The 72089-nt window shown below is 39.1% G+C and overlaps 3 protein-coding genes across 9 annotated transcripts; 1 reads left to right on the forward strand and 2 right to left on the reverse strand.

The window, feature by feature from the left end:
- Positions 1-14192: 14192 nt before the first annotated feature.
- On the reverse strand, positions 14193-24368 carry znf217 (zinc finger protein 217). Of its 3 annotated transcripts, none has more exons than XM_080030527.1 (6): positions 24270-24368; positions 20642-22030; positions 18672-18779; positions 16824-18233; positions 16405-16529; positions 14193-15873 (listed from the first exon to the last, which is right to left on the reverse strand). In XM_080030527.1, exons 2-5 carry the CDS (start codon positions 21969-21971, stop codon positions 16417-16419), a joined length of 2961 nt encoding a protein of 986 aa, XP_079886653.1. In that variant the 5' UTR covers positions 21972-22030; positions 24270-24368; the 3' UTR covers positions 14193-15873; positions 16405-16416. The 3 variants fall into 3 exon arrangements, with proteins under 3 accessions (XP_079886653.1, XP_079886652.1, XP_079886654.1); XM_080030526.1 differs by having other exon boundaries at positions 24132-24298; XM_080030528.1 differs by lacking the exon at positions 18672-18779 and having other exon boundaries at positions 24132-24298.
- Positions 24369-30352: 5984 nt separating this feature from the next.
- bcas1 (brain enriched myelin associated protein 1) lies at positions 30353-47974 on the reverse strand. Of its 5 annotated transcripts, XM_080031599.1 has the most exons (15): positions 47868-47974; positions 47404-47507; positions 47080-47137; positions 45861-46162; positions 39332-39502; positions 38068-38124; positions 37637-37672; positions 37014-37229; positions 34313-34363; positions 34146-34184; positions 33924-33962; positions 33213-33335; positions 33019-33099; positions 32004-32210; positions 30353-31535 (listed from the first exon to the last, which is right to left on the reverse strand). In XM_080031599.1, the coding sequence occupies exons 2-15, from the start codon at positions 47440-47442 to the stop codon at positions 31458-31460; spliced, it is 1497 nt and encodes a 498-aa protein (XP_079887725.1). In that variant the 5' UTR covers positions 47443-47507; positions 47868-47974; the 3' UTR covers positions 30353-31457. The 5 variants fall into 5 exon arrangements, with proteins under 5 accessions (XP_079887725.1, XP_079887726.1, XP_079887727.1 ...); XM_080031600.1 differs by lacking the exon at positions 37637-37672; XM_080031601.1 differs by lacking the exon at positions 33019-33099.
- Positions 47975-50136: 2162 nt separating this feature from the next.
- pfdn4 (prefoldin subunit 4) lies at positions 50137-55307 on the forward strand. Its single transcript, XM_080031286.1, has 4 exons — positions 50137-50203; positions 51438-51545; positions 52497-52637; positions 54480-55307. The coding sequence occupies exons 1-4, from the start codon at positions 50174-50176 to the stop codon at positions 54609-54611; spliced, it is 411 nt and encodes a 136-aa protein (XP_079887412.1). The 5' UTR covers positions 50137-50173; the 3' UTR covers positions 54612-55307.
- The last annotated feature ends 16782 nt before the right edge of the window (positions 55308-72089 follow it).

Here is a 72089-nt window from a genome sequence, read left to right on the forward strand (position 1 = left end):
CAGGATGCAAATGTACCGGGACGATTGATCGGAGTAAGTGACCACAGAAGAAGAAAACGACTTGACTTTACGCAATGCACAAAAAAGAACCTGGTGACAAGACAAGGGTAAATTCAGAAGGTGGTGGTGTCTTTTTTCCCTCACACACACACATTAGAGGCACACACACACACACACACACACACACACACACACACACACACACACACACACATGTACACAGACACACACACGTATACATACACACACGCACACACAAACACACACGTATATACACACATGCGTACACACACAAACACACATACACACAGACACACACACACATATATATGCATACAAACACACGCACACACTCAAACACATACACACATGCACTCAGAAACGCACACACAAATGCACACACACCCACACACACACACACCTACAGACACGTGTGCACACACACATACACTCACATACAGACACCACATCTTGCGCACCTACACACTCACACATACACACTCACACATACAATCACCCACACTACTTCTCGTTTCTCTCTCTCTCTGGCTCTTAAAACCATTCCATCTTTATAGCCGAGCCAATCAATGATGAAACCAGTGTCTATTGTCTGTTCCGTGCTCAGGCCACTGCCCTCCCTCTATAGCAACCCGCCATTACAGAAATGTTTCTTCCCATCACTGCCTTTACTTATCACTTCCCGGGTGACATTGAACTTCCTATGGCACCCGGTCCGCCGAGACACGTCTATGAACTCACACAATTACTCTTCATCCCCCCGCTAACAATTTAGTAATGAAGTATTGATTTCCGGATTCCACATCTTATGGATGATATTAGATTGTGTTTGATAAACCGTTGGCCCGGTCCTCCTAATCTGCGATGTCCCCTTTTTTCTCCCCCCCTGCCACCCCCTCTCCACCTCCCCACTGTCTGTAAAACAAAGTGCCACTGGAGAGATAATGACCAGGGTACATCGATGAACTCATTTCATCAATTTGTAACACTTGACAATGAAAAAAGGAAAGGCATTTTTCAAGCAGCAATGTCAAAGTTTATTGCTCTGGGTACGTGGGGCTGCTTATTGGAAGCCAGACATCTTGAGCAGCGTTCCCGTTTTTTTGTAATTTATGAGCCCCAACATGCCAGTTAGTTTTAAAGGAAATGTTTGGATACTGGGGGAGGATATTAGTGTTTGCACCTGGGTTGTCTGATTTCCCAGGGCCACCGGGGGGATTCATGTGTCATCTTAGAAAATATACCAAAAAAACAGGAGAGGGAGAAGGGATGGGACTCTATGGCTATTTGCAATGCAAGAAAAACGCCGTTTAGGACATGAATCATGCTGAGATGTTCCCCATGCAAGAAGCAGGAGACAGAGAAATGGTTGAATTAAAAAACACATTCTGGCTAAACAGGGTTCTCATAGCTTTACGTTACTATTTACTAACAAAAAAACACGTAAGAAAAGGTTAGAATTTAACATCTATTAATTGAAGGCCTGCGTTTCTAGATGCCTATTACTTTAAATGATATAGTGCAAAGTTTGCATGTTAAATACATTTTGTTTGCGAGTGTGGCCTTATGAAAATAAATAAATGATATATACCGCAATACATACAGTATGTTTGGTTATGATAGTGTTCATCATACAGCAAGATAGCCAGCAAAGATAGGGTAACCTTGGTTATACAGCCTTAGTTTTTAAGAAAATTCATACAGTGGGTTGGACAAGAATTGTTGCCTCACAGAGCTACAATCACTGTAGTCTCTGAATCTTGTTAAACCAGGCTTACATTAGTCTGATCTCATCAGCTTTTGGTTTGGGGTTGGCTTTATGAAACAGATTATTCCTGGGCGGGTTTGTTAGGTTAATTCGAGACAGGCTTTTACCAATAAGTTCTTCTTTAAGTCACCTTTATGACACACCTCTCTGGTCGGTCATGATGCCAGATTGGTCTTTGTTGTTCAATTGAAGTCTAAATTGTAACAGTTTATTACATTTTTTTCATGATTCTTAGCCGCTTTCCTTTTGCTAAAATATAAAAGTTGAGGAATCTCATATTTTTTGCTTTTCAAATGATCGTTCCTAAATATCAGGGAGACAACTTGACATCAATCATCCGACTATATTGACTTAAACTTGTATTTTTTGCATTAAATGTAACCATGTGGTGCCTCTCGTGTGCGCTCAATAACCCTAGTAGCGTTTTCTTTTCTTTATTCTACGTGTGCTCCTTGTGCAGACAATTTATCCTGGTGCAAAGTCAAATCATTTATTTCCCCTCATTCATCCTGATAGAATTGAGAGACCCGAGGAACAACAGCCAATTTAGGACCGAAAATCCCAGTTCAGCTCAGGGTAATCTGATTTCTCTGCTCCCCAGAAATCTACATGTATAGTGCTTATCAACTGGATTACTGGCAGGTAGGAGGAATAACCCAATTTGAGGTTACTTGTTTCTCTGTGTGTAGTATTCAGTGTCACATCGGATTAGCCGCGGAGGGCTATTGCTTTGCGGGATGGGTGCGTAACTTCCTCGCCCCTCCTTTACCAAGATCTAGCCGCTCATTCAATCGCATGTTGGTTGGGTTGTTGTTGTTTTTCGTTACACCGCCACATAGAATAACAATGTGATCAAATGTAAATGTACTTGCAATCAGATAATGGCTTTAAAGAATGCATTTAAAAGAGAAAAGAATACAGGCCCCCGAGCATCCCCACTTTATACTTTTTTCATTTGTTCTTATTTGAAAGGGGACACTGTTTGTCCTCTTCCTTCTTACCATGTTAGGATCAGTGACGGATCTGACATTTGTTTTACCTGAGGGGTTGACAGGACAAGGAGGGCTCCTTCTGTATTTGGTCCCACTTGGGCTATAATGGCGCTATGCATTACATGGTACCTGCTCTACTCTACTCTACTCTACTCTACTCTACTTATCTTAGGTACCGGGTACTTTTCTGGGGGTCGTTTTCCAGTACAAGAATGTACCAATGATAGCACCCACATTTGACATGTTTGAAAGAAAAGTATGACAAAAATTGGAGATATAGTAAGCAAGCTGTTTGTCATGCAGGATAGGGTGCTGCCTATTGATAACGCTAGTCTGACCAATGACCATTCAGCACCTGCAACCTACTCTTTTGGATCCTCGACAAAGTAGGTACAGGGTACTTTTACATAGTGCAAAACCAAAAAAGCGAGTAGAGTAGATTAGATTAGAGCAGAGTAGAGCCGAGCTGCACTGGTACCATAGTGGAAAAGCTCTATAAGGTGGCCCCTCTTGCAGTCCCCGTAAACGGATATCCCACATGGTGTGGTGTGGGGTTGTGGTAACGGATGACCACCCCCAGTGCACCCCCATCACCACAGAGGTCAATCTCCCTTCCAACAGGAGCAGCACCGTCTCCAAGGTGATTATTGATAAAGGGTGACACGCCGATGTAGACACGGGACGAATGACACTCTGGGGCCAATCATAGCTCCTCTCTCTTGTCTTTCTGGAGATGGGATGGGGGGCCTCGCCTAATGTATAAATACTGTGGTGGGACACTATTCCCTTTACCTATTGAGTGACCATAAAAGAAATGGAGTGGAAACCATCAGGGATGCAGGGAGCCATGTCAGTTTCCTTTAGACACAGTCCTCCTAATATCTTTTAAAGGAAACAATCATCTTTCCTGATGAACCAAAATGTCCGACCGCAGCCAAGGTCAAGTACACCCGAGCCCACACACACACACACACAACCACACACACACACACACACACACACACACCAAAAGGCACGGACACACACTCACACACACACACATTAATAGACAGACATACATACACACAGACACACACATACACACGCACATAAATAGACAGACACAAACATACTTACACACACACACACACTCAGAGACACACACCGAGACACAAAAACACACACACACATTAATTGACCGACGACAGATATACACAGCTATACAGAAAATGCCTCATGTGTTCAACTGTGCATTATGTCCTCTCATTTCCCCCCTCGGTCCACCACGGGCTACGTTTCCATCTCTCTCAAGGTGCTGAAAGGCAGATGCTTCGAATGCATTTCACACGGAAAGCGGTGGCTCAAAATATATCACATTCACATCACTTAATATGACCTACAGGCAGCGCTGTTTAAAGTTGGAGCCCGACTCTTTGTCCTTGTAATCACATCTACAGACCGGAGAGTGAATTAACTCGCCCTATTTAGGATTTATTGGCAGAAGGAATGGTGTCTAGCACAGTGTAATGCAGTTGTAAACAAATAAAAGGACATTTTAAAGGGTTCGTTAATGTATTTCTTATTCCCTATAACTCATTCTGTGACGCATTTACAACTGGTCCCTTTGTTTACCATTGTTTCGATTTGTATAGAAATAGGCATGTTAGACAGTCCTTTTAAACATCAATAAACTCATTTAGTTTTAGTCAATGTATTATAAATGTCCTACAATTGGTTATTCAGGAATTTGTCTAAAAATGATGGTTTACTCTTAGCGCCTGTTTCAGGGTAATAAATACTTAACAAGAAAGTTTACACATTAGTAATTATTAACCGGTGAATGTAGATGAAAAAAATCATAATCCAGATATTTCTGTATAGGATCTAAATTCATACCCAACAACAAAACAACAGCATATACATCAACAAAAAAACATTTAACATATTGTAAAACATTTTTTTGAAAATAATATTTGGTGACTGCTTCATTTAGGGAATACATGTCAAAACTATTTAAAACAGCTTGATTTCATATTCATAAGTTAGCAAGGGAGAGGTGCAATCTAGAACCTCACCACTAGATGTTGCTAAAACACCATGCTACACACTGCCCCTTTAATTTGAAGCAAAACAATGATTTATTCTAAGTAAATCGAATATATACTGACTGTCTTGAAAATCATCCTATTATTTCTAACACATATACTGTATTGCATGTATGATCCAAGCTGCAATAGGAAAGTGAGCCTTCTTGGTTGACATTGTAAGTGTATATTTACTGCACTGTAGCTCGCTGATGGGAACTGTAAGACGGGGGAAAAAACAGTTGCTTAGGAGGTGCCATGTCCTAGCAATCACTCTCGCCTTCTAAAGGGGTTCCAATGGCACCTGAGGGGAAATCTCATGGCTGTCATCCCAGAAAGCCTGCCTGCCTGCACTGATGCCTGCTTACCATCTGCTCCCCATATGAGCAAAAACAGGCGATTGTGGAAGAGAGGGCACCTCAATCACACTGTCATTGAACTAATATACTTTAATATGTTTTTTTCAGCTTTTTGGCAACATCTAGGGTTGATTTTTTGCAATGCTGGAAGGTTTCTACATATATGGCTCATGCAGATAAAAAGTAAATGAGTGTGTCTGTATGTGGTATAGGTCGAGCACGTTTTAAATGCATATCACAGCCCTGTCCCACAGTGGAAAAAATGCCTATTCCAAAATCTTTTTTTTTTAAAGTAGTAATTTACAGTTTACACAGCCTATGCTTTGTAAACTGGTACATGAACAATGTGTCCCATGATAGGAGAATTTCCGTTTACAGAGCCTAGGCTGTGTGTATTAACACTGGATTTTGGATCGTGAGGGGATACACTCTGATTTTGACGGTGATTTTGACAACAAGCATTCTCAATAATCACTGACAACACCTGCAAGTGTCATGAGATATTTTTCCTAGAAATTAGACCCAATACTCAGATAATATTTTGACTTTTTGCAGTTCAGCTTGGAGTTGGCATCTCACAGTGAAAAAAAATCCCAGAACAGTGGGACTCTGTCAGTGTTATACACCTCCTGTAAATAACCCCGTCCATGCCTTTGGTTTTTATCATTCCCAGCAAATGATCCCGGGCCCCTCTCTGGAGTCAGTCGACAAGAAATAGCATTATTTTATGGCAAGGAAAGAAGAGGAGGAGATAAAAAGAGGGGGAGAGAGAGAGAGAAAGGGAGATGGGTCTAAAAAAGGTCCTTCAGGGAACAGGGTGTAAATGAAGTTCCAAGGAATGACACAGGCGGGCAATGAGGCGTACGATGGAAAATATACGCTGCACATCATCGGATAGAGATGCCAGTGAAAATGGCTTCATTGAAGTGTCAGCCCTCATCCATCAATCAATCATCCGCGAGAAACAATAACGCGGCGGCGGCGATGGGGCAGCTTTTATGGGGCTTACTCATGGGTATCGGAAACAGCACTTAAGTGTAGTTCTGACACTGGGAGAGAAAAACAGAGGTGAGGTGCTGCTAGGCTTATTCCACATGCAGGTAGAGGGTGATGGAAAAGAGTGGGGGGCGGGGGGCTAAGTGTACACTGGCCCCTCTGGCTGGAGAGACTAAGGCAGCAGTGGATTTCATCTTTTGTAACACCCATTTTGGCCTATGTTGGGTTGAAAATAATATTCAATATGTAATTGGTTAGTTTACTTGTACGTATATATCTCAAAAATATGGGCCCATTTGGTAGTTAAGGGATATGAGATTTTGGGAAACCAGGAATATTTTATTAACAGAAGGAATGAGGATTATTAAAAAAAAACAAGGAGGCCAAAACTGAGAACATATTGTTTATTTAAGGAAGATTCAAACAAAACATAATGTGAAGTAAGCCTATAATCTGCCTGTACTATATTCCCCAATGTTTCCTTTATTCTTAAGAAATTACCATTTTCAGAAAGAGGTGGTCATACAGTAAAAGGTGTCTGCTATGATATCATAGCCTATATAAGCCTTCTCATAACAGCCAAATCATCATTGTGTGTAGGCTGACTTACAAATAACACTCTAAAAAAAAAAAGCAACTAACTCTCTTCTTCTATCTGTTAAGCCATCTCCCAACGTGAAAAAAAGAATGCTAAATGGCCCAACAGTCTCCTTTGCTGTGTGTGTGAGCCCTTTTTATTTCCCCAAACCCGAGTCTCTTGATGGCTTCTCTGCAACATGAAACATGACACGTCATCCATTATTCTGTACATGTGCACGTTGCTATCTCAGCCCCGGCTCCCTCCATATGGCCCCTGTTGTCTCCAGACACCCAAATCCCTTTCCTCCGGGCCAGGGGCTGTTTTCTGTGTTTTTTTTGTGGGAACCGTAACTACGCACTGCTCTCCTCTTCCTCAGAGGAATGGGGTGACGATGATGAGCAATCACAGCCAGAGCACAGCACAGCAGACGTTTTCCGCCTCGACATTCTCTGACAAGGATGTTCAACAATTGACCGTATCCGCTTCGTGTTGGCCCAATTGCTAATTCATGCAAGTTGACAATCTGCAGGCAACAATTATGAGTGATGAAAAGGACTGAAAATAAGAGGAGAGAAGCACTTGAGGGGGGAAAGGAGAACACATATGAAGTTTACTTTTACAAGGAAAAGGAGGGAGGGAGGTAGATTTGATAGGCTGCTATTGTAAAGAATGATTTTGTCTTCACAAATCCTTTTGTTATAAGTTATAACCTGCAGAACAGTGCTAAGAAAACATATGAAAGGTTCAGTTCATGTAAGTGCTTTACAAGATGTTTTGTTCAAAGTATTGAAAAAAAAAAAGTAATGTTGAGATAATGGCCGTTATAGATTAGCCTGGTCCTACCAGACAATCGTACTTCATTTCATTTGTACAGAAGGAAACTAAAATTGAGCGGAAGTAGGTATAGGCGGGCGGTGCCAGGCTAGTTATAGATGGTTGTATAGAATAAATATACAGACGCAAACAGACAAGGTTTAGTAAAATAAACACTGAAATGTTCATTATGGATCTTTTATTTATACTAGTATGAAAAGACGACATGTTATGGAAGCAAAATAGCCCCAAATAGCTCAAAATCTCAAAAACACACTGAACAGATGAATGGATGGCAATTCAAGCAGAAAATGCCATTTGTGTATTGAATTGTGCACTGAAATGGCTGTTGCGTGAATCCTTGCCCCACAAAACCTAATGTGACGAGAGGACCTCCATAAGAAGTTGTGAAGACCTCAGGTGTTTCTAAATATGCAAAGGCATTTTGGGAATATAAACATTCCCAAGTGAATATGTATGAAACATGGGAATTTGTCTTGGGTTGTCCTTGTCAAGATCTCTGTGCATGAGTGGCAATGAAGCATAGAGTTATGGATGAATAATTTAAGATGTGGGCAAATATATAAAGTTCAAATCATCATTAAAGCTATAGTGCATAAATTATCTCGTCCCAAGAGGAATTCTGCGTAATTACAACAACACTGTTGTTGGTGCATCATGAGATATGCCTTCGTGATCGTGCATGGATTTTATTCCTTTTGCTGTATGTCCAGGTTTTGTCTTAACGGTAGAATCAACACCTAAAACATTTCTTGGGCGCTTCTTGGGATTTTTATGATCTCCTGCAGACCAGTTGTAAACTCTATTACTGAGAAATACAGAGAGAATTTTGTGGAGCTTAATCAACTTTGTGTCGACTCATTTGGCGATGGCTTTAATGTAACCGACATTGATTTATAAGAAAAAGTTACACACTATAGCTTTAAAATCCGTTTTTTTCTGTAACATGTTGACAAAAACAAGGCTTGAGTCTTTTCTTCTGCTACATTATTGTATCAAATCAAACATGATGTTAGGCTTCTTCAAGCCCAGAAGTGATTATTTTAAATGTGGAAGGCCCGCAGTGTCATTCATGCTGCTAGGAACACAGACATAGGTAAACGTCAGGACAAATTTCCCGGCAAGAAATGCACAAATTGTAACATTTCTCCAAGGCCTCCCAAATTACAGAGAAGAAGAAGATAAAATACAGAGCAGGAAGTAAACAGTCAAGAAAATTCAAAGTGTACATTTGCCTATCAAAGGGACTTTTGATTTTTTTCTCAAAAACCCCTTGCAGCATTCTGGACACGGCAGATCTGGAGTATAACAGGATGCATGTCATAAGCTGTTGTCGACTCGCGTTCTCTCTCCGCCATGCATTTTGCACTAAGTTTTTTTACCATAGTGTGGGGGAAATATATGAGGGTGATGCTAAGTGAAATGCTCATTTTGCGTTTGTGATTACCAAGGCCCATGGGCGATATGCACTAATGTGAGCTAATGCAATAGATTACACAGTGCTGGCCCAGGGGAACAGACAGCAAACAGATGTGGTCTGTACTCAAAAAAGGGGGGAGAATGGTGTGTGTGTGTGTGTGTGGGGGGGGGGGGGGGGGAGAGGGGAGATCAAAGTTTAAAGTATTCAATGTGCTGGAGATTGTCCCTTGCAATTTGTTGTTTACAGAATGCGCTGTCCGAGATATGTTTTGTCAGTGTTCTGTATTTTGTAGATATGGGGGGAAAATTCAACAATAGAGCATGTGCCCATGTCTTGGAGATGTAGAAGCCGTTACCAAAGTCCTCCCAGGAAGATTTTCAAAGAGTAAATGCTCACGGAATGGCAAAGGGAAAAAGAAAAAATGACTGCTGTATTTCTCGGTTTGAAACTTTCAACCACCACCATTTATCGGTGACGTCATAGTTGCCTTTGACAGCTGACGGGCAACACCTGTGACATCACCATTTAGGGTGTGGTCACCAACCAGCGCATGCAGCATAATTGTAACTGTGAGCTGTGTGCTGGCATTGTTTTGCCCTGTGTGGACTGGAGAGGTTTAGCCTACTTTTTCAGAATGAAGATAAACATGTGTATTTTAGTGTGTCCTCAGTATGAAATCTAATAAACACGTTTTTTTTTCCTACAATAGTTTTGCTATTCTATTCTCAACATTGGTTGGTTTATCACAACCACAAATAACTTCACTACACAGTGTAGGCCTGCTGCTATTCAGACTGAACATACACTGCTTTGAAACCAGATTTTGACTTGTCTAAAATCTAGACTTTGTAAATACTGCGCTCTAGTGGGCAATCTGAGTCATTGTTGGGAAAAGGAAATACACCACATATTCTTCAGTATGACGTTAATCCATTTGGCCAATGATACATTACAATAACTTTAAAAAAACTGTTAAAACATTGTTTTGTTATGCAATGAAATCTTCTTACATGTATTGGATTCTTGATCCTGTCTGTTTACCTAAAGTTAGAAGTCGCTTTGGATGAAAGCGTCGGCCAAATGAAACGTGTTGAAATGGATGTATGAGGCTGATACATGCAGCTAATGTGTTTTCTTCAAAGATATTCTGAAATGATATTACCACTGATGATACAATATTCTTCTTATATTTATAATTTGACTGCTTTATTTTACAATTCATCATAAACATTTATCATAATCCAGCTTTCATATCGAACAATCAACAACAAATGAATGGTGACTGTGGTGGGACTCAAACCTACAACCTCTTAAAGGTCGGCAGTGGCTAAGTGGGCAGGGAGGTCGCCTCTGGAGTGCAGGGTCGGAGGTTCGATCCCCCGCCTACCCGCCACATGTCGAAGTGTCCTTGGGAAAGACATTGAACCTGAATTGCTCCTGATAGTTAGATTGCACCCTGCATGGTAGCTGCTGCTGTGTATGTGATTGGGTGAATGTGTACAAAACAATGTAAAGCACTTTGAGTCTGTGAAAAGCGCTTTATAAGTGGAGTCCATTTACATTTAATAGAATAAATTAGGTTTGTTAAAAAAAAGAATCTAGTAACGGATTCAAATCCAAATCTATTCTTTTTGGATCCATAGCCAGACTAGTCTAGAGCGGCCTTTGCCCCTTAAAGCAAGCTAAAGAAAGCAGGCTGTTGAGCATCACTTTAAAACACAAAGTATCTTGGTATCGGCACATACTAATACATGCACACTATATTGTTTTTAAAAAGGAGGAAAGGCATCAGCAGAAATGTTCTCCCTGTGTGCCTCCAAATGTTATGAACTTGGTCAAATCATTGGTCGTAACCCACATGGAATATTGCTCTTATGTCCCTACAGAGCTTACTCAGATTTAATATTAGTGAACTATATAGATCAAATCAAATACATTTTTAATTAAAAAAAAATTAAGTTGCAAGTGAAACTTAATAGAGTGTAATGAAAACATCTAATTGCCATTTTGTTTGAGTTATGAAAGTTTCAAACTACATTTTATAGTGACTAAATTATTTATTCCACTTTAATTATCATTGTTTGTGCCAAGGCTAACATTGCTAAATATATATTTGAGTTACATACAACAGGATACAATCCAGAACATACTTTAACTATAGGTATGACCAAAACCTGGCCGAAGTCCAATTCAATTAAGTGTGACAAACTTTAAAAATAAGAAATGTGCTTTTATTGTCATCATATCTGCTAGGGACACAAAATTGTTGAAGAATGACCCATACACTCATCAACGTGGTGTGTTTGTTTGTTTTGGATTTTATGCTCCAGCTCAGATGGAGTCCTGCAAGAAGTTCACACAGCGGCTGATGTTCTACAAAGGCAAGAGCTGCGACGGTCACCACCAGCTGGACGGGCACGCGGTGGTCACTGTGGACAAGGCCGTACAGACCGATCCGGACATATGCATCACATCCTCTCAGTAGCCGCTGTGTGCTCCTCCTCCACCTCATCCCCCAGGCATGATGATGATAGTGGCTCAGAGTAGCCAGGCCCTGGGCTGCGCCACACCCGCCAATGCCCAGCCATGCCCCACCCTGAAGATGAAGAAGCTCAACTGGCAGAAACTGCGCACTGTCACGGGTGAGTGGATAAAATGAGTTCAACAACTACCTTGGCGCATCTTTAGGTGGTTTTGTCAGTGGTCCCGTTAGCGTTGGTTAGGATAAGGGCCGGAGGGGTCTCTCATACTCAAGCTGGGCAGAGTGGGTAAGTGTTGGTACAGCACAGTTCTGCCTCCTGAGTAGAAAATATATTCAATGTTAAACTCTACAAACTGCTGGAATATGCAGAAAAGAAAGTTGCCTAGTTTAAGGCGAGACAGTCAGTGCAGGCAACATTTGTTTAAGCACTTGCCAAACATTTGAGAAATATTGTTATACAAAAAAACTATTGTTTTAATGAAAGTGAGAAACTGGATGCTTCATCATGATATCTTGAAGTTAAAATGTTATCCTATTCACCTGCAGTGTCTCACCTTAAATAAAAAAAACAAAACAAAGAAGTACATTTCTCCTGACCCAGCCAACCTGCTACATACCTCCTCGTGGGTTGGCCAGTGCTGCGTGGCTGGGGTTGCCTGGGTTGCCGTGGTAGAGCGATGCCAGGTCGCTGGGTGTGTAGGAGCGCAGCAGATTCATCATGCTCCACTCGGCCTCCAGACCTGCTCCCATAGCTGCAGACGTAGTGGTCTTCACAGAACCCTGGAAGCTCTCAGACAATGTGGATGAACCCGGCCCTTGTGAGGAGGTTTTCACACTTCTCCCTGATAGGAGCAGTCTATTGGAGCCATCTCCTGCTGCTCTATACCCAGGCCTTTCACTGCTGTCTGCCTCCTTGCCTGTAGTAGAAGTAGGTACCACTAATGACTAGTTGTCTTCAGGTGTGAGTAGTTGATTGTCTTTAGATGTAAGAGGGTTTCAGTCTTCAGTCTTTTCAAAGTCTTTTAAAAGTCCTCCAGTGTAAGCCCAGCATTAGGTGTTTTCTTCAAAGATATTCTGATATAATAATAATACCACTGATGATAAAACATTCTTCTTGTATTTATAATTTGACTGCTTGAATTCATCATAAGCATTTATTATCATCTAGCTTTTAAATCAAACAGTCAACAACTAATTAATGGTGACCCTGTTGGGAATCAAACTTACAACCACTTTATTAGAATAAATTAGGTTTCGAAAAAATAATCTAGTAAAGAATTGATTCAAATCCAAATATATGCTTTTGGGATCCATAGAGTCTGCACATAGAGTGGCCTTTGCCCCTTTAAGCAAGCTAAATAAACAAGGCTGCTGTGTATCACTTTAAATCACTAACCCTGTGTTCCAAATCACATACTTTTTCTTTTCACTACACTACATACTAACGTTACGAACCGTCCAGAGCCCTTAGGTCGTCTGGGAGAGGTCTACTTACAGTCCCCAGAGTTAGGACTAAACAAGCAGAAGCAGCTTTTAGTTATTATGCACCAAAAATCTGGAACAAACTCCCAGAAAACTTGAGGTCTGCTGCAACTCTCAGTTCTTTTATATCGAGTCTGAAGACTTTTTTGTTTCCATTTTAACCTGCAATTTTTATTTTATTTGCTTTTAAATGTTTTATAATGTGTTTTGTGTATTCTAATCTTGCCCCTGTAAAGCACTTTGAGTGGCCTTGTGTCTGAATTGTGCTATATAAATAAACTTGCCTTGCCTAAAGTACAGAAGAGTTTTAGGGCCACAGGAGAGAGAAAAAAATCAGATAAAGAAAGATTTTTTTTCATTATGCCAAGACATTTCTAGAATAAAGACGAATACTCAAATGCAATTGGAGTTAGTGGGGCATTTATGTATTTTCAGCATACTACAATTGACGTGCATGTATTGGGACATCCTAAATATTTTTCTGCCATACTAAATAGTAGGGAAGTATTGGGATTGGAATGCAGGGTAAGTCTCTTAATATCAGCACATACTAATGCATGCGCACAATATTGTTTTAAAACGGAGGAAAGGTATCAGCAGAAATGTTCTCCCCGTGCACCTCCAAATGTTATGAACTTGGTTAAATCAGTGGTCGTAAACCACATTGAATATTGCTTTTATGTCCCTACAGAGCTTACTCAGATTTAATTTTAGCGAACTATAGGCCTATAGATCAAGTAAAAATGTAATCGAAGACATTTTAAATGGCAAGTGAAACTTAATTTAGTTAATAGTAATATAATTGCCATCTTTTGAGTTATGCAACAGTTTCAAACTAAATGTTTAAGTTACTAAATTATTTATTCTTCTTTAATTATTGTTTGTGCCAAGGGATAGGGTAAAGTTACTAAATGTTTATTTGAGTTGCAACAGGATACGATCCAGAAAATACTTCCACTACGGGTATGACCAATACCTGGCAGAAGTCCAATTCAAACACAAAGTTTGTGATAACAGATAGTGCAGATTACGTCTCATTTAAACCCATGCAAGTTATAATAATTAACGAACAATGCCAGAGCTTTTCGCCTCCCACTTTATTATTGAAATGTGTCATACAGATCTCAAACAATATTTTCATTTTTACATAAGTACACATGTAATGTGAATACCAAACAACAAACAAAAAAGGAAATAAATTAAACCCACGGCTTTTCAAAGTGGCAAAAAATACTAAAGTACACGACAGACTAAATAGCTGGTACATAGGAGTTAACCTGAGACTTCCTGTTCACAGTGTAGAGTTAATAGAGCCGGTAATCAACATAGCTGCTTTTTGTATTTTTCAGTTTTTTCTTCTCCAAACTATAGTCAAACAACTAAAAGAGCGACCTAGAGAACCGCAATGGAACGCTGGCTTCTCTTCGGGTGGCGAAGAGCATCCTTCATCAGGTCACTGCCGCCATGGCTGTTGCTGAGCAGGAGCTACACTTTGAACACAGGGCCCTCCACTGGGGCAACGTGCTGGTCAAACCCACCAAACAGAAGACGGCGCGCTTCCTCCTGAACGGAGCAGCCCTCTCTCTGGAAAACAAAGGGGTGTTGGTCCGCATCATCGACTACTCTCTCTCTCTCTCCAGACTAGAAATCCATGGTCTGACGGTGTCCCGCGATATCTCCCAGGATGAGGAGCTTTTCATGGACCAAGGGGACTATCAGTTTGAAAAACTAAAAAACTAAAAGAGCATTTGCTGACCAGCTAAGACTGACTGCTGCCACTTGAAACAAAATAACACTTTAAGACTCCTGACCTCCTGAATAGTGAACAAATGTGGAGTCCAAATAATACAGAATGACCCTTTTAATACACAAAACACAAATTTGGTACAATATTCTTTACAGATCATGGATTTGAATTGAAGCACCACTAAAGCAATTGATTTGCCATTTTCAAAAAAGGGAAAAATATTGACCATGAAAATCTGTTCTGTGTTTAAAACTGGGCTTGTAAACACCAAGTGTATCAAAGAAAAAAATCCACAACCCCACACATTGTATGACAGTTTATCATGTGCTTTAAGTTGATAAGGCCTCCGCAGCAGTTGTTTGTGTGTCACCAGATGAGATTGTGTATGTGCGGCCAGACATAACACACGTCTATCCGATTCTACTCAAACTCAAAACATACGTCTCTATTTGATAAGAAAACTAGGTTTCAGGAGGCTTCGCTGACATGATAGCTACAGCAGCTTTTTTACAAAATAACAGTATGGAGATCACAGCATGAGGTAGACAACTTCAAACATACAAAGGACTAGTTTTGGCCTGTTGCTAAACCACGGGGCTGAGGCAATCAAGTTATTCCAAAGAAATATCCACACCCTTCAGTGCCGTATAAAACAAAATAAAATAATAATAATATTAATAGTATAGCGCTTAATTACTGCCTGGACAGAGCAGCGATTTTATCATACAAATTATATTTCTTAAGTTTTTTACTTTTATACAGTTTTTATGCACTGAAAGCTTTTTAGATATTTATATTTTCCCACATACAAATGTTACTGTTATGTCATAGACACTTACAGATATCCGAACACAAGTGTGGGTCAAATATGGACTAAGCAACAGCGCAAACTAGTGGAATAATATTTTCAAGGATTGGGGATCTGCACTTTTTTTTCCAATCAAAAAAAGAAAAACAAGGTGTGCCTCAGCCCTGAAATATATATGCAATACTATTTTCCTCTATTGGAAAAATACTAAATTAGGGAAGCATAGACACTGACTTATTGAGCAAAATCCAGCTCTCTCAAATCTGCACATTAAACAAACTTTCCAAGAAGTTCTCCAAAATAAGGTAGCAGCTCAGTTCAAATCTAGAGAGAAGGAATGAAAAAAATAAATTATATTAAAAAGTATTATAACATGTTACTTGATTCATTTATATTAAAGTGGAGTCAGCGATTCTGGAGATTGCTTGTCAAAATCACTTTGTCAAAATCAGTGAAGATTTCCTCATGGTCCATTACCTGTCCATAGTGTGTGTGCACTGAAATAAACCAGATTCTTATAGTGCACACACACTAACACATCTGGTGTTACTATACAGCCTATGCTCTGAAAACTGGTAAGTAAATAAAGGGGGCCTACTGTAGCTACTAACATGCCAGTTTACAGAGCCTAGGTCATGTATTAACCGATTCTTTTTTTAGCGCACAAAAGTACGGATAGGTAGCGGATCATGAGGAGATATTCACTGATTTTGACAACAAACATTCTTCAGAATCGTTGATTCCACCTTTAAGTACCAGTGCACATGTTTCAATGATTCTTGTCAGGGCTTGAAAATCCAAAAAATTAAAGCCTTTTTTTTTGGGTGTACTTGAAATCAATGTTGAACCTTTTACCTTGGCGCGTCTTTAGATAGTTTTGTCAGTGGTCCCGTAGCGTTGGTTAGGATAAGGGCCGGAGGGGTCTCTCATATTCAAGCTGGGCAGAGTGGGTAAGTGTTGGTACAGCACAGTTCTGCCTCCTGAGGAAAAGAATATATTCAATATTAAACTCTACAAACAGAAGTTGCCTAGTTTAAGGCGGGACACTGAATGCAATATTTTCTTTAAGCACTTGGCAATTTGCCAAACATTTCTGGAAAATATTGTTATACAAAGAAAATGTGTTTAATGAAAGTAATGAACTGGATGCTTCATCCTGATATCTTGAAGTTAAACATGTTATCCTATTCATCTGCATCTCACCAAATTAAAAAAACAAAACTGTATTGCCATAAAAAAAAAAAAAGTCCCGCGTCATCTAACCTGCTACATACCTCCTCGTGGGTTGGCCAGTGCTGCGTGGCTGGGGTTGCCTGGGTTGCCGTGGTAGAGCGATGCCAGGTCACTGGGTGTGTAGGAGCGCAGCAGATTCATCATGCTCCACTCGGCCTCCAGACCTGCTCCCATAGCTGCAGACGTAGTGGTCTTCACAGAACCCTGGAAGCTCTCAGACACCGTGGATGAACCCGGCCCTTGTGAGGAGGTTTTCACACTTCTCCCTGATAGGAGCAGCCTATTGGAGCCATCTCCTGCTGCTCTATACCCAGGCCTTTCACTGCTGTCTGCCTCCTTGCCTGTAGTAGAAGTAGGTACCACATATTTTAACCTCTTGCTGGAAGGTTCGCCAAAATCCATTTGGGGTAGGCTCCCGAATCGGCTGGAGAGGCACAATCTAGCAGCGTCTGAGTGCCAGATTACACCACTTCTCACGGGGTAACTCCTCTCGCCTATCCCCACTCTCTCCGGGAGGCCTGGTCGCTCCAAAACATGTTGTTTAGTACCCGTGTTTGATTTCCTCATTAGCTCTGTGTACCTGGATGATTCCTGGCTGGGATGTGTGTCAGGGTTTTGTCTGTAACGCTGTGTTTCTTGGACTACGTCATGTTGTGGTGCGCGGACAGGGGACTGCTTAGGAACGTGAGGTGGATTAGTATTAATTGGTGTCTTTTCTTGTGGTTTTGTGGTTTGAGGAGGTGGGGATTTGGTCCGACGAGGATGGCGACATTCAATCATCGGCAGTGGCGTGACGTCTTTGCCGTCGAGCGCAGGGGGGCAACCCGTGTGACGTTTTTGTTTCAAACCGCCTCCTAATCCGTTCTTTTTCACACCGTCCGACTTGTCTTTATGGGTGAGCTTCTTGTGCATCGTCAGAACCTCCGGGTACATCGTTTTATATGCACAAAATGAACAGCCAATTGGAATTAATGCGCTTCTCAGTTCCGCTCCGGCGGGGATGGAGAGAGACACTTTTAAGGACAGATTTAATGGGCCCTCCGAGTCCTCCTCTTTTATCTCCTCCCTCTCCATCTTCAGGTTAACAGGTACGGGGAACTTTACGACCTCGTCAATCGGGTAGTAGGCAGACTTGGCAATTAATTTCTCATACTCAGCATTCGTCTGTAAGAGTGGTTTGCTATGCTTGCTGCCTGCACTATCAAACTTGTGCTCTGATGGGCCATTGGTGCTGGATTTGGCTACAGGAACCCAGAGTTTGGATCTATTTGGAGCAGGGTTTAGATTGTCAGTTCCGTGTTTTCCGTGGTTAGGATAGGGCACTAAAGGCACGGGTCTGCTGGGAATGTCCACAAACGGTTTGTCCTTGTGACGCCGGTCCAGGTGGTATTTCAGTGAAGTCTTCTGGGCCGCAGCGTAGTCGCAGTAAGCACACTTGAAGGGCTTCTCACCTGAAACAATAATCAACAGTTGGGTGTAAGCACAGTTTGAAATATAAGCCACAGAATTAGACCTGCTGTATCTAACTGACTTAAAAGGTGGAGACAGCAATGCTGGAGAATGTTTGTTGTTAAGATAACTTGTTGTCCATATCAGCAAATATCTACCCATGATCCGTTACCTGTCCATACTGTGTGCGCTGAGAAAAAAAAAATAAAAAAAAATATATATATATATATATATACACAGCCTAGACTGAGGCTCTGTCAACAGTTATTGTTTGATACGGTGGGGCCCTTTGTTTACGTACCCGTTTACAGAGCCTGGGCTGTGTATTTACATCAGATTTTTTATTTCAGCACAGACAGGTAGTGGATCATGAGGAGATTCCCTGATTTTGACAAAAGTTCTCAAGAATTGCTGACTCCCCCTTTAAATCGTTCATTTACCTGTGTGCGTCCTCAGATGAACTGTGAGGTAATAACTTGATCGGAATGATTTGCCACAGTAACTGCATTCTTTTGATCTGACTTTTGTTCGATCAAAACCGTCTTCACCTTTGAAAATAGACACAAACACAAATAAAAACATAGAAAGGTTTAGTTCAAAATAAAATCACTAAAGTCTTGTGTAACTATCCCTCCCATCAGCAGAGGAAACAGGTGGTAAGATTATTACAGAAGGATTTACTCATAATATATTGTTAATCGTCCTGATTTATGATACATTTTATTCTTAAAAACATGCTGAAATGCATTTTTAAGACATTTACATAGTCTTGTTTTATGTATAAAAGTAAAAAACGAAAAAAATAATAGTTGTACTGTAGGGCTGGCCCGAATTATTCGAATACTCGTTCGGAAAATTAGTATTCGGAGCTTAAATTAGTATTCGGAGCTTCGTTTTTTTTCAACTTTTTTTTTTGCAAGAAGCTAGTACTGCAATATAATGTCATCAAATAATTTTATATTTGGATATAAAAGTTAGTAATATTGTAGTAGTAGTAGTATTGCTCATTTAGGAGGATATTACATCACTAAGTGTCATAGCGCATCCATTACGTCACCTCCGAGCGCGTAAATCTTCAACAAAATATGCAGATACTGTCAAAATCGGTTCCAGGGAGTATATAGGGATTATTACGGTGGCGCTGTGCATTCACCAAATAAAAAAAAGTTTCACAGCTAATGTAGCCGTTAGCACACTCAGGATCTCGTAATTACGAGATAAGGATCACCCTCTCATTCATCAATAATGGTGCCTGTGTGTGTGTGTGTGCAGACGAGGTGAACCTAGCCATAGGCAAACGTAGGCAATTGCCTTGGTTTCCGGACTACAATGGGCCCCATAATCAATACAATTATTTTAAATATTTTTTTACTGTTCATGCATTAATCAGCGATCGCATCGGGTACTGAGGGACACTCTTTCGGCTTTACGCCCGTGATCAGCTGCTGAGGTCCGACTGGGCTTTTCTCCTGAACAGTCCAAGTGACTGCATATCTGCGCAAAGTTGACATGGCTATATACTCATTGTCATGCCCTCCTTGTAGAAAGTTTGTATGTGTTTGTATGAGTCAAGGATCACACCGAGTTTAAACGACTGCATTTAATCCAAGCTTTCAATAAAACTGCGCTTCGATACAGTAACAAACAGGAGGTAAAAGTGAATTAGCCCACCGGGCATTCTGATTGGTTGAGGCAACACAGTATGGTGGCTCCGGTGGCTTATAGTGAACAAACTGCATATATTTTAACCAAATGCTAATGTTAGCACACTCATGCCTATGGCTAGGTTCACCTCGTCTGCACACACACACACACACACACACACACACACACACACACACACACACACACACACACACACACACACACACACACACACACACACACACACACACACACACACACACACACACACACACACACACACACACACACACACACACACACACACACACACACACACACACACCGTTATTGATGACTGAGAGGATGATCCTTATCTCGTAATTACGAGATCTTTATCTCGTAATTACGAGATCTTTTCTCGTAATTACGAGATCCTGAGTGTGCTAACGGCTACATTAGCTGTGAAACTTTTTTTTATTTGGTGAATGCTCAGCGCCACCGTAGATTATTAACGTTTTTTTTTTTTTAATTTAAATTTTTTTTTAATTTTTTTTTTAATGTTGTTTTTGATGGTGTGTTTTTCTGGAACGAATATTCGAATATTCGCTCGGAAAAACCAACGAATATTCGAAGCCTGAAAAATGGCATTCGGGCCAGCCCTATTGTACTGTAAACAATCAACTGGTAAAGTCTCATGAAATATGTCTAAGTTAAATGTTACCCTATTCAACTGTTGCGTCCCGCCTTAAGACAGTTAACAAACATGTGTAATCCCTAAATTTACCTTGACCCAGGTTTTCAGCCAGTGCTGCCTCCTCGAAGCCCTCCTCGGACCCTTCCTCTGCGTGCTCGACCGACCCTCCTCTTGACAACTTCCCATCGACAGAATAAGTTGGACTCTCCTCACCGCCTCTCTCCCGTTTGTGGACTCTTGAGTGTAGAACTAACTGGTGATACGTCCTGAAGGTTTTCTGACAGTCCTCACAGGTGGTCGGCCTTTCTTTGTCCTTGTTCTTCTGCATTAAAGACCTCCGCTGCGGTTCAGGGTTCTCCACCGCACTTGGCTGAGAACGTAGCTCCCTCCCGAGAACGTCTTTCGCAGCTTTCTCTCCTTGTCCCTCCGACCAAATGATATTCAACTCCTCCTTGTCTGAGCCGCATTCTTCATTGTCGGTGCTGGCTTCTTGGCCGACGTCTTTCGTAGTATTGGGTCCCACTGCTATCTTGCCCTTGGTAGCGAGTTGCCAGGCCTGGTATGTGTTGAAGGGGTCGAGCTGGGGAATCCATTTTGACCATCTCTCGTGTTGCAAACGACTTCCCGTCGAGCGAGGCATTAGTCTTAGACAGCCAAGAAATGTTTCCTGTTTGGCAATGGATTCAGTAGTGTCATCCATGTTGTCCTCGTCATCTTTATCTATCTCTACCTCTCGATTGTGCACTTTACTATGCTCGGCCAAACTGTCATGGTCGGGGAAGAAAAACCCACACACCATGCACATTTTGTAAACGGTGACTACGGGCTCTGGAGCGGGGTCTTGGATGACGTCATTGACCGTGACGGGGCACTCCAGGTCTTGCTGGGACTTGCTTTTAGCGCCCGGTTTGACGTGCATTTTCATGTGGTTTTTCAGGAACCAGGGCTCTCTAAACCGCCGTCCGCACACGCTGCAGCAGTAGGTGAAGTAGTCCTTGTGCTTCCTCAAATGGGTCTCGAGCTCACCGGCGTCTTGTGAAACCTGACCACACACAATGCAGCTGTGGATTTCCTCATCTTTTTCAATACTCACTAAACTGCTCTGTTTGGAACGGGCTCTCTCTCCGGGGATCCTGAATTCGGCTTCCACTCTTAGCACAGCCGGTTCAGAGAAAGTGGTGGGATGCTGGGTTAACACGTGGGGCCCAAGCTCATCCTGATGACTAAACGTCTGCTCACAAAACATGCACGATAGTGGATCACTTCCTCCCGATTGTGACATGTCTTTTTCTGAGTAGCTGGCGTGTGGAGTCATGCTAGAGCCGGGCCCTGGGATACTGGCGTCGCTGCTGTTAATAAGAATATCTTGAGCAAGTCCATCGGGGCTCTCCACATACGGCAGCAATGAGTGAGTTGGCATTGTCCTCGCAAAGTGGAACAATGCGGTAGGGGGTTCACACTATCCGGATTATTAGGAACCTGAAAACATAATAGGGAAAGTGGGTTTTTAGGTGATGCTTCATATGAATATCTAAACAGTAATCAGGTAGCAACAACCTAACCAAAGATAAAAATCAGTTTCTAAGGAACCACACAGAGAGATGCCTTCCCGTACACTGAAACAGGAAATGTATCTTTTTAGCAAATCAACGTATCAGACGACTCATTTCCTCTGTCCACTGATAGAAATACACTAAGTATTTCATATGTTGTGAAATATGTGTAATGCGATATGACAACAATGCGCACCTGTGCTAAAGGTTTATTTTTCACTTTTATTACTAACCTCAGGCCTGTACAATGAAATAAGATAATTGAGCTTTCTCTCAATATTTATCAAGATTTAATAAAGCTTGAATGAGTATTGTTACTACCTCTGTGAATTTGTTGATACTAAAATTATAATAATTTGCTTATAAAAATAATACAATAATTACAAATGTATTTAAATAAACCTTACTTTGTGAGGAATTACAAATGTTTCTTGTTATTATAAACATCAACATAAATATGAATCAATAGGTTAAAGACAAATTGAAAATGGTTTCAAAATAGGTTTAAATGATAATATGTATTCTTAATTGTTAAACATTCTATATTGCAGTTGAATAAAAAAAGTATATACCAGTGTTAAACCATTAGTTATAATTAGCTTCTTTTTTTTCTTCCTTCTACTTTACAACTATCATGTTTTGTTCTTCACACCCAAAATTAAGACTTTCAAAACTGTAAATGATCTTACTTTGATTAGCAGCACTAAACAATATTAAACATCAGTTAAAGATATAAAAACTTCATAGTTTGTTTTATTATGCTACTTTGTTTACTCAAAAAAAAAATTATGGTATGCCCCATGTGTATAATGTTTTGTTTGTTTTGTGACCACTAGGGCTACCTCTGTGGTTTTGTCAAAGTAAAAAAATATATCAAAAAATGTCTTAAAAAAAAAGAGTAACTCTTTCAGTGTGTATATATCGGTCTGCTTATAAAAGATTGAGAAAGTTTTTCAAAGTCAAGTCTTGGTTTGTTTGAAAAAGAAGTGGAGCAACAGGACCAGCAAGTTCAAAGGCTCAAGGCTAAGGCAAGTTTACAACAACACAAAGACTAGCCCATGGTAACATGACAATAGGTTACATTATTATACTTTTTTTTTTGCCCGTAATAAATGACTATTACTTCAACAATAGGCTAGTGTCATAAATGGCAAAAGCAGTTGAAAAGGGGGTGATTATCCCAAACTTTAACTTCAAACCCATTTTCTAGCGAATAGCCTCATATTCTTCTTAATGTTATAACTTTATATAATGTAACATAACCTATCAAAGCCGTTACTCAATTTACTATTTGCCTAATTAGTCTGCCCGGGTGTATGTTTGACTCAACCCAGGTGAGCTAAGGCAACTGATAATGACCCACTGACTTTTGTTCCCTTTTTTTTTTTAAAGGACACACACACACATGCTTTGTGTGAGGCAGCTTTAACGCTAGCCACCTTGTTATTCAAGTAACTACAGCCCTAATTAAAACTCATTAACGTCAATTGGCTCGGGATGTGTGGAAATCATAGTTAACCGTTTACAACGTATACAATTTTTTTTACGTAAACATCAAAGCCAATAGCTATTAAAGTAAACGTTGGTGCTATTACAATTCTATACGTGCATAATAAGAAGAGCACGAGGAGTTGGTTACTTTCTCTCTCTTTTTTAAGCTAACCGAATCAATATAAATCAAGATTAACTTTGATTGGTGACGCTGGAAATCATAAGAAAGTTTGACATTAACCACAACTTCAAACGCGACGTAATGTTCATAACAGACAAGTGCTAATCAACGTGAGCCATACATTGTGTACTTTCGTTGTCGCTTATTGATTTGTTTAACGCCCGTTTTAAAAATTACTTAACCCCGTTTAGTAACCTAACAACTAGGCTAACGTCACCGAGTTATGGTAAGCCTTGAACTACACCCTGAGTCACTCGTATTTTGATTTTAACGACACTAACGTTTGCAAAAAACTGCACCTTGTGTTGTCTCGACTCCGACTCCCAACTGTAGAAACTCACCAAACAATACCTACCAACTGTGAATTTCCGGAATAATAATGACACTGGCTACTGCTGGGCGACTCAATTCAGCGAGCGAGGCTGTTTACTGTGACTTTCCCCTTCATTTCACAACGCGTAGCCCGGCGGTGGACACTTTTTAAGCAGCTCACCTTCTTCAATTGTTTGAAATGTGAATCATTTTTTTTCTCTTTCGACTTGGCGAATCCTCACTGTGCAGCTGTTGAGTTCTGAGGCGCGTGCTCTCTCAACGACTCTCAAAGGGAAGATGGAGCGCGTGCACGGGAACCTCAAAATCCCATAGGGCAGTCACGTGGTCGTGAATAACAAAAAAAAACATATAAAAACTTTACTATTTATATATTCATTTACCTTCAAATAACTTTATTGGCATAACCATTATAACATACATTATTGTTTTCAGTCCAAAATAGTTTTATGGCATCCTGGTGAATTCCAACTGCCTGAACACTCAGGTAAGCTATGACAGTCCTACTCATTTAATTACTCTCACGTGGGCTTGATTTTTATTTGAAATCACTCAAGTAACAATTAGGCGTACACTATACAGTGACGAATAGACCATGTGGTTGTTACTGTGTTTAGTTCTCTAAATTTGTGATTAACATGTTTTTAAGGCACCTCAAGCTACTTTAATGCATTTAAATTGCAACACAGTGTAGGTTATTGATTAGAGCCACGGGCTATATAGCAACAGACGACTGACATGATATGTGTAGTGTTGAACCTAGTTTTAAAACGCCCTTCTTCTTTAACACTCTCATGTCATGCATCAGCTACCATGTGGGGATGGGGGAGGGGTGCCACAAACTTTTCACAGTAACATGAGGGTTTTTTAGCAGAAGCAAGTTGGTTGACTCATTTTATACTATCTATGCTCATGAGACATGCAACGTAAATGTGGCCAGTTGTAGGACTATGTAATTCCATTGTATGTCATCTTTGAATAGATTAGATTAAAAGGCTTATACTAAAAAAAATGCTGGTGTGTATGCTTGATCTTGAAGGCAGGGGGAGCTTTCCATAGCCTGTGTAATAGAAAGTGTCCAAGCTTTAATAATGATAGTACAATATGTTCCCAGGGAGAATGTAAAGTCACTATAGGATAACATTGACTCAAATTACTCCTTGGAGAATAGTACACTGATTTGTATAAGATGAAGACCATCACCTACAGTAGGCTGGTGACTGACCTATGTGAAGGGAAGTTAAGTTACAGCCCCTCCTCCACCCTGAAATCCCTTCCGAACAGAACCTAAAAGCCATACATAATTCAATCAATGAAGATATTCAGTAAGACAGTGTACACTTTATTTAGACCCCCCCTCCCTCCACACACACACACACACACACACACACACACACACACACACACACACACACACACACACACACACACACACACACACACACTCCATTGGCAGTAATGTCTGAAAGGAAAAAAAAAAACTTTTATCGGTGACCACTCCCATCTAAAGAACAGTGAACAAAGACTTGTAGAGACAATTTGCCAAAGCCATCTCCCACATGTGGCTGTGTTTCTGCCTTATTCCTGTGTAGGGCCTTAGCTTTAATACTGTTTTGCCTACATAAAAGTTGTTTTCTTATTTCCTCGTTGTCAACAATAGAGGTCAGCTTCCTCTATGAAAAGAAATATCAAGTAGAATGGCAGGTTTAGCAAGCAGACTTCATTCACCAAATACATCACTTAACTGTAATGAATGGGAGTATTGTACACTATGCCAGATACCAATAACAAGATCATAAGTATGCCTATCCAACAGTAGACATAGGAGCTAATATTGTACACATGCTCAAAGCTATTTTAATTTAATTTAATCAAATCTTGTCAAACTCTGGATTAAACAGTTCTCTGCCTATACAGTGAAAATGAAGACCTCATATATGTGTAGGCCTATTGTGTATTTAATAAGTAAGAGTCATTCACTTACATGTGCTTTGCCGCTTAAATTAAGACATTTTTGCACCCCAATGAATGACATTTTGGTATTCTTCAACTCACCCCGAGATCCTGTTACACAAACAAGTCTAGTATGTTAATCAAAGGCAACACATGTGACACATCCAGGCCTCCCGCTCATTTCCTTTTGTTCTGAGACCACAAAGGCCTCGTGAAAGGCTATCAATCTAAGGAGGCAGGGTGATGCTTCAGATGATGAAATTGCCAATCATTTATTAAAAAATAAAAAACATACACAATGTCTTTGAGCGGTGGTGAAAGAAGTACACATCTTTTATTTGAGTAAAAGTAGAATAGACTTGAGTTTGAACTGAGTGATTGGTTCATAGTTATCATTCTATTGCCGTTATTGAATCAGCATTCATTGTTTCATAGTTGTATTGCGTCAATGGCAGCAACAAGTAGGCAAACATTGTTTACTCTCAACTGATTTAATCAACTTTGTCCTATATCATTTGACTTTATGCTAATGTAATTTATCTTCCAAAACCCTTAAAAAAACGAATTGTCTTAGATTGTGTCTTGTAAAAAAAATCACACGTGTAGGCCAACAGAAAAATTCAAATTAAAGATAACGCAGCATCCAACATCTAACGTCTGACCCGAATACTTGAATAGATATGATTATGTATTCAGTAGCGAACACCGTTGATAGGAGTTGGATGGGCGAATGGGGGGGGAAAGGCTCTTTTTGTTTTGACGTGTCAGGAGGAGCAGCTGACTGCATTGTTCCCCCCACAGATTCACTGCCTGGCTTCTTTCATAATCCTGTTGTGGAGTCCTGAAAGACACTGATAATATATAATCTCCTCCTCGCCCCTCAGCCCGTAATGTTTATTCAACGCAACCAGCTGTTGAGTTGCTATTGATCATCAGAGACATTTTTATCAGTCATTGAAAGCAAAATTCCATCTCTGGATTCTGGAACATTTTGGAAATATCTTGCCTTCTATTCCTACCTGAAAAGAAATATAAATATTTATGTTCTCCCTCCAGTTCAATGATTTCTTTATAACCCTTTTTTATTTAACTTTTAAACCTGTCTTTAGGGAACCATATTACTTGCAAAAAAACAAGAGAAACATAGAAAATAAATCACTTAAAGCTATAGTGCGTAACTTTTTCATATAAACAAATGTCAGTCACTTTCAAACGAGTTGACACAAAGTGTATAAAGCCTATCAGCTGCACAACAAATGTGTGTCCCCTTACACTGGCGCAGGAGCGCAAGATGCAAAATGTTTCAGTTGTTGATTCTACTGCTAGGAAAAAAACCTGGATGTACAGCAAAAGGTATACAATCCATCTGGATCACCAGAAGATTACCTCATGTAAATGTGCCGACAGTGTTGTAATTGCTTAGAATTCCTCATGTATTCAATCATTACTTAGCCATTATTATTTAAACAGACCTAGCACTATGGGTATATTAACTATTTGATGTTCTTGCTGTTTAATAGTATCTTGAATCAACTTTTATCCCGCTATAATTTTATTAAATTGTTCATGTTATCATCAAACCTAGGACAAAATGATGTGCATATAAAGATGATCCTGACCTTAATTTCTTATCAAACATAATATTCACAGTCCTGGAAGTCATGTCGAAAATCTCAAATTTGAAAATGGCAGATTAGGAGTACCACACCTCTGTTAAAATAGACTTGCTCTGTACAAAAGGACTGTGGATTGTTGAACAATGATATTGTTCAACAATAAAATATAGTTACAACACAGAGTGTTAAGATAAACCTCTAAATTTGTGTCCTTGAGTCTGAGGTTAATCTACAAATGAATGTATTGTGGTTTGATATCATGTCTGAGCAGCACAGTGTTTTGAATGGCATCTAAAATAATTGTCTAGAATTTCAGATAGTCTACTACAAATGTGTTTTGTTTTGCCACAATAACCAAACGTTAAAATCTCTTGAGTACATCTGCATCCGAATTCCCCGCTTACACACAACAAAACTCCTGTAGAGGCTTGATCATTACTATTGATTCCTTATCAGTTCAGAATGATTGAATACAGTGTCTGTCTTGTCATTGGTCCCTGGAATAGTTTCACCCTAATATTACACCAATAGAAAGGGAGCTGTTAGCAGCGAGTGGTGCCGTGATGCACATTAGTGCTGACAGCAGGCCTCCCAGTCCCACTGTTCCCTTGTTCCACCCCCTCTGAGCCCAGTGCATTCACACAGTCACATGCATTGTCCTGGGATGAACTGCAGCAACATGGTGGTGGTCAGGCAGCAGATCTTGGACGGTGTACAGCCCTTTTGCATTGTTAAAAAATCCACATTACTATTTTTAAAGGTGGAGTCAGCGATTATGGAGAAATGCTTGTTGTCGAAATCAGTGGAAATCTCCTCACAATCTCCATATGTGTGTGTACTGAAAAACAATTTGGTGTTTATTCAAAGGTCAGTTTCCTCAATGAAAAGAAATATCAAGTAGAACGGCAGGTTTTGCAAGCAGACCTAATTTGTTGCTGGCTACTGTAGGCCGCCTTTTTTTCTTTACATTTCCTTTGTTTACATTCCTGTTAACGGAGCCTACGCTGTGTATTAACACAAGATTTTCTTATGGGGCACACACAGTATGGACAGGTAGAAGATTCACTGATTATGACAAAAAAGTGATATTGAAAACAAGCATTATCCCACATCACTGACTCCACCTTTAAATCCATACCCATAACAGTTTCTATTTTATGAAGCCACCCAATTCATTTATGTCTTTGATTGTACACAAGGGATAGAGCAGCCCTCATCCAATTGGATTGCTATCAAAATTCTAGCAAAAAGCTGTCCCACTGAAAAGCTCACAATTGTGCCACAGTGCATGTAGGGACATGCAGCTGTTATCAATTGTTTTGCCAATAAACCACATACAGAAGAGATAGTGATAGTGATAGTGATAGTGAATAAAGCTGAAGACATCATGAATTGGTGGAGGCAACGTTTAGTGTTAAAACTATAAAGTTTTTCATTTTAAGATAACGTTAATCCGAGTTTCTCACTATTTTACGTTTGGTAATGAATTATTTGCCGAGCACTATTGGCAAAAAACGTCACACTGCACTTAATTTGAATGGTAAAAAACCCGACAGCGACCCCCATGTCTTAATACACGGTTAGCACTGCCTCAGTTTTTCTCCTTCACTGCCACGACAGTTACTTTGATGCGCGATTCAAAATGATCACACCTATTATAAATGGTAATGCAAAAATGCGCGTGTGTCTCATTGATAACAAAGGAGCAGTGTGAGTTATGCCTTCGGGGGCCGCGACTCATCACTTAATGCTCAGTGAATGGTGGGTCTCAGGCAGTACTATCTAAAACACTTCCAAAGACTTCACAATGTGCTATCCATCATATAAATTACATCATAAACGGTGGAATCAAATGTTAGGGCCTCTGTTAACCTGAAAAGTACAATGCCTTTAGGTCCTTGTTTTACATCTTTGATCTTGTGGAAATTTTCAATCAGTATTCAATAGTGATGTTCAGCAGTCATCTCTCTGTCTGTAACATTACAAATGATGGCTTGGGCTGAGGTCAATTCTTGTTTTTTTGTCACTTTTGGTTTCTGTTGGCAATTACAAATACATTTATAGATGAGTAAGGCTTACAGTATTTGCCTCCTACACCCAACATAACAAAGTGTGACTCACGTGTCACGCCTTACTAGCACACAAGCTTACACTGCTGTGCCTTTTAAAGGTGGAGTCAGTGATACTGGAGATTGCTTGTTGTCAAAATAGCTTTTTGTCAACATCAGTGAATATCTCTTTACCATATACTACCTGTCCATACTGTGTGTGTGCTGAAAACAAATCTTTTGTTAATGCACATAAACTGGTATGTAAACAGAGGGTATGTTAACCGTAGCTAGCAACTTGCCCGTTTACAGAGCCTAGGCTGTGTATTAGTAGTGAATTTGTCAGCGCTCATACGAACATGTAGCAGATCGTGAGGAGATAGTTTATCTCCTCAGCAGGGCGGAGGGCCGAAATTCCGGCATATTCCCGGCTGTCACTGGCTGTGTAAAAGGGGCTAGTCACTGATTTTGACAAAGTGATTTACATAACAAGCATTCTCCAGAATCACTTTACTTTATGCCAAGCTCGCTGAGTCAGCTATCTTTCCAACTCCCAGTTTTTCTTGATTAAGTTTCACAATACTATTGACATTACTTGACACACTGCTGAAAAAACAAACCAATGGTGAACATATTTTATTGTCTTCAAGATAGCTGAAGTTACACATGCACTCATACTTACATATACAAGCAAATAAAAGCAAGATATTAGTTACACATATGTCTAAGACAATTGACTAACACCTTTAACACTTCCAATAAATTATACGACACAAAATGCAGCGATCAAATTAAAAAGCTGATCGAATGTGATTTGATGATGACCACTGCAAAACATACCACATGGACACATTTGCACACTTCCTCAGTGTTGCCACCTCAGATGCATTTGCCAACATAAAGGCTCATAATCAGTTGCCCACAGTACAGTAAAGATTGTGATTTTTCCCATATGGCCCAGTTAGTACATGTACTTATGTGTATACTATACTATGTAGTATGTGATTTAGTCTACATGTAGCTTACATAAAGTTAAAACAATATTTAAGTGCATTTTGTTATACGAACATGCTTCTGTTATCGGCTCTATAAGGAGCTGTTTATTTTAATGTCATATAAGTACTTCTTTCAATATCCCTTCATGTTAACCTCTGCATTGCCACAACTGCATGATTTATCTGGTATAAATTGTGAAAATAGAACGTATATGACAAAATGTTTTGAAATGTTTTTGAGCTAAATAGCTAAGAGCAAAGCGTGGTACTGTCTATTGCATTATAAGCCCAGTATGTCAGGTAGCAAGAACAGAGAGCGGTCACGTTAAATGCCTGTAGAAAAGGATTTACACTCATGTATTGCTATACTTGTCAAGACATTTGTATATGACCAAAAATATATATATATCTCTCAACAACCTCGCCTCAAACTTCTTCAAATCATACCACCAGTTCAACGTCCTTCCCATTGTTCATCTTTCTCACAACTTGCTTTCTATCCTCCAAGTCAATTTTCCTTTCGTATTGCAACTTGTAAATAGTAAAAAAAAAAAAAAAAAGAAGAAGAACATTTGGTTAAAGTAATTCAATAAGGGTTGAAAGGGAGGTAAAGATTGAGTAAGACCAAAAGAGAGAGAGAGAGAGAGAGAGAGAGAGAGAGAGAGAGAGAGAGAGAGAGAGAGAGAGAGAGAGCGAGAGGGGGACTATTTACAGGGAATCTTCAGTGTTGGTTTTGGTTTCATTTGGCCTTCTCGGCTGCTGGAGCAGTGGCTTGGTCTGTCTGGACCCCCGCATCTGTAGAGTTACGTTTCCCACTCTGAAATAAAACAGAAGGGGGAGAAAGAATTGTGTCATCCATAACAAATATTAACTCACTGAGGTCTTTTTTTCCCCCATAAAGTACCTCCCCAATTTTTATTTGCATGTTTTCATTAAACTGCATTATTTGCACTTAATGGAATATGTGTCCCTGTGATACAAGTCAGACTTATGAGCCGTAAGTGAATACAACCAAACTGTGCATAACAATCACAGTGAACATTATAGGGCCCACACACTTAGTCAATGCTGCCATCTAGTGGAGTTGAAGCTAAACACTCAGTTATAGTCAAGCACCCTAAACAATGACCCCCTCTGAGGAATTGCATGTGTACGTAGTGTAGGGATATGAGAACACACATTTCAATAACCTTGTGTGTGAGTAACCTTGTGTTTATCTACGTGTGTGTTAATTGACACATAACAAACTCAACCTATCTTAACCCTGCATAAACATTGTCCTTACCTTGAATTTAAAGAACAGCCCAATGGAGTTTCTCTTCTCCAGTTTCTTGGGCACATTGGCGGCATCGTCTCCGGCCGGGGGGGCCACTGAAGCTGAACCTCCAGGCGCCTCTGTCGACTTGGCCGCTGCTTTAGGTTCCTCTTTGGCTTTAGCTGCTGGAGCCTCGGCTGCTGCTGCTGGGGCCGGGGTCGCCTTCTTGGGATCAGCCTCAAAGAGTTATGGTGCATATGAAAAATACATTTAAAAAAAATACTGAATCATCGCAGTCCCAGAGCATTTGAATTGAATTTTTTAAATATTATTTATTTATTACTTTATTAATAAGGGACGATGCACATTGATCAACATCAATATTACAACTAATTGAAATAAATAGTATCCTAGAAGACAACAAAGCAAGTAATCCATTTAGCATTAATGCTATAGTGCGTAACTTTTTCATATGAATGAATTTTGGTTACATTCATTATAGCCATTGCAAAGCGAATTGACAAAGTTGATTAAGCCTATCAGCTCCACACAAAACTCTCTCTGTATTTCTCAGTATGGCAGCGCTTACGAACTGGTGTCGCCCCCGACACTGACGCAGGAGCTCAGAAAAATCCCAAGAAGTGGCCACGAAATATTTCAGTTGTTAAAGAAAAATCTTGGACCACCTACAGCATAAAGAATAAAATCCATGCGCAATCACAGAAGGCTTACCTGATGTAGATTGTACTCATTAGGGTGACAGAAGTTACGCACTAAAGCTTGAAGTACACACCAGCTGTTAGGTTACAGCGTGTCTTAGTGACTGAAACAGTATGAGGGATGATCACACAAGCACTGATGTCTGGTGTTATGATTTCCAAGTATAATTACACATGGAGAAAAATACTTCTTCCAAAAGCAGAAGTATAGAAGAAGCAGATGTTTTTAGAGCAGGTGTCAATACCAGATGTAATCAGTGACATCACTCTGGTTAATAATGCATCTCTATCAGAGTTAATTTGACTGTACAGTGTTTACTATTTACCACGCCAGCTGTTCTCCTGAGGAGCCGAACTCCACTTGTGGAGGCTGCCTGGACTTTTGTGGTCATGTGGTCTAACAGTACCTCAAATTCAAATTAATCTGTTACTTTTCTGTTTAGTTAATGCATCACAATTCATACTCATTTTCAGATATTTAAAAAAAATCCATAAAGTCCACAAATAAAATGGTCCTTACTTTAGGCTTGAAGAGAGAAAGGAAGGCTGATTTAGGGGCGGGTTTCTTTTCTTCCTGAACCGGCGGTGGCTGTTCTGGCTTTGCAGCGGCCTCCAGGGTGCTGGCCTTCGAGGGATCCACCTTCTGTTATCAAAACGACAGAGAAGAAAATACATATCATGAGGTGTTTCAAACTTTAAAAATGAGCATTATTATAGCTGGCATAGTGAGGGCAGGACCCGCCACCTGTGGAGTGAAAGACGATAGGCCTAAAAGGGGAAAAATCCAGCATCAGTGCGGAAAAGGAGTCAGAAAACTGGACCCTGTAAGAATTAAGAAACCCATAACCGCATACTCAAGAGTAAAGAATATTATTTTAGAAAAAGAAAGAATAGAATAGAAGAGGACATAGCTTTAAGTTTCCACCGAAGATTCCGAGTGTCCTCGTTTGGAGGAATAGTTTGACACATTGGGAAATATGCCTATTTGCCGTCTTGCCAAGAGATGAGAAGATTTAAAGGCTAGCGGATTATGTTAGCCTCAGATAGAGCACGACTAGCGGTTTCCCTATTATTATTATTTTTAAAGCTTTATGTTATGCTAAGCTAACTGATTCTGGCTGTTTGCATCAGCCAACTTGACGAACATACTGTATGTGAGAACAATATACATTTTCTCAACAATGGCACAAATAAGCACATTTCCCAAAAATGTCCGACACAGTCACTTTACCTCAACTTCTACTTCTGGCTTCGGTACCTCTTCCACTGCCTGCATTGATGGAAAATTAAAGACTACTTTTAAAATGATTTTGGAAAAAAATATTTCTCCATTTCAATCCATTCAAATGAAATAAACCATAGTAAAAATTAAAATGCAATAAATCATGGGGGGACTCTTCCAGAAGATTATTTCACCAAATGAAAAAACAGCCAAAAACTCGATTTGATTTACCTGGACTTCTACCACTGGCTGTGGTACCTCTTCCCCTGCCTGCATTGAAGGAACAATCATTTGTTTCTCCCATTAATTCAAATGGTTTTTTTTAAAGCAATAATTCATAGGATAAATCAGAAGATTCCTCCACCAAACAAAAACCCCAAAGAACTGTCTTGATTTACCTCAACTGCTGCCACCACTGGCTCTGGTGGTGGCACCTCCACTGGTGTCTCCTGTAGAGCAAAACTACTTTTTTATTATTCATACGAGATGTAAATTCAGATGGAGAGGCCTATCTTAAAATGCTATAAATCACTGTATACAGCGTTTTTCTAGCAGTAATCCTTAAAAGATTATTCAAAGTAATGCCCACAATGCTAGCGGAAGGTTTGCTGGAAGACTATGTAGCCTAGCTAGCCTACTTCTACAACTGTTCGTACCTCTACTTCTACTTCTGGCTTTGGTAGATCCTTGATTGTCTTCAGAACGGTGAGTTAATTCTTATTGTTAGTCAAACAAACCATTTGAAAGGAAAAAGCCTACCCTCAAACAGAGAAAAGGGTTCAAGTGCTTAGCATGTTAGCATGGCAATGAATGCTGATTCATATGAACCGGTCAAAAGAATACTTTGACATTTTAGTAAATATTCTCATGCTTTCCTGACAAATGTTAGTTGACAAGATCAATGCCACTCTCATGGATCAAAAGCCATGGTGATTAGCTTAGTGTAGTTACGTTTAGCTTAGCTTAGTTTAGCGTAGAGTAGAGTCTGGAAGCAAGAGGAAATCGCTAGCCTGAGTCTCTCCAAAGTTCACAAATATACCTACAGCACCATCACCTCTACAGTGTATACTATAGGCCAGGGGTGTCCAAACTTTTTTCACTGAGGGCCACATACAGAAAAATCTACGAAGGGCCGGGCCACTTTGCAAAAATAACACATTTATCAAGAAATGTAGCTGCTATGATGTTTAGTTTCATAGCGTGTTCGTAAATTGTAATCCTTCTTCACGGCAACACTTTGCTTGCACATTAAACAGATACATTCCCCCTCTTGTTAAATGCCATTGATACACCCAGTATTTTCTACTTTTGCGTCCAATGTCCAGCTGGGTGAAAATAGCATACGGCATACCCCCCGACCCCCCTCCAAGGGGGCCCGGGGGGTATGCCCCCCCGGGAGATTTTTTTAAAGTTTTTAAAGTGAAATGCATGAATCTGGTGCACTTTGAGAGGGAAATTAAGAGGCTAAAGCTGAAGAATTTTGTACGAAAAAAATGGAGACACTGTGTCGGATGAATTAAAAGCTATTGGAGAAGGACACATGGATTTTCCATAATAATATTAATTTAAAATAAAATATTATGCAGGGTCCTCTGGGATGGGCTTGGTGCTCTTTTTCTTTTATGGGACATATTTCTCTGTAATATAATGAGTGCATTTAAATTATTTAAAAATTAAAAGGGCCATATTACATTATATTTTCAAAATGTTCCACGGGCCAATTAATCAGTTTTGACACCCCTGCACTAGTGGGTTAACTAAGAAATGCAAAAAAAAAAAAAAAAAAAAAAATCTTTTTTTTTTTTTTTTTTTTTTCAAAGGGCCATATTACATTATATTTTTAAAATCGGCCGCGGGCCAGTAAAAAGCGGGCCGCGGGCCGCAGTTGGCCCGCGGGCCGTAGTTTGGACACCCCTGCTATAGGCTATGCTGCTAAAAAAAAAAAATGTTTTACTAATTAGCTTTAAATGTGCTATATTACAGTAGCCTAAGGCTACATAAATGATTTGTGACAGAGCCAGGCTAGCTGTTTTGTCCTGTTTCCAGTCTTTATTCTAAGCTATGATAGTGTTACAGCTTCAAATGTAGTGGGCAGCGCAGACATGAGAGTGGTATTGATGTACTTGAATCTAATTCTAGGCCAGTAAGCGAAAAAAGTGTATTTCCCAAAATGTCATATTTCATAATATCATAATCCAATTAAAATTTTCGGAATAGAATGTATCATGGGAATGTGCTAGAAACAATATATAAGGCTTTTTCAAGGGCAAACATTCGACTAAAGTCACCTTATTACTGCAGCTTTACTGAGGAGTCACATTTTTGAGAAAGCACCACAAAAAGTTTCTCCTGTTTTTTTTTTTCAAAACACAATTGCTGCAGGCTCCAATTTGAAAACAGCAAATTGTTTGTTTACTGCCACCTCTGGACAAATCAGCTCTTGTTAGTAAGTAGCCTAACATGACATGAGCCATAGTCAATTTGAGAAGGCGATAATCTACTATACCACAGCTGAAGTCTTGGCCTGGGCTTTGGCTCCACTTGCTGAAGCGCCCTTGCCTTTGGATGACTTGGCACCTAGCAGTATCTCAAATTCACATACAGTACAGTATGTTTCACACTATGTTATGTTATAAGTGGTAACACTTTAAAACATGACCTCACTGAATGCAATCTACGTAAATAATAATTCTTAAAGCCCCTGGAAACCTTGTCTAAAACAGTAAAAATCAGTATATGATATCGAAGTTGGGAGTCTCAGAAAGCTTTTACAAAAATCAGATTTTTAAGTAATTCTTCATAAATATTATAAAACCTATCATTGTATCAAACGATCTCCATGGCAACAGTTATTGTTTTTACAGATCATTATGATAACTGCCGTGATTTGTTCAAATTATAGTACTTATTGTGTAATCAAATCCAGAGCATAGCCCGTCTCATCTAAACCCAATTTCTGTTAAATTTGTCAAACTTGAATGTGTATATCTTTAATCTGGATTGAAAAATATGCCTAATTCTTTTCAGAAGATTTTGGGTTTACAGGGGCTTTAAATATGATCATCATCTTTTGCAATCTCCAGCGTGCTGTTTATTTACCTTGGTACGGAATAATTTGCCAAAACCAACTTTGGCTGATTTTCCTTTTGAGGGCTCCGGTTCCTTTGCAGCAGCTTTTGGTTCCTCTTTCGCTGTGGCTTTTGCAGGTTTAGCGGCTGGATCTCCTTTGACTTCCAGTTTGGGGGGTTCTGGAGGAGGTGGTGGTGGGATATTCATTCCTTTTGGTGCTGCGGGCGGTTCAGATACTTGTGCCACCTATTCGACAGAGAGCAGGAGTTAAAATGATGGTTTGTTATTGAAAACCAAAGGAACGGCACATTCATTTTCAGATAGGTCATTTATTGTCATCATAATATAATGAAATGTATCATCTTGGTGACTTTTTATCATGTGTTTATTGTCTTTTATTTATTTGTAAATATTTAAAGACTTCCACGGATAAAATATTGTATTATTATTATAAAATGCAAAGCATGTGATTAATTCATTTTAGCAACTAAGCTTTCATGCAACACAAACTGTTAGAAATTGAATTTTTATGCATTAGCAAATGGCATCTCTGGAAGTAAACTGAACCCAGCTGTGTCCAGTATATATATCCTTTGTGTTGAACTGCAAGATCTGTCACACAAATTAAAACAGTTAAAGGTCAATGTGCTCACAGTCGTGGTTTCAGCTGGTAGGCTCTCCTTCGGGGACTATTTGGCAACAAAAAAGGAAGCGGTTAGAGCAGATATGAACAGAAAGCAAAAGAATATCTGCAAAAAGCTTGTATGTGGACCTTGGATATTCTATTGCATATTGAGGACCAAATTCAACTGTTTATGGAATTAGGCACATTATCAATTCAAGCAGCAACAGAAATGAACAGAAATGGATGCTAGTTAGCAATATGCAAAAACCGCCAACTTTCCCAAACTACTCATTATATCAAATAATCAACCTCAGACATTACTGAGTTCACTGACAAAGCTTTGTAAGTCACCAAAGTAAGATATGATATAAAAACTATTCTAAATAAACCCATAATGGTACTGTCTGCTACTAATTTAATATGTTTTATACGTAATGTGCTTCATTAACATCTGTTCACCTGATCCTTCGCTGCATCAGGAGCTGCTGTTTCCTTTTTTGGTGTTTTAGGGGCCACCTGAGCAAAAAGGGAAGGAAAAGTAACTATTTATGTCACAATACAGTACATATTAAATAATATTAAAATGTACCCACATTTTGTAATTTAATATAAGTTATGTTGCTTCATTGGTCAATTTACACAAGGCTACATCGAAATTTGTCTTCTAGCATATTCCCTCTCCAGAGGGGGTCCTCCCGCAAGGTCAGCCATAGTACAGCACCCCTGGAGCAGTTTGGGGTTAAGTGACTTGCTCAAAGACACAATGGTAGAGATGGGGGGCACTTTATAATACCAGTCACCATTAGTTTACAAGTAACACTCTCCTAACTGGTGGGGGATCGAAACAGGGACCTCATAGTTACTGGTCGGCCCCTCTAGGCCATCCTACCACCTCACCAATATAGCTGGCGGTGAAGCTGCAATGTAAAACCTTCAGCTTGTACTGTATAGTTGATGTAACAAGAACCATAAAACAGAAGCCTTTCTTGAATGCAGACATAGTCCTTTATGATAAGCTCCCAGAGGCACACAGGGTGCACACTGAGGTCCCTGACAAGGCACATACAGTACATGCGCTGTCATTGTGACGGCCATTGTGCTCCGGAGATGGCGTAGGCCTGCCCTCGCTCTATCTTCACAAATCTCAACTTCCAACCGCACAGGCCTCCCTTGTGAGCTCACACTATGGGCTGAACAATAGGCCACCACATTCCCGCATGTTCAAAGACTTGATTAGCATGGGGCTAGGGCAATGGTAACTCTTTAAAACGGCATGGATCCCAAAGACGGCAAGATGAAGAGGAAATACAATAGCTGCTTGTTGTAGGTTTTCCATCAGGCACTGTCATCTTGGCAGATTTAGTTATGGATTCCTTAACTGCCATAAAACTCCAAGTACACATACTTTCACACAGAATAATCACACCCACAACAATCCAATTTAAACACGACCAAATACACTGTGGATTTTACTATCACAGTTCTTCCTTTTCTCGGGAAAATTACCCTATATCCCTATATCTTAGAACACACACATTCTGACAACTTTATTACTTTTTTTCTGAGCAGCTGTTTGACTTCAGTAATAGTTGGACTTAACAAAAGTGTTTTCCCCCCACTTTTGATTACAATAATTGCTATATTTATTTCCCAGAAGCAGTCGTATATTACAAAAGAAGCAATTAGTTAGTACATTCTTATTTTCTCAAATTGTGCTACTTACAAGTGTTTTGAAGAAGTTCATAACTGGATTCTCTTCTGGCGTACTCTCCTCTTGCTTTTCCAAAGGTTGACTGCTTCCGTCGTCAGTTTCAGGAGCTTTTTCTTCCTCTGACACTGTCACACTTTCTGGCTCCGGTGATGATTCAGATTCTTGCTTTAGGTTAGCTGTCTCCTATTCACCATCACAGAAAAATGTACCTTTTAGATTTACGTTACAGCAGCGTTAGAGCTGATGTGCAAGCAGTGAGTGTCTTAATCGCAGCATTGAGATGGGAGTGCAATTCCAACCATGCCTCTGCCTACTCGGGGCCTTGTCAACAATCACTCTTTTATTAATGTGTGTGTCCCACCCCTCACTCATTGATATTCAACAATGTGTGACAGTTATGCCCTGAGAAATGTCAGGAAACACAAATACATTGCTCTGTCCTCATGGTGTGTAATTAAAAATATACATCACTGAATAACCCTGATTTTAGAGTAATTTCTCAACAATTAATTTTATTTTTTATTAAGTGTGGACTTAAACAAAATGCAATTATCATGGACACTAATGTCTGTAAATTGAATTGAATGTAAATGTATCAAAACAAAAGTGGGGTAGGAGGACCAGACAAGTTTAAAAGTTCTTCTTACCCCTTTAGAACAGTAACAATGTTGTTTTAGTTGCTCATTTCTCACTTAAGTGTTGCTGAGTATCACATTTGTTTTTGTTCTATTATAAGTTTTATTTAGCGTATTATTCAATGTTCAATAAATTGACTAAAATTAAACAAGAAAATATTTAAAGTAGTTTTTTTTGTTTTCCACTTATCACTGACCAAAATAATTCAACTTCAAGAATAGTATCATGAATGAATAAGTCAAGCCACAAAATTCAATGTTTTCGTTTTTGGTTTTATCGAAGAAAAAAATGTAATACTTTACAATGTAAACTTTGTATTGATGATATATGTACAAACAGAAGCACTTTGCATCATTATAAAACACAGATCATTCTACAATCCAGTAGCAATTGCCTACCATTAAACATATGATATTAAAGAGGTAGATCCCTGCTAAAGAAAAACATCTATGAACAATTGCAACATCATTTACAGCAGTTCTTTTTTTATTTCCACCTTGATGGTAAGAACAATTCTATATCCCTGTGAAGACATCTCTAAACCTCCAAGTTTGTACACTGATTCTTGCACAACTGATGTACAGACTGACTGCAACTTATAGAGTAAAGCTTCTATGTCTGTATTTCTGGCAGGGGAAGCTTCAGTAATTTCTGCACTTTGAGTCCAATGTCGAATCAGTTTGCGATTGTTGCTCAAGAAGCCTCACAATCTTCTCCATATCAGCATATTCCACGCATGACTCAGGCTCTTCTGTGACATCCATTGGTGGCATATCTGCAAGGTCCTCAACCAGGTTTTCGGCAGCATTCGATGGCTTTTGCATGGTAAGGCTTTCTTCAATTCCTTCAGGAAGGGGAACAGAACGGGTTTCTACAATTACCTCTTCTTCCATGGTCATGCCACAATCCAGTGCTGTTTCCTCCACTATGGTTTTGGTTGCTTTAGGCTGGTCCTCTGGAATGGTAAGGCTTTCTTTAATTTCTTCAGATAGGGTGACAGTAACAGTTTCAATATCTTCCACACATGGCTCAGGATCTACTGTGGTGTCCATTGTTGGCACATCTGCAGGTTCATCTGCAATGTTTTCAGTAGCTTTTGCTGACTCTTCTAGAATGGTTACGCTTTCTTCAATTCCTTCAGAAAGGGTTACAGTTACAGTTTCAATAATGACCCTTTCTTCCAGGGCAACTTCACAATCCACGTCAGGTTCCTCAACTATGTTTTCTGTAGCTTTCGGCAGCTTCTGTGGAATGGTAAGGCTTTCTTCAGTTTCTTCAGAAAGGGATATGGTACTAGTTTCAACGCTTACCTCTTCCTCCAGGTTCATGCCACAATCCACTGCTGGCTTCTTTACTGGGATTTTCTTAGCTTTCAGCAGCTCCTCTTGAATGGGAAGGTTTTCTTCAGAAAGGGGTACAGAAACGGCTTTAACATCTTCCACGCATGGCTCAGGGTCTTCTGTGGTGTCCATCTGTGGCACATCTGAAGGTTCCTCAAAAATGTGTTCTGTAGCTTTTACTGACTCCTCTGGAATGGTAAGGGTTTCTTCGGTTGCTTCTGAAAGGGGAATGGAAACGGTTTCCACAATAACCTCTTCTCCCATGGTGATGCCATAATCCACTGCAGGTTCCTCACACAGATTACATGTCGAATCAGTTGGCGATTGTTGCTCAAGAAGCCTCACAATCTTCTCCATATCAGCATATTCCACGCATGACTCAGGCTCTTCTGTGACATCCATTGGTGGCATATCTGCAAGGTCCTCAACCATGTTTTCGGCAGCATTCGATGGCTTTTGCATGGTAAGGCTTTCTTCAATTCCTTCAGGAAGGGGAACAGAACGGGTTTCTACAATTACCTCTTCTTCCATGGTCATGCCACAATCCAGTGCTGTTTCCTCCACTATGGTTTTGGTTGCTTTAGGCTGGTCCTCTGGAATGGTAAGGCTTTCTTTAATTTCTTCAGATAGGGTTACAGTAACTGTTTCAATATCTTCCACACATGGCTCAGGATCTACTGTGGTGTCCATTGTTGGCACATCTGCAGGTTCATCTGCAATGTTTTCAGTAGCTTTTGCTGACTCTTCTAGAATGGTTACGCTTTCTTCAATTCCTTCAGAAAGGGTTACAGTTACAGTTTCAATAATGACCCTTTCTTCCAGGGCAACTTCACAATCCACGTCAGGTTCCTCAACTATGTTTTCTGTAGCTTTCGGCAGCTTCTGTGGAATGTTAAGGCTTTCTTCAGTTTCTTCAGAAAGGGATATGGTACTAGTTTCAACGCTTACCTCTTCCTCCAGGTTCATGCCACAATCCACTGCTGGCTTCTTTACTGGGATTTTCTTAACTTTCAGCAGCTTCTCTTGAATGGGAAGGTTTTCTTCAGAAAGGGGTACAGAAACGGCTTTAACATCTTCCACGCATGGCTCAGGGTCTTCTGTGGTGTCCATCTGTGGCACATCTGAAGGTTCCTCAAAAATGTGTTCTGTAGCTTTTACTGACTCCTCTGGAATGGTAAGGGTTTCTTCGGTTGCTTCTGAAAGGGGAATGGAAACGGTTTCCACAATAACCTCTTCTCCCATGGTGATGCCATAATCCACTGCAGGTTCCTCACACAGATTACATGTCGAATCAGTTGGCGATTGTTGCTCAAGAAGCCTCACAATCTTCTCCATATCAGCATATTCCACGCATGACTCAGGCTCTTCTGTGACATCCATTGGTGGCATATCTGCAAGGTCCTCAACCATGTTTTCGGCAGCATTCGATGGCTTTTGCATGGTAAGGCTTTCTTCAATTCCTTCAGGAAGGGGAACAGAACGGGTTTCTACAATTACCTCTTCTTCCATGGTCATGCCACAATCCAGTGCTGTTTCCTCCACTATGGTTTTGGTTGCTTTAGGCTGGTCCTCTGGAATGGTAAGGCTTTCTTTAATTTCTTCAGATAGGGTTACAGTAACTGTTTCAATATCTTCCACACATGGCTCAGGATCTACTGTGGTGTCCATTGTTGGCACATCTGCAGGTTCATCTGCAATGTTTTCAGTAGCTTTTGCTGACTCTTCTAGAATGGTTACGCTTTCTTCAATTCCTTCAGAAAGGGTTACAGTTACAGTTTCAATAATGACCCTTTCTTCCAGGGCAACTTCACAATCCACGTCAGGTTCCTCAACTATGTTTTCTGTAGCTTTCGGCAGCTTCTGTGGAATGTTAAGGCTTTCTTCAGTTTCTTCAGAAAGGGATATGGTACTAGTTTCAACGCTTACCTCTTCCTCCAGGTTCATGCCACAATCCACTGCTGGCTTCTTTACTGGGATTTTCTTAACTTTCAGCAGCTTCTCTTGAATGGGAAGGTTTTCTTCAGAAAGGGGTACAGAAATGGCTTTAACATCTTCCACGCATGGCTCAGGGTCTTCTGTGGTGTCCATCTGTGGCACATCTGAAGGTTCCTCAAAAATGTGTTCTGTAGCTTTTACTGACTCCTCTGGAATGGTAAGGGTTTCTTTGGTTGCTTCTGAAAGGGGAATGGAAACGGTTTCCACAATAACCTCTTCTCCCATGGTGATGCCACAATCCACTGCAGGTTCCTCACACAGATTCTCTGTAGCTTTGGGCGGCTCTTCTGAAATGGTAAGACTTTCTTCTATTTCTTCAGAAAGTCGTACATAAACGGTCTGAACAATTACCTCTTCTACCACAGTGGTTGTGATACCATAATCCACTGCAGCCTCTTCGGAAGTGATGGTGCAAAGTTCTAATTCTTGAGAGAGGACATTGATCGCTGCCTCTAGTATCAGATCCGCCTCTTGGTTGACAATGGCAGGACTTGGTTCTGCTTCTTCAACTGTTTCTGGTCCCACGTCAGCTAACACATCTTCACAAACCGCAGCTTTGTCATCTGTAGTCATAACGTCCGTAATATGCTCAGGCATAACTTCATCATCAGGAGAATCTTCAGGAAGTTCCTCAATAGTGATTAGCTGATTGTAAAAAATCTCCATAGCGTTGAACTCTTCCCACTTCTCTGAAGACCCAACGTCAGTCATAATGGTGAGTTTCTGTTCACTTATTCCGGCTGCATCCTCAATTGCAACAGCATCATCAACAGCAGCGGTAGCCTCTTCAGGGGCAGATTCCTCGTTAACTTGAATGTCTGTCACCAATAGGGTAGGAAGTTCTTCCACAGTAATTTCTTGGATTGTCGGTGCACCATTTGGCTCCTCAGGGACACCCTCTGAGATTGTTTCCATCACCGTAGCAGCTTGCTCATCGTCTAGGGAAAAAACGTCAATTGCTTCCACGGTCTCAGGCGTGAGAGCATTAGACTCAGGTTCAGTGGTTTCAATCAGCACTACATCAGCCGATATGTTTTCAGCTCCTTCGTCATTGTCTTCTGTTATTACTTTATCTACACAGGACATTGACATGTTTACATCGGCAAAGTCAACGGATTCAGCAGCCAAAACTGCCTCAAGCGTATCTGCCACCACTTTGGGAAGGGTGGACGAGATCTCCTGTGGCTCAGATTCTTCAATGTTATTTTCCTCCGCAATTATTCCAACTTCCTGAACAGATTCAGCAACTTCTTCTGTGAACACCATATTCTCGTTCGAATCATTCTCAATCATGACTTCAACGATGATCTCAGGTATCTTGTTGTTAATGGTTTCCTGAATTGCAGACTGTTCAACAACCTCCTCAGCAATGACACAAGTGGAATCAGTCAGTGAATCTTCTTCTATCGCTGCCGTCTCCGTAACGTCCACTGGGCCCTCAGTTATAGTGGCTGTACAGACAGCAAAGTGTGCAAAAATATCCGCTGCAGTTATATTGTCCATTTGTGTTGATGATTCATCTTGAGGGCAAAGATATTCAAAGTCTTCTCTCGGCTCAGCGATGATCATGGTGGCCACTCCTTCTCCAGTTGAGCTCGACTCCTTTATCATGAAAATCAACATTCATGTTAAGATAAAATACTGTTGTTTTTTGACACTGGGGAACATTTGATAACCATGTGCTTGATCACACAGTGACAGACCTTTCATTATAATAAAATGACCTCTATATTGTAATGCCATGTAGTACAACAGTCCTACAGTAAATGCTTACTTGAAAAAAGTTTAAAAGTTTGAATTGTTGTTGAGACTGTGAACCCTTTTATACATAGTGCAAATGTGTCTTTCTCCTTCCATGTAAAGGAGTTTGACAAAATATTATACATTTAAATATAATGCTTTCCGATACAAAACCTCCAAAGCTTAAAATGCATTGATGAAACTTGCGACCAAAGTTTTTTAACTAACAACAACTGAAAATTGTAATTATTGCAGCGCTGATGTGTTGCAGTGCACTACAAATGTCCTTTCTCCTCTTCGGTCTCTCAACAATGTAATATTTTTTGATTTGTCTATGTACTGCTAAAAGTTTAATTACGAAAGAAATGTAATCTAGTTGACTTCAGGCAATTTGTCAGGCAGGATTTTGTTAGAGATGAGAGCAAAAACAGTAAACGATGAAACTGGCAGTTCACAGGATTTTTTCGGTATTCAAATCCCATGAAGACCTAAACAAACAATGAATGAGTCTTCTCTCAATACTTTTTGATTTCCCCATCCTGCTGTTTGTAGTAGTTGATGTAAAATGTCAAAAAAAAATCAAATATATTGACATATATAGTTACATTTAGAAAAAAAGGCTAAATCATTTTCTTTAAAGAGCCGGCTACTGCAGTTTTTAACAAATGCTACTCAAAAAAAAAAATTCAGAGACTATTTTAATTACAGTGGGGGCTTGGCACACATTTGGTTATTTACTGAGTAGTTCTGGTTAATGAGATTTCCTGACAATAAACAAATAGAAAATATCATCAGACCAGTCCTTGAAATAAAAGTAAAAATGCAATTACCGGCTGAGGATCGGTGGCAGGAATACTTGCATCCGTTTGATCGTCATTTGAGATCTCTTTTTCCTGAACAACCTTGACATCCGCTGGAGGTTCTGTTTTCTTTTTGAACATTTTGCCGAACCCACTAACTTTTTCCTCTTTACTTTGCTTTTCCGGTTCCTTCTGGACAATGGTCTCCACAATTTCAGAAATAACCGCAGCGGGAGTATCTGTTTCCTCTGCCACATAGTCATTCTCAGTTGATTCTGTGACAAAGTTTAAAGAGGTGTAGCCATTTTCCTGGACTATAGCTTCACCATTAGCTGCAAAAAAAAATCAAAAAGAAGAATATGTTATCAAAATGTAAAAACAAGATAGGAACCTGCTATCACCAACTGACTTTTTATAATACAATTCTGTCATCTTTAGGTCAAATTAATTACACATGTATGTTATTTATGTTTAATAACATCTGATTTATGTAATGCAAAGTCCATGTTGCAATAATTTTTTTTATCTTATGATCTCCCAAAGAAGTTCTCAGGCGTCTCTACTACAATATGCCAATGATAATTTGGATGTTAAACTGTTGCATAATTAAACCCATGCATGCTATCTTCTTGTACAATGCCAAATTAATGAAGTAAACATGGGCTAGTCGGTGCGAGAAAGTGACATTATCTTCCTCTCCAGTGTCAACATTTGCCCTTATACAAACTCAGGTGTTAGTGGAAATCCTATTCAGTATTGTTTTAACTGCGGGGACACAGAACACACTATGACTAGGCCAACTAGTTGCTCCCTCTCAGTGTCTGTAGACTACGCCTATAGTTTACATTGGATGACTCAAGACGTATTCCATCTGGGAGTCGCTGTGTTGACAGAGCGTTATAAAAACTGAAAGGACTAATCCAACAAAGGTCAGCTGATGTTGGAGAATCATATACAGCATTTTCCCACAATACACAATGCAGTGAAACAGAATGAATGAACAGAATAAAAAATATCAAGCTATTATATCTATTTTTCTTTCATCTTCAGATCCTCAAAATTTAGAGAAAAGGATTTGATTTTTGAAAATCACGTGTGCATTCATTTGTGTCTAAATTTATATATAGCATGATACTAACTGTGTTGTCTTACAGTTAAGTAATTACATGTATCACTTGCCTGTTAAACAGGAAAAAAGGAAAGATAAAGAAAGAAAGGAAATAAACATTGAAAATAAAATCTGACTCACCTTCAATCTCCAATCCATTCGATGTGATTTTTCCATTTTGCTCTATACTTTTGTTACTCTATAAAGCATAATAAAGAAATGTTAGTCCATGTTTTTTTCACAATACATGCTCTACAGTGAGTTACATTTCAACACAAACACTGGTTCTGACTGCAAACAATCCAGCCATTGTAAAACAAAAGCAAATAAAACTTGGGAGCTAAAACTTTTGGTCCAAGTAGCCGCTACTATTTCATCATTTGCATCTTAGAACTAATTCAAAGGCAGCAAGGTGACAGATTATGAACGTACAGTATTACAAGTTTGTTGTGTGATGAATTTTACCGTGTTGGACGATTTGGTCTTGGAGTGCTCGTTTCCCATACTTTCCTCAGGCGAGACCTAATGTTTTCAATACAGGCTTTTATCTCAGATTCAACTGAAAAAAGCTGAAATTGAAGAAAAAAAAAGTTATGTTATGTTGCATTGACAAGTAAGTAAGTCAGTAAGTCAGTAAAATTTATTTATATAGCTCTTTTTACAGACAGGGTTACAAAGTGCTTTACAATGTGCATAGAAAGTAAAAGCATAGTAAAAAAATACGTCTAAGAAAAAATGAATTAAAAAAACACAACAGATAAAATTAGCAACATATAAAAGACAGAAGCTACCCAAAAGCTGAACCTGCGTTAAAATCAGTCTAAATGGAAGCAAAATATATGCTGCAAACAACATATTCTAAGTGATTACAAATGTGTCCATCTATTCAAAGCATGGCATTCAGCCTTAACTCCATTCAAATATCTTACCTTGTTTAACTCCCTCAAGTAGCAAGGGAAATCCTCCTTAAGAAAAAAATAAAAATAGAGAAAGTGTTTGTCACCCTGTCAGAGTGATGGGAGTCACTGCTCCTGTTCAACTGTGTGTACAGGGTTTTGTTAACAGGCTATTTTATGTGTGTTTTAAAAAATGGGTGGGACTCTGTTTAAACGTGATCAATGGGTTTCCTCCTGGGAAGAGCCCTTAATTGACCCTTTTCAGATTGTTGATGGTTTTTTAGCAAAGTCACATGATTAGCTCAAGATAAATTCTCTTTGAATTCACTGAAAATTCCTGGACGAGTCACAATCTAATCAATCCCACTATGACAAAGGATAATACAGTGTTCTTTTGTTTGACAAGTGTACCTGAAAATTAACAGGATGTGTCTTAAGGATGTTGATATGGCATGCTTCCACACTACCTAAAACAAAAATATGTTTGCACTTGCAACCTTGTAGTTTTAACCTGGTTATTTTTTAGTTGGAAGAATAAACTTTTAAAGATTGTTATCATTTATTTTCTTCTTTTTTCAACTTTATTCATACAGGCAAATCATTAAGAACAAGTTCTTATTTACAATGGCGACAGTTGTATCGTGTGACCACAAACTATTTGAGTTAGAAATGTGTATAGATTAAGAATGAGTGTTCGTTGATCATTAGAAAATGTAACAAAAATAAATCAAACTGACACTGCATCAAATGACCTAATTGTAACGCTTAGATATTATTTGATTGAAAAATCTTTTTGATTTGCAAAGAGCAAGTAGTTGCTTTACTGTCACCCTTAATCAAGACAATACAAAGAGCTCTGTATTGCAATCACTGTCTTAATAGAGTTCCACATAATCATGTTTAAATGTCTTTGAGGGCTTTGTCAATGCATCAATACACACAGGCCTATCTGAGAGCCGTGCAGGGATCAATGAAAAACAGACTTTAGCTCATCAAATTATTCTTCCCTCTTTTGTTATTCTCATCTGTATGTGTTGTTTGATGCATATGTGAGTAATTTTGCTGTGATCTGTGCTTACAAAAGCTAATTTTCGATTGTTTTTCCTCCAAACTACAAAAAAAAGTGAACCCTCTTCATGCAAATCAACTATAATCGCAAAGTGTCTTGAATGTGTTTTACGATGAAAGAAAGTGCAAACTAAAATTGTGTTTAAAGACTATAAATGTGCAGTGCAGTATGTATTGTATTTATTATGAAAAGGCTTGGAATCCATGCAACACAATGCATCAATTGTAGCCTATAGCCTGCACATTGAGGTGGGAGTCGGATTCCCCCTGTTTGGAACGTGAACCTCTGACTTCATGCGAAGGCCTGCAGCCCAGAGACCTCAAGCAAACTCTTCATGATGTACCAACGCATGGCAGCCCACTGGTTTATACTAGTGGCAAGGCCGCTTACAAAACACTGAGTTAGTTTGTGTCTAGCTGGTAGAAATGGCCTATCAAGAGTTATCCAATGTAGGTCAAATTCAGATTTTTTTGGTGATAGCATTTTGTTAACATTCAGATTTCTCAGGATACTTGTCCTCATTTATCTTTGTTTTGGCTCGTCTAAATTGGGTTAAGAGCGCTGCAGCTTTGCAGATGTGTTTAAGTAAATATTTGATCTTGGGTGTAGTGCTGTTTGCCGTAGGAATATTTACAGAACAGCAGTTCCGGTTGATATGATAACAAGTTTGGCATACTGTCAGCAAGTTCTCAAAATGAAAAATTACTGTAATAAAAAATTTAAAAAAATGGCTGACTTCTCACTTTTGGTGAAATTAATAAAAATTGTATTAAATGATTGACTGTTAAGCTGTAATAGACACACATCAAGAAGCATATACAGTAATCACAGGAAACATATCTACACATCTATATAGGTGCTGTGAAAAACCACACAAGCATCATACAAAAATAAATATAAATTGTGCAGGAGTTCCTCAATCCCATGACAAAAACTAAATTGAGGAGGAGCACAGACCCTTATACAAGGAAAGGTGACAAATCAAAACAATGAGACACAAGAGATATAGCCTACTGACATTTTGTATTTTATTTTTGATTACATTTTAGATTACTTTTGTATCCCTCTATAATCTTTATTTTTAATATTTTTATTTAATATTTTTTGCTATCTATCTTTCTTTTGACCACTTCTGGAAACTTTAAAGCATTCTCTGTATGATATTGTTTTTATTTTGTTTTTGATGTAATACCGTTGATCCCGCTAGGTGGCGGTGTAGTTTTATCTCTCCGTTGTGTCGCGCTGTCTCTGTGCAGTCGAGGAAGCAAAGATGGCAGCCACCATGATGAAGGGAACTGTAGTAAGTTTATAACATAAAATACACTTCTTCTTTGTTTTCAAGGCACCGTAGTTTAGATTGTATTCGTAGATAAGTGTTCAAATAAACCGGTAGAGATTGATGTGGGGGAGAAAACAACCGCTACCGGCTTTCACTACGTTGGACACACCCTCATGTAGCTCACGTCAGTGACAAGCTAGCTAGCTTTACCGTTAAATGTGAGATTTAGCATTATATTAGGTAACTAATAGATCACCAGACTAATAGGGAATATTATTAGGATGATAACTAACCAAACAAGGGCAGTGATAGTCCATAATGTTGACAGGACGCCATTAGAGATTACCATTTAAATGTTACTCGTTGGCCATGTGCGGTTTAACTGGTGAAATCCAACAATAGCTTTCGACTCACAGGGCTCAGTACTGATCGTTAAAAGCTCTAAAAGGCATTGGGTTTATTAATCTCAAAACAGGCATTAATTTCTATTAAAATGTGTTCAATATGTCTGATTTCTGTCTCAAAAATGCTAAGACGTGAAGAGAAGCATTTGACCAATCTCAATGTTTCTTTCTTCTGATGTATCGATTTCAGATCTCAAAATAGTTGGTTGCATATTTTGAATGCCCTGAAATAAAACAACGTCATATCAGGTTAACAATCATATTTCTCCACATTTGGAGTAGATTTTCTTACTCTATCACTGAACGTAATAAATCGTGTTTTTCTTTTAATGTTGACCCCATCCAAAATAAATTGACGTGGTTTTTGTCTTGAAATATAACAGACATAAGGAGTTTATTAATTTTATTAATAAAAAAAATGTCTGAGGTTGCCATTTAAAATCTTGAAATAATTGATAGTATTTTTTTAATTTTTAAACATGTCATTTACATTTTCCTCTCACATGAACATCACACAGATCAGCGAGGTGTGATCAGATATGTCAACAGACACTGCCTCATTGCGTCTGAGTGATTTAAGTGACGCATTATTATTTTTGGTTGTGTGTTTTGGATGGCCTGAAAACAATAACATACCTAATTAAACATTAAAAAAAACGTTCAAAGGAGATCATTTTGATATTACATTTGGGCAAAATTCTTCCTTAGTCCTTTCTCTAAGAATTGATATGTTGAATTGATTTTTTGTAAATGTGGTCTTTAATATAATTTGATTTTGAGTGGCATTTTAAAGTCCTAATTTAACTTGTCTTGAGCTGTATGAACCCTGAACTCAATTTCTTCTTTTTCAGGCGGTTGAAGACGTGAACGTGACTTTTGAGGACCAACAGAAGATCAACAAGTTTGCCAGGAACACGAGTCGGATGAACGAGCTGAGAAATGAAATAGAGTCAAAGAAAGTAAGTTAGCGTGGCATGACCTGACATGGCCACGATGCAACAGTTAAGTGATGGATTTTAAGTTTTGAATTTTTGAATAACTTGAAATAAAAGGATTCAATAAAAAATATAATATTTTCAACACTTGAAGTAGATTAAAGAACTCTTGTTCTGTACTAAATCATCTCCAACCCACAGTTTATTGATGTGTTTTTTTTCTCTCCTTTTTTGATTTTTGTAAAATGGATGTGTAAGTCATAGGAACCTTGTTAAGAGTTTTCCCAAGGTTTCCTTTGAACTGTTTTTCTAGAGAGTGTTGAGTGAAGTTGAGTGAGCTGGGATGTGGGATACACAGAGAGGTGTTTTCTACTGTTTACTCTTAACCTGAATCCTACCTTGTGTACACCTCTTAGTTTAACACTTCATCAAAAGCCACAAAGTACATCCTTTATAAAAATGGCCGTGACGTTAAATCAACACGGACTGATTCCAGTTAAGCTCCCTTTGTACAGATGAGTCACGGTTAATTACTGTCTTGAGGAGCAGTGGCAGCTGCTATTAAATTACAAATATTTAGTTTGCCAGCTTTAAAGGTGCACTATGTAATTTTGGGTGTTCCAAAGAAGTGAAAATGTTTTTTAAACAAACTTTCCTCAAAGACAATGTGATCCCCGGAACACTGTTTTGAGTTAGAAACATACCTGAAAAGTTACTGTTTCTCTGTTGTTGTTTACAGCAGCAGGGCCCACCGGTTTGTTTACACACATATTCTAGTCTTACGTTTGAATTAATTTTGTTTTGATTGATGATGATAGAATTATTCAATATAAAGAATTCCATGTAAATTAAACATGTTTTGTAAACTAACCGCAGGCACTCCAAATGTAAATAAGTCCCCCTCCCCTGAAACTGCACACTGCACCTTTTAAACTGAAAGACAATATAACGGTCTGCCTATTGTCTCTTGTCTAGAAATCTCTGCAGAATCTACAGGATGCCAGCGACGACCTCATGATGTTTGACGACGACTCTCTATTGATCCCTTATCAAATCGGTGATGTGTTTGTCAGCCACACCCAGGAAGAGACACAGGAGATGCTGGAGGCTGCAAAGGTAGGTTAAGTTAATGTCTTGTTATCATCAGGGGAAGACCCTCATCAAATTACAGCACTGTGAAGCAGAATTGAACATATATTGATAAGATAGAGGAAGTGATTTGATAAGCAGTTACTAACCCTAAGCAAATAACCTTTAGAAGAATAAATAAGCATGTTTACTTAAAAAAAGTATTTAGACAATTAACACAATATTACACTCCACACTGTATTGTGTCAAGGTAAAATGTGTGGTGTTCTTGAATGTGTTTATATTTGATACAAAATTACAAGATGGTCTTTTAAAACAAATGAAAATTAAACATTGCGTTGTCAAGCATGTTAAAAGCTTTTTTTGTTCATATTAATACATTTGTACACATTGTACTGGATACAAATATCAAGAAAGGTTTATTTTCATCACCAAATGGGGATTTAACGTACATAAACGTTCTATGAAGTTAAATAAGGTTAAAGTCAGTAAGTTACATCAGAAATGACAGCCTCTGGGGAAGGATTACCCAACCAAAATAAAGCCAGTAAAGCCCTAATGGCAGACGTGGTTTGATTCTCTCAGTGCTACAGACATATTCCTGCAATAAATAAAAATGTGTGCTCAAATTTGGCTCTAAGTCAGGCCCAGATTTACATGTTTAATACAGTTGTAAATTTGAAGCTACAGCCAGTTAGCTTAGAACAAAGCCTTGGCAATGTGCTAAGGTAACAGAAAAACCTCCTTCCAGATGGCAGTGCCACAAAGGAGGGCTTGAGATCCTCCTTGGTGCACTTGCCAGTATCACTGCTTCATAGCTGCTATACAGTATAGGGTAGGACAGCCAGGCATTGACCGAGGGGGACTTGAGATTGGGCCATGTCCTCCCATCTGTCTGTGTGTCATTGTGTGTGTTGTGTGATGAAACGGCAGCAAAGCACAATGCACCCGCCTGTATTGATTGATGTGAAGCAGTCTGCTACTCCACAGTGAATGACAAATGTGTTGAGAACGTCTCACTTTAAAATAGGGCTGCACAAATAATCGAAATCGCAACATGACCTAGTGTAATTTTCAAATCGTAGGAGGTGCAATGTTTCTTTTAAGGCGAAATGCGTGTCAACAATCCCATTTTAAATTTCAATATTGGCAAATCGCAGAGATGTCCTGCCTACACATCATATTCTACAGTCATTATTTTGTTACAGATTCACACAAAAAGAATGATGTTGCAATATCTGTCCCAATAATATCACTTAGATATTTTTTCTAAATAAAGCCCTACTTTTAAATTCATAATATCTGCTGAGCTTCATTTTGTCCACATTCATGATATTTTCTTTTCTTTCCTCATCAGATTGCTCCATTCCTTCTGAATTTGTTCCAATAGAGCGAATCAGTAGTAGTATTTTTCCCAAAAGCGTTTTATGGAAATGTCTTGAAGCTGTCAATTTATTTTTCCATTCATTAAACATGTTAAAATACGTATAAGCAACAAAAAAATAAACTGCATTCTTGGTAACATATCAGCAACAGCAAAAAAACTTAAAATTATATTTTTTTATTGGTTTATTTCAGGGACATTGCACACTAATCAACATTCAAAATGTAAGTGAGCCAGAGTTAGCCTAAGAGGCTAGTTTTCATTTGTTGTCCCCTGCCAGATATTTAAAAGGCAACCTTAAATTACAGAAATAAAATGCACGTATAAACAAAGATTAAAAAACAACATAGTCGACTCCTTACGAAAATACAGTAACACATAGTAATGTTCAAAAGGGGTAGGAAGAAGTTGTTGTTGTTTGTCTCCTGTGGTGACACATTGCAGTGGCCATCTTTTAACCGTAGTTTTCCGTGTTGTGTATATAGGAGGCGCTAGAGCAGGAGGTGAAGGGTCTGGAGGGACGGGTGTCAGCCATTCAGACTCTGTTGGGGGATCTGAAGATTCAGCTCTACGCAAAGTTCGGCAACAACATTAACCTGGAGGCCGACGAGAGCTGAGCGGGTCAAACGGACATTCACAGCTGCCTATATTTATATATAAGTGGACATTTCTCACAGCTCTTATGTCACATCCACAGAGCGTTTTCCAAAACCAACACAACATGTAATAGAACTGGGCGTGAACAAACGAACGGCGTAGAATTGTAGCTTCTGGCTTTTTTGTTTTCACAGTTGGTGTCTCCATTTTTAGTTTCACAAGGACAACAAAGGTAAAGTTTTGAAGATTAAATAAATGCAAATTGTTACTAACACATTTTAATTGGTTGGTCCAGTATTTAATGAAAGTGTTTCCGTTGTACTCTGTTGATCAAACTGAAGTAAAAAAGAGAAAGAAACAGCTTATTTTGTGAACTGAATTTGTTTGATGGCCATAAAAAAAGGATGAAACTAACAAATGTTCTTGTTTTGACACATCACTCTATGTCTCAGTGTTAATGACTAAAAAGTTAAAATCTAAAAGTATTACCTTTGTCTGACTTTTATTCAGAATTTAGATTAGGATCATTTGTTATTGAGTTACACATTCATCATCTTTTTTTCAAACTTAATAAAATAAAATAAATTAAATTAATATATTTGACTTAAAAAAACTAATTTCAATCACAAGTGGAATGACACCCAAGTTAAAGTGCATGCACAATGTTTCACGTATCTCTTAAATTTGTTTGTGTAGGCATTTAGGCGATGTGAATGAACTTACAGGACCTAATAATAATGTAAAACTTGTATTGCTCTTGTGTCTGATACAGAAATGACATTTTAGAAGATGCAAATGATCTCCACATTTGATATGTGTGGACTGCTGCAAAAATGTCACAGGTACAGGATGGATAAAATGTATTTAATTTATCAACATAATTACTGTTGCAGCAATTCAGCTAGTCAATCCATGAATCAAAACAAGTGTCCCTAAAGTACTTCCCATATTTAAAGAATGGTTTCAGGTGAAATCTGATGTGGATTTTGGTTTTCTGATTCTGATTATCTTTGCACCATTTTTCTCAGATAACTCTCTCTGTATGCCAGGCGGCTGGTCGCTCCCTGCAAATACCCAGAGTGCACACACCTCATTAAAGTGTGGCCTCCGTGAGCTCATAAAATATGTGAAAATTAAAGAAGAAAAAGGAATAGAGAGCTTAAAGTTATAGCGGCGCAGTACACCTCGGGAGGATCAATATCTCAATTAAGAAGTTTCCTGGTGGAACATCCATAGCTATGTGATTAAGGGGACACCCACCCACACAGGCTTGTCTTAAGCCCCGGCTCAAAGGAAAACGCATGGAAATGACTGGACTTATTTCCCATATGGCCTTGTTCATTCATTCTCTGTCTCTCTCTCTCCTCATTAAAAAAGCTCTATTAGGATGACTATTACACAAAAAAACGGTATTCCCATAGCATTACATAATTGCAAATGAACAAGCAATGAAGCCCCCCGTCCCCCCATTGATATACATGCATATACACATTACAACTTATAATGCATATACTTAATAATAAAATTAGCAGCCAACAGTTAAAATTATAATGTGAGACCTGGTGTGGAATTCTCTCTGAGGTGTGCTCTCTCTATCTCTCTCTATCTGTGTCTGTTTGTCTCTCTCTCTCTATCTCTCTCCCTCCCTCTCTCTCTCTCTCTATCACTAATAATGACACAGATGTTGTTTATAATCAGTGCCATTGTAGCGAACATTAAGACCATTTTGACAGCTTTTGAAATGAGTGCGATTCCCTTCTGAAGCGACCACGGTCTCAAAATGGTCACAAAGGGCGGCATGCGGTCTTTGCCAGAACCTGATGAGTCATTGATCTGTGTCTCTTCCTAAATAACAGCAGTTAAAATGGAACGACTTAAGGCTAAGCCGTGATGTATCGGAGGAACACAATCTGAATTTATATCAGCAAAATCAAGTCTGTGTGTGTGATAGTAAATGGTTCCTTTTAAGGTGAGACAGCAGGTGAATAGGGTACAATGTTTAACTTAACGATATCATGACACTTTGCCAGACAGTTGATTACTTACATTAAAACAATACATTTTGTCTTAAATTTTTTTCAGAATTGTTGGCAATATCTGATTTATTTGCATTTAAATCAAAACTTAAAATCAACACGTTTGCCTGCATTGTCCCGCATTTAAGATCAAGCTTCAGTGCAGTAACATCACAAGCTGGCCAGAGGGTGTCTCTGTCTCCCCAATCATTTCCCTTTCAAGTCAAACAAGCTTTAACAAGGATCAAGACACAAGCTCTTTGGAGTGTATTGGACAGGGCTGCGCATTGTAAATATGGGAGAACTACGTCAAACATGTTTGCACAATGGAAGAATTGTGAATGACATGTAAAGGAAAGCAAAGGCAAATACAGGGGGATTCCTAAGTGAACAAGGGCTTCACGTTTAAAGGGACAGTTCGGTATTTTTGAAGTGGGGTTGTATGAGGTACTGCTAGTTAGTTAGTCTGTCACCTTATGGAGATGGTGGTATAAGAGCAGTCATTTTAACTAGATTGGGGCGATGTCAACATTGTAGTTTTGCAGAGGGGGCCTGAAGAAAAATCGTTTTTCGCCACATTTATAAATTTAGCGAACAAGCGACTTTAAGCACTGACAAAAGTGCTATAGAAATATCATACATTATTAATTGATTGGACATTTATCATTTAGGTTAGCATTTTTATATATGGAGAAAACCTATTCTTTGCACGCCTCCTCTGCAACAGTACAAGGCTGACTTCTGCTACAGCGACATCTCCCTTTAAAGGGGACATATTATGAAAAACAAAACATTGCAGGTGTTTGGGCACCCTTTTAGGTTATTGGGGTCTCTACCAGCACACACAAGCTTCAAAAAAACAAATGTGTCAGTTTCTTCAGGGATGCTTTTTTAGAAAAAAGGGGGATTTGAAGGTTTCTTCCAAAAAACACAGACTGGTGACGAAACCGGTCGGTTTTCATTATCATAAATACTCCCACGGGAAAGCTTACCAGAAACTCGGTAGTTGATTGGCCAATCAAGACGCCCCGTTGGTAACCACACACAGCTGAGCCTCCACTCGCTCATGCAACAACAGAGGAGAAGCAAGCTGCAGTGTTAGCTCATCCTCAAGCTACCATCACACCCCAGCCTCGAAGCAGACCGGGGCTGAATGGATTTACTTCATTTTTTGTTGTTTGGCTATGCCCAGCAAAGGTTGACAATCTAGTGTGATCTGCTGTTATACTGGAGTGTGGAGGAGATTGTGCCTGGAAGACAGAGAGACACCATCTCTCCTCTGGAAATGTAAGTAGTCCTATTTAAAAACAAATCTGTCCGTTTATGAGTTCAATGTGTGTAATGTGCTTTAATTTATCCCTCCTATAATAACCAACGCCGACTGAAACGAGAGAATGTCTCTGGGTTAAGTAGTTAGCGTTAGCGTTAGCGCCCGTTAGCTTTTATGCTAACGGTTAGATCTGTGAGTCTGTCCGTGACAGCCCCTGTGTGAAAACAGTGAAACTGCGTTAGCGCCCGTTAGCTTTTATGCTAACGGTTAGATCTGTGAGTCTGTCCGTGACAGCCCCTGTGTGAAAACAGTTCAGTATAGCCCTTGAGCAAGGGCTATACTGAACTTATTAGTGGCCCATCTTATTTAATAATGGAAGAAAAAATATATTTTCATTAGTTTGTAGCTTTGCCATAACTACAGATGTATCATGTATGTAGGCTACACATGATGTAACATTGAATGTGCCATGTTTTACAGCTATCTGGGTGACCTGAGCGTTGACCCATAAGGACCGTCACACTATCTGTTCCATCAGAGGACTGTTCACTGGGTGGAACAGGTGGTCTTCTTCAGGGCCCACCAGCAACAACTGGACAGTTACATACAATATGGCTTTGCTTCTGTTTGAATTATGTACACTTTATATTTCCATTTCACTGGCTATGAATAAACTGCTTTATTTTTAAGTATGGTTTTGGTCATTTTAAAATGTAATGATACTGTTTCAAAGAAAAAATCTTCAGAGAGATAAAGGGTTGAATTAAAAAACGTATAAGTCAATGCATGTAGATCGGTCTGAAAACTAGTCCAACATCCTGACTATGAAAATGTGAGTTTCAAGTAATCCTTTACTACACGAAGCAAACAGTGACAGTAAGCAACACAATACATGTTTTAACAGTAAAACTTTATTATAAATGAGTGATCACAATACAAATGATACATTACCTACTAGGTATTGAAAGGGTGTCAGATAATTTGCAGCTCTGACTGTAATTGTTTCTATATATTTTTTTTTTTACAAAAGATAATGTCTTTCCAGTGGATCTTGACATGATACATTCCTTTCCTGCCACGTTACTGTACATTTACAGCATGGCTTCACAACCAAAGCTTTCACTCCACTGGGTTGTAGATCATTCCCCAGTTTAACCTGTAGAGACATACATAAAACGTTGTATGTTACAAGTTTAGAGAGTTTATTCATAAATACTTAGCTCATATTCTGCTACTGACTGTGACATATTTAAACTGTATTTACCTGAGGATAATGTCAGGGAAACCAGAAATCTTGATGCAATTTTCACAGTTTTCAGCTCAGACTCCTGCCTGACCAGGTTCAGTTGTAAAGCTTTTGGTTTAGAAGTGATAAGTGTGCTGATATTTGCTGTAGAAATGAAGGTAAACATGGTAACATCGATCTCCATGCTGCATTGGCCAAAAGTAAACAAAACTGACAGCTGGGCGTGTGCCATGCCCATATAGGTAGGTATAGAGTAAATGAGCAGGGCGGTGCATGCACGCCCATGTAGATAGGAGGGGGGTAGATGTCAAAACCAAATTTTTTAGGGAGAGGCCTGAAAAGGCAATGAAGAAATGGGCATTGGTAGAAAACTAATGGGCTTTTTGTACAATAGACCATTAAAACCTTTTCTAGTAGACCTCGGAAATACACATTTAAACCCGAGTTTTTGCATAATATGTCCCCTTTAACTCCTTATAGTGACAGCAATTATCACCATCTCCATAAGGTAACACACTCACTAGTATGCATATGAACCTCCTACAACCCAACCACACTTCAAAAATACTGAACTATCCCTGTAAAGTGTGATATGCCAACTCCATCTCTCCATCACATACTGTATATACATCTCTTTCTTCTCAATAACGAATGATCTAGTAGTACATTGCAGGTTGTGCCGGTGGCCTGTCTTCTCCATAGAGAGTTTGTGCACACTTCATCATTTTCTCCACACTGGTGCTACAGTGAAGAATTGTGTTTGCTCACTGTCTCTGTATGTTAGTCTAAATGTCAGGAGAATCAACCAAGACGGGTTGAAAAAATCCCATAGCAGCTCCAGCCATTCGTCATGGCTTACACAGCTGTACGGCTTTGATTCATCACAAACTACTAGTGAGGAGCAATCTCAACCGCTCCTCAAAAAGCACAATGCAACATGCCACCAGTCAAAGGACATGCAATTCATACTGTGGACATTAATACTTGTATTTGGAAAATAAAATACCTTGCAGACAGCATCTTGTTCTTTTGGATGGACTAGAAGCTAGTTACTAAAGATGGCATCATCCACCACTGCCTTAAGTCTTTCCACCATATCAAGTAATGAGGTGAAGATGTATTTAGTTATTTATTCTATAGTACTTCTTCCATCAGGTGCATTTCCCCACATAAGGCCGTTAGGTTTGTCCGTTCTGTGCCACTGTCTAAACATGGCAGCCGCACTGTGGCGGCCTCAATGGAGGGTGACCTGCTCCTATGTAGATATAAAAGGTTAATTCTAAGGTTATAATAAAAACATACATGTGAATATTATATTCCATTTTTCCCAAGTCTGTTGTGAAAAATGCCAATAAATGATAAACACTGTACCTTTCTCTAAAGCTTATTTTCTCTATTCTATATCATTTTTGACTTTTGATCCGACCAAACAAGATATTGATTATATACAAGAAAAATTGTAATGGTCAAATTTTTATAGAATTTTCTGACATAAATTAATAAATGACAATACATTTAATAATCCTTCTTTGCAGTCCCTGTTGTTGACCACCGGGCCAACTACATGCCGAATATCTCAACTGTAGACTTCTAAACCCAGTGATTTTCTGAGTGATTGGATTTGGGAGATGAGGGTCCTTTTCGCCTCGACAGCTGCAGTGCACCACATTATGAGAGAATGTCAAGTATAAGCCGCACCGTGGGGTTTAAGAAAGAGAAAAAAAGCCTTAAAAAAAGCACAAAGCAAGATTGAGTAGCAGTGAATATATAGAGTCCACGTGTCTGGGGCTATGGGAGGCACAATGCAGCCATGCACCTGGGCCATAAATGCTGCTCAAGGATCATTTAGGACGCAGTGAAAAGGGCACATGGCTCAAAGTACAGATGGACAAAAAGGCTTAAGAAGTTTTGTGTGCGAGAGACTTTCAAGACATATTAATTTGTTCAATAATGAATTCAGTTCCTTTACTTCTAAGTGGAGGCTGAACCACTATGCGGTGTTATTGAATGGCACTGATAAATGCTGTGTTCTGATTGGTCAAACATGGCATTCTTAGGGCTATTATTTCTCGATAATGCCGGCTGTTAAGGGTAATTCACCGTTATTATGGACTTATGGACATTGTTCTGATCAATCACTTCCTGCCATATCACTCAGCTGACAGACGTCTACAAACAGTCGGAACAATGGAATACTCAGCATTACTCTGTATCTGGAGAGAATGGACCTTGCTTATAGTTAGTAAGTTAAGTTTGGCCATAGATTGACATAGTAACCATTGCTATGGAGGAAGTTCCGACCATAGCGAACAATTTTTGCACCATAAGCAATAAAAGCTTTTTTGAATCATAATAACCTAACTCAAATCAATAGTTGGCTCAATGAATTAACGTATTTAGTGACCTGGGTTAACAAATACTAAGGCTCATTTAGGACGCAGACAATGAAATGGCACATAGTTCAAAGTGCAGATGGACCAAAAGGCCTAAGAAGTTTTGTGTGTGTGAGACTTTCCAGAAAAATTAGTATGTTAGTAATGTATTTATTCAGTTGGTTCTCTTCCTATGGAGGCTGAGTAATAAGGTATTATGCGGCGATATCTTCTGTCATTCATTTCATTACTGTCTGTCAAGTTGTTCATCCAACACAATAAACGAACAATTCCACTGCGGCAGCGAATGAATCATATGAGTGATGAAGACAAGTCTTCGTGTGGACTGATATCCCTGTGTGTGTGTGTGTGTGTGTGTGTGTGTGTGTGTGTGTGTGTGTGTGTGTGTGTGTGTGTGTGTGTGTGTGTGTGTGTGTGTGTGTGTGTGTGTGTGTGTGTGTGTGTGTGTGTGTGTGTGTGTGTGTGTGTGTGTGTGTGTGTGTGTGTGTGTGTGTGTGTGTGGCATCAATGCGGCAATCAAGAAGTATATGTGCTTTGAAAACAAATTGCTGTCCCAGAGCTGGTGGTTTATTTAAAAGATGTGTTTATTTATGAAATCGCTGAATTGGAAATTAAAACTTTCACTTTGTGTGTATCAGCAAGTCTCGGCCTAGAATGCCTAAAAATGTGTGGCGGAAGTAAGATTGTATACGCTTCCTCCATCAGTTATCTACTTTGATTAGTGGCACCTTAGCGGCACAGAATATTACTTGAGGAATGTATTTCCATACTCTACCATGGAACAATGGACCAAATAACTAACCATACGGAAGTGGCAGTATGCCTCCAAACATTTCAATGAATATCATTACCAAAAAGCCTGAGTTTATGACAGATACATTGCAAAGACCTTGAAGGAACTTGACACATGCGAGCTGTTGGGAGACAGTTTGAATTGCTCCTAAGAAGTGATGGATAACCTTAGGCTTTTCCAAATATTAGCTGTGTGGATTTGTGATCTTTTGAGGATTTTATGTAACCTTGACATTTGAATTTCGACTAGGATTATTAATCGTTTTAATTATGTCGACTTTTTAGCCATGCTAGTGGTGTGGTTATAAGAGGATGGCAAATGTCATTCCCCCATTTTTTTTGTCCAGAGTCAAATATGTAACGGTAACTATGGATCGCTGTACATTAAGTACAAATATTAATTTTCCCAAGAAGATTAAGTCCAAGGACGTTAGTGATCCCGCCAATCAAAGTTCAACATTTTTCCTTTAGTGTCTTAATAACTACAGGCCTATGTGATGGGTTGGAAAGAAATTTGATGCAGACTTACATTGTCCCGTCGATGTACACTGACGTTGGTGAACCCTTGAATTTTCCTTTTGACGCCACCATGACAAACACTTTTCTGTCCTTGAGTGAATTTGCTCAAGTTGCCATGACATTCAGTACAGAAATCAATATCCCTCTTGAGGTTATAGCTATAAATAATGTTAATCTCTTGACTATTTTATCTACCAGTATCATCTGGTCAACATTTTAAAATCTGTCCTATACTTTGGTTTATTGCTAAATACTGTCAAAACTAATGCCATTCCCATCAGCCATTCCTTGTATTTAGTGCTGTCGTAAGAAAATCAAAGCACGGTGATATGTTGTAGAAGCAAACAGGTTTATTTTCAATCAATAACAAGAAAACTCCGCGGAGTGGTCACTGGTTCCAACACAGTGAGTGCGTTGCAAGAAGTGACAATATGTCCTTCAAATCATGAGCTATTTAAGGACATATAATTGGGAGACAGACAGGTAGGGCTGGGTGGGGGGAAGGAGGGGAAGACAGGTTGGGAGGCAGACCGGTCTTGAGATATACATTCATATTATAATCGTGGGTGGGGCAGGCTGCCCCAGAACAGCAGGAGGCTGTCTGCAGGAACATTGTCCTCTTCCAAATGTATAGTCAGGCTGGCTCCACACGGGAGATTGAGGGGGGATGGCTGAACCTACATTTCAGTTAATCAGTTTACACTAAAACACACTCAATGTAGGTCTATACAGGTTTGTAGCAAATGTTTCCTATTTCATTAATAAGCATTCTAACATTTGAGTCCAGACATACATCATATGCAAAATCTGCCACTACAGTGCCAATCAACCATTGTTAGCATGCTAAGCTAAACTAAACTAAACTAAGATGTGGGCAATATTGAGCACACTATGTTCCAAAAATCAAAATGCTTACGTTAGCATGTTGCTCAAACCCCATTTGTGTGCCTTTTGAATAAGTATAGCCTCACAGAACTGCTAGCAGACTGTTACTCTTGCTAATAAGGTGTTGCTGTAGTCATAATTTAATGTGCCCACCAAGGGAGTGTTATTTTTAACACACACACACACACATACCATAGAGCACAACAGTCTAGGGGGTCCAATCTTACTACAAATACTCAACTGATGACCGCAGGGCCTTTTCCAGCGGACCGATCCAAAGTTCTTCTGTGTATTGCAACACCATTACTCTAATGGCGTTTACTGTAGAAGGATAAATTGCGCACATTCACGGAGCATATAGGATTTCCCCCCAAGCACAGATTTAGACCTGAGATCCCGTATAGTCACATTAGTGTTGCACCGACTCAGCTCTACTGTCGCCCAATTAGCCTCAAGTTATGGTCCAACAACTGCAAATAACAGCACAAAAGATGGTCGTCCTTTAGGGTGACATTTTTGTGTGATTTTTTTCTAATCGCTCTTGTGTTCATGTCAAGAACAAAAAAATCATGCACATAAGCTTAATTAATGGGTAATTTTAGAAGGGGAGAAATAAGACAGTGAATTATGACTTCACTGTTTTTCACATAATTAAATCTTAATTGGTCAACACAACAGCCTATATTTAAGCACAACAACAGTATCAGCATCTGAGCGGTAAAAGGTTCATATAATCATAGTATTATTATTGCATTCATCTCTGTTACCGATTTCCATTATAAATCCTCCTTCATGCTAATTTTTTCTGAATCCCATTATAATAATCCGACACTCTGATCCGTGTGGGTGTTGTTCACCTTGATCCCGTAGCTGAATCTCCTTTTTATTAACACCTCCGTAGGTGCTAGGGCTGTGTGTGTGTGTGTGTGTGTGTGTGTGTGTGTGTGTGTGTGTGTGTGTGTGTGTGTGTGTGTGTGTGTGTGTGTGTGTGTGTGTGTGTGTGTGTGTGTGTGTGTGTGTGTGTGTGTGTGTGTGTGTGTGTGTGTGTGTGTGTGTGTGTGTGTCAGAGTGTGTCAGTGTGTCTGTATGAGTGTGGTTCTGTGTGTGTGTGTGTGTGTTTGCACTTCAGTTTTTGGTTTCAACACATCAGTCGGCTCCAACTGGCAAAGGTAGCTTTGATGTGTGCCAGTAAGTAAATGTCACTCTGCCAATAAATTGTCTATTGAATACTTTCAAGTAGGCCACTCCAGCAACTCAGGGGAGAATAGCATCAAAAAGACAAGCAGGGGAATACATAATACTGCAGCACAATGGAGTCTAGCCTGAATGTAAATGTTTTAATTGGATGAAGCTCTATCGTTGAAAACAAAAAAATTATCCGGGTTATGGTATCTAACCACACACTTGTCACCTGCATGTACAGTGTGTGTGTGTGTGTGTGTGTGTGTGTGTGTGTGTGTGTGTGTGTTTGTGTTTATACAACATGGCAGCTAAGCAGTATCGCTGGATGTAATAATGATTGTTTTAAGGTTCTTAACTTTTATTTAAAACACAGCCAAGTTGGTCTTTGTTCAATAATTTGAAGAAGCTCAATGTTTTGCTAAATGATATGATCCAATAATGATGATTTAGCTAACCATAGTAACTTTTATATTATTACATATTTAATATAATGTTCACAAATGCTTATTATAATCTTATTTGGTTGTACTGTAAACCTTGTATGTCATGAGGGATGTAAACTTGTGTGTTATGAGCACAAAGTGTTCTCCTCATTCAAGCTTAAATAAATATTTCTACTTTAGACTTCCTAGTCTCTCTAGCCCTCTTCAAGGTCGTGTTGAATCGCTTCAGAAACTTCTTAAACAGGACTGACTATCCGCTCCCCCGATGGGAGGGCCCTGTAGCCTGGAATTAACTTTGTTTTTCTTTGCACTTTTTAATTTCTAGTCAATTAGTGTCATAACTACATTTTAATTGGCTGAACAAATAGGATGAGTGACTGCAGTATGAAAAAAGAGAAAATAAATAAATGGTGGCGGCTCGCTTCTTACTCAAGGTAAAAAAATGTTTTAGTCCAACCCTTTACTAGCCGTGCTTTCCAAATCACAAGCTTTTCTTTTTTACTATTCTACAAACTGCAGCTCCCTTTTAAAAGTATGTAGCTTGCATTGCATCTAGTATGCATACATTTGAGACACACTATTTTGTCATATATAACATTGCATCTTGACTTGCGCTGTGCAGCTAAATAAACAACTGCTAAATAATTTCTTTCGAAAGCAAATTTTAAAACAGTCCACCGGGAATCTAGCTAAAAGCATGATTGCATCATAGACCATGAGTTAATAAGTATAATAAATGATTCAGCATCATAACTTAAATGTAATTCAAAGAATATATCAAAATGACCTAGCAATGCTTACCGTAACAAAGCCCATGTTGACGTCCTCAAATGTATTTTTTTATGTATATTTCAGTTTACTGTCATAATAGGATTCAAGTAACCAGAAAATATTCACATTTAAGAAGCTGAAATCAGAGAATTTGGACATTTTTTATTAAAAAATTACTCAAACGATTAATCGATTATCAAAATAGTTGGCGATTATTTTAATAATCGATTAATAATCGATTCGTCGATTAATCGTCGCAGCTCTAATCACTATAGACAATATACGGAATCATATTAAAATGAGAATGAATGTCTTAAAGCACCTGAATATCATGTTTTTTGAATCTGAAGGCTTCTCTGCTTCGTTTGTTTTAATGAAATTGTCGAGACAAACGACAACAAAAAATGAATTATTAGCTGTTTACTTAGTTATTGTTGTCTTATTACATTGTAGCTGACAAATAAAACTGAAATAACTGACCAAAAAACATTTATGTTATTCTTTCTTGCCGGTTTTATATAGCAGCAGCCTGTATTAAACTTTATATGTGACTTTCTTTATTGCGTGGTAAAGATGTGGTTACGACGAGCACTTTAATGAAAAGAATATGGAGTAAGATTAAAAGGCTCTTTTATGGTCCACAATCATTCAACTCTTTAACTGTTTTTATGCCATGAGAAGATTTTACAAATCAATTGAGGAATTTTCCCTTTGAAATGTAACGTTTGTAAGTTTTTGCTAGACCATCAAGTTAAATACTGTTGAATGCAACAAAAACAAAATCAATATTGAGGACTCACTTTGTGTCAAAGTCTGTAGATCGGATGCACAGGCTTCCTCGGTTGGAGATGTAATACAGGATAACATTTACAAACCTTCTACCTGCTCCAATTATTGTAGATTAAATTATGCTGTTTTTAAAATGTTTTTTTTTTTTGGCATTTTTAAGCTTTTATTAGAGAGAGAGAGAGAGAGAGAGAGAGAGAGAGAGAGAGAGAGAGAGAGAGAGAGAGAGAGAGAGAGAGTGTGTCATGGGCTTTTAAAATGAGCAAGTGAAAGATCTGAATGTGATATCAACTTCATTAAATCGAGAGTGAGGGCTTCCGAGTAGAGCATTGCAAAGTTAAACTTCTAAAGAATGTTAGGAAAGAGGTCAGAAATATGAATTAATTATAATAATAGTAATAATAATGGAGTTGACTTCACTTAGGGGCATAATAGTAAGATTAATAAAGCATCTTAAGATTTAATTGTTAGGTATTCTTTTTGTTTTACAGACGTCCCACCCTTAGAAAAAACACTGATTTGAGGGAGGTTGTCCAGAAGCACATATACCAAGCCAACATTCACACATTATTTACGGACTGACCTGATTTTTAGGATGTGTGTCTCCTGCCCACAGAGGCTCTTCTGAAGGATTTGAGAGTGTATACCTAATCCTGGGAATTCAACCCTCTTTCAGCAAGACGTATATCCTTATCTACCAATGGTGCAATTGTGAAACCCCTGCTGTGTGTAAATCTATATGAAGTGACAGAGTGTCTGATTCTGTGTGGGGCAGATTGGACATTGTATGAAAGGAATTGCAGTACGATGACTATAGATTCATAATAATACTAATTTGGTTAATAGAAATAATAATGAAAATTCGTATAGCACCTTTCGTACAAGAAATGCAGCTGTCACAATGACATGCCTTGCGAGTTTCATATTTAAAGAAACATACAATTATCAAAGACACGCGACAATAATAGAAAAAAAGAGATAAAATACAGTGGAGCGGTTATTTTTTTCGTTTGAAAGATCAACCAAATCGATAATTATTTAAAAGCACTAAAGTCAGTCATTAAAGGAAAGGGGCGACTGTGGCTCAGGTGGTAGAGTGGGTCGGCCAGTGATCGAAGGGTTGGCGGTTCCCCGCCCTGCCACCTGTTTCATGGTTGTTGTGTCCTTGGGCAAGACACCTCACCCACCTTGCCTTGTATGAATGTCGATAGTTATCCTGCTATGTGTGTGTGAATGGTAACGTGTAAATGGGAACAGGTCTCCCTTTGCAAAAGACTCTCCGGTCTCAATGGGATTTACCTGTATACATAAAGGTTAGAAAGATCTTAAAATCATACTGTACAACAGTGACAAGTTGAAAAAAAAAACAAAAAAAAACGCCATCATATTTGAATAAATGCTTACATCCTTGGAGAAAAAATTAAACCAGTTTTTGGAAAAAGAAAATAATTGTTTCCCTCTCCAAAGTAGAATGGATGGTTGGAAGAAAAACTGAAAGACGTGATGAATATTCAAACATCAGCGATCCATCACTGTGAAGCTGATGTGTGTGAAACAAGTGTTGATTACTCTGACTGTACGTCATGGCTGTAAGAAAGAAAAAAACAGGTTTAAACTTTCTAATCATGTTTTTTCACAGCCTGGGCAGGTGTGTAACAACACGCATGAAGACATATTAAATTGTACCTGATTCTGTTACAATATTGGTGTACCAAATCAGTGTTTTTCCATATGAGTTCTTCTCACTGCTGCTTAGGTGGCGAGGTGTCTGAGAAACTCATTTGCTTTCACTGGGCATGTCTCTTTCTGGGTATTTTTCAAGTGAAATGTTTTTTCTTTTTTAAAGAGACACAGCCTTTATTTCCTCCTCTACAATTTCTGTGAAAGCCGATTAGAAGGCGTCCTGTTTAGCAACCAGCCATGCATTGACAACAATGAAGAGGGAAGTTAAGATGAAAAGGGAAGTTTTTTAAGCCTCTCTATCTGTTGTAAAATCTTGCCAACGTGTTATCTGATCGTTATTAGTGGATTCTGCCTTTCAACTCTCCTAGTTTAGGTCTGCAACATACTTTGGTTACCCAATATATAATCAGTCAGTGTGAGTAACATTTTTACATTTAGTTTGCATGTTGCACATGCATTTCATCACATGGCAATATGTATGTCGTATTTCTTGTTCATATATAGTATGACAGCTGAACAGAGGACTTTTTCAGTTTATTTCATTTGAATGAGTTTTCTCTTGTTATTGGAGGACTTTTACTTATAATGGCACCTTTTTTTTACATTGTGTTTATTAGAGAATTTCTGAATCATATTTTTACGACTGGCCAAATGCAGCCAACAATTTCTTCCCACTAACCTCAGCAGTTGCCCTCATCTTGACTGTCTATGCTTCCTTTCACCCAATTACATTATTCAGTGGTTGACACTAACGGTTGCCCGCTTGCCCGGGGCAACTGAAAATAATGTTTGGGCAAGTTGAGATTGCTTCTTGGTTGCCCGGACGGGCAAGTGGATTTTAGAGGGTTTGTCTGTAGTCTAGGCTATGTATTCATGTGTTTTACAGTCTGCAAAACATTTTTTTTCCCGCTAACTAACACAAAATAGATCGGCTATATTCGCAATTGAGCAGCTGCGCGCGGCAGCCAGCAGCATCACGGTCGCTCTTTCGCACTCGATCTCTCTATCTCTCTCTCTCTCACACACACACACACACTACACACACAGCCTGTGTGCGCGCAGTTTCGCTGTCTACGTTCCGAAGGCCGGCTCTATCCTACGGACCTGGTTCTGCTATATTCAAAACCCAGAAATCAATAACGTTTGAGCTTATCGACAGTAGGCTAGGTCACATTATATCATTTTAAATATCGAGTCGGGTCATCTTCATCTAATTAGGCCTACTTCAGCGTATTATTCCATCACTGGACCGCATCACGGACTGTAAAAGTGTTTTACCTTCGACTGTCTTGAAGAAACTCCTTCCACCCGCTCCGTCTCCAAAAAAAAAAAAAAACTTGTCTGCTGAGCCGCTGCCGCTGCAGACGGGCTCCGCACCGTCTCATCATTCATTCAATGCAGCGGTGATCAACAAACGAGAGACTGTAGCAAGTCCCGCAGTTAAAAAATCGGATAGTTTTTAAATCCATATTAAAATCTGCAGGATAAGACCTAGTTAGCTAAAAAAAATCGCAAACGGTTCAAATGTGATGTGTTCAGGTCGGCTCAGTAAAATGATTATTAGGCACAGGTCAATAAAATGACATCATGATGTGTTCAAATGTAACATCAAGAAAATAAGAAATTTTAGTTTTTCGCGGGAAGCTTGAATAATAGCCTACAGTTTGGGTAAAAAAATTGTTTTCCCAGCAATATAAACTAAATAGTAGGCCTAAATATGGAATTATGACCTGCTTAAAGTCCTATCCTGAGCTCTGCTCATCATATAAGCAATTAAAGCAATAATACCAGTTCTCTTTAAACAAAATAATAGAAAGGTATCGATAAAGATTTGGATTGTGGAGTCTTTATAATGGTATCAATATGAATAGAAATGAATGATCCCCCTCTTACTTACAGTATAACTGGGCAATAGCTTTAACATGGTGGACTTTAATCATTTTATGGCACACGATCACTTTTTGGCAATGTGACCGTTTTAAATAAGTAAAATTGTTCTGTGGAAGCTAACATTCAGCTTGACTCTGAGCTAGACTGAGTTTTCTGAGCCCCTGGGCAAGGTGCACGGCAAAAAGAGGCCCTTTCACGATGCTGCAGCAGGACCAAGCGCTTGGTGTAGTGTGTGATGTCATGATATATAGGCTTATATGAATTGTTGTTCGTTTTATGTGGTCAGGATGAGACTAGTAAGCAGTGTTTGCATTTAAGAGATAAGAGATCGCTAAAATGTATAATTCAATTAGCCTATACTGTATATATCATTGTTTAACAGTTTTTTTTGGGCAAGTGAACACAACATTCGGGCAAGTAAAACATTACCTGTACTTGCCCTATGGGCAAGTGCATTTGAAACCTTAGTGTCAACCCCTGTTATTAAAGCAGGCGTGCTCGCAAATATTGTTGCAGAATACTCTTAAAATTGTGTTATTTATTGTAAATATGGGAATAAAATGGAGGTATTTTCAGGAACAATCTTAATTGAATTTTATGATATAAAAGCAACTATGACCCCAATGATGCAAACGCTCTGACAACGTACTAATACAGGCGCTGTTGCATTTGTCTCACTAATTATAATTCCACGCAGAGCTGGAGGTACAGTGTTGAAATTGTTTGGAGCAGTGGTCACTGGTCACATAATATTTTGTGTATAGTGGTGATAAGTAGCAGAATGCCAGTGTGAATATGTCTTATTTAGTTGTGTTTACTTTTTAAAATAGCTCCTTGTTACTGGCGCCTCAACCAAAACAGCAATGATTAATAATATTCTCAAGAAATACAGCAAATTGATAAAGTAAAAAGCAAATTTTTTTCTCTCAATCCCACAGTTTGATTTGTATTCTCAAGTAGTGCTTTCACCTTGTCAAAACACAGTCTGGCTTTTATGCATAGTGCATTATCGATCTGCATTTGTAATGTTATATCAGAATTTTTATCTAATTTGATGCAAAGAAACATTTTACGCCTGAATGTGCTCTACATCTAATCCAATCTTGGGATTCACTTCGGCAGAATACATTATTATTTATTTATTTATTTTAAATTTTTAAATGTGCTCAGTCATTCAGGAGGCGGTTTACCTTTAAATGAACTCCGAGCACTTGGAAAAATCATGGAAAAAATAAGTAACTGAAAGTGCCAATAAACAGTCTCCACTTCTCTTCTGGCGCGGCTTTGTAAAAATGAAGATCTACATTAAACAGGGCATTCCGTCAGATTGCCATGAATTTACATCAGACGTGGAAGAGAAATTAGAGTGACAACATTTAAAGGAGGAGTCAGTGATTTTTAAAATGAGATAATATCTCCTTACGATCCGTTACCTTTCCGTACCGTGTCTATGCGGGAAAAAAATATATGGCGTTAATACACAGTCCATAGGCCTCTGTAAATAGGCATGTAGACAAAAGGTATGTTAACAAAGACAGCCCACCGTAGCTAGCAACATACCTGTTTACAGAGCCTAGGCTGTGTATAAAGTATTTACACTGGAAATAATTTCAGCGCACATAC

Source organism: Ammodytes marinus (assembly GCF_949987685.1).
Source record: "Ammodytes marinus genome assembly, chromosome: 7".
NCBI classification, from domain to species: domain Eukaryota; kingdom Metazoa; phylum Chordata; class Actinopteri; order Uranoscopiformes; family Ammodytidae; genus Ammodytes; species Ammodytes marinus.

What these genes read in the sequence shown, in the direction of transcription:
- pfdn4 (XM_080031286.1), top strand. Translation starts at nt 50,174, where the DNA reads ATGGCAGCCACCATGATGAAGGGAACTGTA. An exon ending in CCATGATGAAGGGAACTGTA is followed by an intron (nt 50,204 to 51,437) that starts GTAAGTTTATAA and finishes CTTCTTTTTCAG; the next exon opens with GCGGTTGAAGACGTGAACGT. An exon ending in ATGAAATAGAGTCAAAGAAA is followed by an intron (nt 51,546 to 52,496) that starts GTAAGTTAGCGT and finishes TCTCTTGTCTAG; the next exon opens with AAATCTCTGCAGAATCTACA.
- bcas1 (XM_080031599.1), bottom strand. Translation starts at nt 47,442, where the DNA reads ATGGGAAACGAGCACTCCAAGACCAAATCGTCCAACACG. An exon ending in AGACCAAATCGTCCAACACG is followed by an intron (nt 47,138 to 47,403) that starts GTAAAATTCATC and finishes TATGCTTTATAG; the next exon opens with AGTAACAAAAGTATAGAGCA. An exon ending in GCAAATTATTCCGTACCAAG is followed by an intron (nt 34,364 to 37,013) that starts GTAAATAAACAG and finishes TTTGCTCTACAG; the next exon opens with GAGACACCAGTGGAGGTGCC.
- znf217 (XM_080030527.1), bottom strand. Translation starts at nt 21,971, where the DNA reads ATGCCAACTCACTCATTGCTGCCGTATGTGGAGAGCCCCGATGGACTT. An exon ending in TCATCTGAGGACGCACACAG is followed by an intron (nt 18,234 to 18,671) that starts GTAAATGAACGA and finishes TTATTGTTTCAG; the next exon opens with GTGAGAAGCCCTTCAAGTGT. An exon ending in ACTGGCCAACCCACGAGGAG is followed by an intron (nt 16,530 to 16,823) that starts GTATGTAGCAGG and finishes TCTTTTCCTCAG; the next exon opens with GAGGCAGAACTGTGCTGTAC.